The following is a 72,089-nucleotide window of genomic DNA, read 5'->3' as shown; positions in this document are numbered from 1 at the left end:
AGTGCATACCATGCAATTCTGGGCCGTCCGGCGTATGCACGTTTCATGGCCCGTCCATGTTACATGTATTTGAAGCTGAAGATGCCGGGTCCCAAAGGTGTGATCACGGTCACGGGCAATCGGCAGCGGGCCGAGGAGTGTCTGCAGCACGGGTCGAGGATTGCCGATCAGCAGATGGCTATCCTCGAGCTGGATGAGTACAAGAAGACAGCCGACCCCGCTGACTTGATGCGTTCGAAGAAGCCAGCTTCGGAGTCCGCATTCCAGTCGGCGGGCGACACGAAGAAAGTCAGCATCCACCCAACGGACGACACCGCTACCCCGACGAACATCTCCACCACCCTTGATCCAAAATAGGAAGCCGAGCTCATCCAATTCCTCCGTGAGAACTGGGACATTTTCGCATGGAAGCCCGCTGACATGCCAGGTGTACCCAGGGAGTTGGCTGAGCACCGACTGCATGTAGATCCTGCTTCTCGGCCCGTCCGAGAACGTCTGCGTCGGTCCGCCGCGCACAAAAGGAAGGCAATCGGAGAGGAGGTGGCTAAACTATTGGCAGCCAACTTCATTCGCGAGGTACACCACTCCGAGTGGCTCGCCAATGTTGTCATGGTGCCCAAGAAGGACAAGTCTCTCCGTATGTGCATCGACTTCAAACATCTCAATAAGGTCTGCCCGAAAGAGCATTTCCCGCTCCCCCGCATTGATCAAATTGTTGATTCGATTGCGGGTTGCGAGCGTTTATCATTCCTTGATGCCTACTCGGGCTATCATCATATCCGTCTGTATGGTCCGGATGAATTAAAAACAACCTTCATCACCCCATTCGGGTGTTTCTGCTACATCACTATGCCATTAGGTTTGAAGAATGCAGGAGCAACTTTTATGCGCATGATCCAAAAATGCCTCCTGACCAGATCGATCGAAATGTGGAGGCATATATGGACGATATCGTGGTCAAGTCACGCAAAGGTTCCGACCCGCTGACTGACTTGGCAGAAACATACGCCAACCTTCGTAGGTACGATATCAAGCTCAACCCTGCCAAGTGTTCATTCGGTGTTCCCAACGTAAAGTTACTCGGTTTCTTCGTTTCCGAACGCGGGATCGATGTCAACCCCGAAAAGATTGGGACCATCGTCTGAATGGAGCAGCCGGTCAGAATACATGATGTTCAAAGGCTCACAGGTTGCCTAGCGGCTTTGAGCAGGTTTATCGCTCGACTCGGCGAGAAGGCGCTACCTCTGTACCGGCTCATGAAGAAGTCAGATACTTTCGAGTGGACAGACGAAGCCCAAATTGCATTCGACGACCTCAAAGCCCTGCTTTCCACCCAGCCGGTTCTTACTGCCCCGCTCAGTAAAGAACCCCTTCTTCTGTACATCGCGGCTACAAATTAAGTCGTGAGCACTGTTCTCACAGTCGAACGCGAAGAAGAAGGCAAAGCGTACAAGGTTCAGCGGCCAGTATATTATGTCTCCGAAGTCCTCACTCCTTCCAAGCAGAGGTATCCCCATTATCAAAAGCTTATTTATGGGATCTACATGACTGCAAAGAAGGTGGCTCATTATTTCCAAGACCACTCGGTGTCTGTCATTTCTGATGCTCCGTTGTCGGAAATCCTCCGAGTGGCGAAGTGGGCAATGGAGATGTTATACTGCGATATCAAGTTCGAAGCCAAGAAGGCTATAAAGTCACAAGCTCTGGCTGACTTCATAGAGGAATGGGTAGAACAACAGCAACCGACTCACATCTACTCGGCTCATTGGACCATGTTCTTCGATGGGTCCAAGATGTTGAATGGCTCCGGCGCTGGCGTAGTGATCATATCGCCAAAAGGTGATAAACTTAAGTATGTCTTGTAGATACATTTCGATTCTTCCAACAATGAGGCAGAGTACGAAGTTCTCATTTATGGATTGTGCATGGCCATCACACTCGGCGTCCGTCGCCTGATGGTCTATGGCGATTCAGATCTGGTGGTTAATCAAGTGATGAAGGAGTGGGAAGTAAGGAACCCCACCATGACTGCATACTGCAACGCAGTAAGGAAGCTCGAGAAGAAGTTTGAAGGTCTGGAACTTCACCATGTTCCGCGACTGAAAAACCAAGTAGGTGATGAATTGGCAAAACTTGGATCCACTCGAAGAACAGTCCCGAGTGATGTCTGCCTCGAGCACCTACATCTCCCCTCGGTGAAAGAAGATCCTTTTACACAGGAACCAGTACAACCGAAGAGCTCAACAGATCCGACTGAAGTCGAGGTCCCTGCTGTGGTTGATTTGATCATGGAGATTCTTGCTCTCATCCCCGATTGGACTGTGCCGTTCATTGCGTACATCGTGAGGCAAGAATTACCAGAAGACGAAGTCCAGGCGAGGAAGATCGTCTGGAGGTCGAAGTCCTTCACCGTCATTGATGGCCAGTTGTACAAGGAATGTGTTTCACGCATCCTTCAGCGGTGCATCTCCCCTGAGGAGGGACAGTTAATCCTGGAAGAAATTCATTCGGGAACCTGCGACCATCATGCCTCCTCAAGAGCAATCGTCGCCAAAGCATTCAGAGCTGGTTTCTTCTGGTTGCACGCGAATGAAATGGCAAAAGATATGGTCAACCGATGCGAAGACTGTCAGTTCTATTCGAACAATTCCCACAAGCCAACATCTGCGTTGAAGACAATCCCTCTTGTTTGGCCGTTCGCAGTGTGGGGATTAGATACAGTCGGACCATTCAGAACATGCCAAGGGGGATTCACTCATCTGGTGGTAGCAGTCGACAAGTTCACCAAGTGGATTGAAGCCAAGCCCATCAAGAAGCTCGAGGCCCTTACGACCATCAAATTTGTCAGAGACATCATCGCCAGATTCGGGGTTCTGCACAGCATAATCACCGACAATGGCACAAACTTTGACTCGGACAGATTCAAAGGTTTTTGCACAGGCCAAGGTATCCGAGTGGATTTTGCATCTGTGGCGCATCCCCAAACAAACGGGCAAGCAGAGCGGGCGAGTGGACTTATTCTTTAAGGGTTGAAGCCTCGACTCCTAAGAGAAGTTGGACATGCCGCCGGCGCATGGGTCACCGAGCTGCCTTCGGTGTTGTGGGGCCTCCGCACAACTCCAAATAGATCTACAGGGCGATCCCCGTTCTTCCTCGTTTGTGGAGCAGAGGCGGTCCTTCCGAGTGACTTGCTTCACAACTATCCACGAGTCGAACTCTTCCCCGAAGCCGAAGCAGAGCAAGCCAGGCAAGACGGAGTGGATCTACTAGAAGAAGAGAGCGAGATGGCACTGACTCGCTCAACAATTTATCAACAAGATCTACAGCGATTTCACGCGCAACACATCACGAGTCGCACATTCCAAGCAGGCGACCTGGTGCTCCGAGTGGACCAGCAGAGGCCTCACAAGTTGGCTCCCGCCTGGGAAGGACCCTTCATCATCTCTAAGGTGCTGAACAACGGAGCATATCGACTCTACAACCTCGACAGGGAAACAGACGAGCCGCGAGCATGGAACGGAGTTCTCCTGAAGCGCTTCTACACGTGACCGCCGACAGAGGCAATATAAAGAACAAGTATCATTGAAGTAATACAAAGTAGACTAATTTCTTGCAGGTCCAAAATTATTCCGCGTTTGCAGACTCCGGTCTAAAAAAATCTCTCCAAGTGTGCACTAAAAGTCGCACTCGGGGACTTAGCTGCGACCTAGAGTCGCCTAAGTAAAAAAACTCTCTCCGAGTGTGCACTAAAAGTCGCACTCGGGGACTTAGCTGCGACCCAGAGTCGCCTAAGTAAAAAACTCTCTCTCCGAGTGTGCACTAAAAGATGCACTCGGGGACTTAGCTGCGACCCAAATTCGCCTAAGTACACACTCTCTCCGAGTGTGCACTAAAAGTCGTACTCGGGGACTTAGCTACGACCCAGAGTCGCCTAAGTAAAAAACCCGCTCCGAGTGCGCACTAAAAGCCGCACTCGGGGACTTAGCTGCGACCCAGAGTCGCCTAAGTAAAAAACTCGCTCCGAGTGCGCACTGAAAGCCGCACTCGGGGACTTAGCTGTGACCCAGAGTCGCCTAAGTAAAAACTCGCTCCGAGTGCGCACTAAAAGCCGCACTCCGCGACTTAGCTGCGACCCAGAATCGCCTAAGTACAAACTCGCTCCGAGTGCGCACTAAAAGCCGCACTCGGGGACTTAGCTGCGACCCAGAATCGCCTAAGTACAAACTCGCTCCGAGTGCGCACTAAAAGCCGCACTCGGGGACTTAGCTGCGACCCAGAATCTCCAAAGTACAAACTCGCTCCGAGTGCGCACTAAAAGCCGTACTCGGGGACTTAGCTGCGACCCAGAGTCGCCTAAAGTAAAAAACTCTCTCTCTCCGAGTGCGCACTAAAAGCCGCACTCGGGGACTTAGCTGCGACCCAGAATCGCCTAAGTAAAAAGCTTCCTTCTAGTGTATCCTCGAGATCCACTCGGAGGCTTAGCAGACCCTCATTGAGGCTCATGTGGATGTGAATACAACTGACAACTACATGAGTAACAACTCGCTCTGAGTGCGCGCTAAAAGCCGCACTCGGGGACTTAGCTGCGACCCAAAATCGCCTAAGTAAAAAAGCTTCCTTCGAGTGTAGCCTCGAGATCCACTCGGAGGCTTAGCAGACCCTCATTGAGGCTCATGTGGATGTGAAGACAACTGACAACTACATGAGTAAAAACTCGCTCCGAGTACGCACTAAAAGCCGCACTCGGGGACTTAGCTGCGACCCAGAATTGCCTAAGTACAAACTCGCTCCGAGTGCGCACTAAAAGCCGCACTCGGGGACTTAGCTGCGATCCAGAATCGCCTAAGTAAAAAGCATCCTACGAGTGTATCCTCGAGATCCAGTCGGAGGCTTAGCAGACCCTCATTGAGGCTCATGTGGATGTGAAGACAACTGACAACTACATGCTCCGCAAGTTTGCCATTGGCTTCACCAAGAAACGCCAAACAAAAACCACGAGCCAAAATCGTGTCAAAAAAAAACTTGGCGAAAGAAGAGCAAAATATTCGATTCGAATTCAAAGTTGGATCTATGATGAGTCGGCTCGGTATGGATCAAGCTTATCCACACCGAACCACGAATGTAACGGCCAACAACAGGGGCCAAAGTTTGATACAGATACCACTCGGCATACCGAGGTAAAGTTTTTCAAGCGTCACCGAGACTGGCACCGGGACTGGCAGGCTCCACAACGGTGTCAAGGTCGATCCCGTCTGCGATGCGAGTGGCTGTCTCGAGGAAGGTCTCCATGAAATCTTCAAATCGAAGCTTCTTGGTGTTGGTGACCTGCAACGCCTTCAGCTTTTCTTCGCGAGCTTCCTTGCAATGCACTCGGACCAGCGATAGCGCCACATCCGCACCACAACGAGCGGCAGACTTCTTCCATGCCTGCACTCTGTTCGGGACGTCCTCCAGCCGAGTCAACAACCCTTCTATTTCTTGCCGGGAATCGTCTTCGGGCCAGAGCTCCTTGTCGATCCGGCCGATGACTTTCCTCAGGCGGCCAATGAAAGCTCCCACTCTGCCAAGACAAATATGCGCTCGGAGCATGTCCCGGTTGGCTTCGTCGCCGAGTGGAACGTTCGGAACAACCGACCGTTCAATGTCGGCTGCTTCAGCCTCAGCGTCCAGACAAAAATCCGCCAAGAAAAGACAAGAAAAATGTAAGCGCAGAATAAACTCCAAAGACAAGAAGCACTCGGCAAAAAGCTTACCACCAAGCAGTGCAATCATCTTCCTTGCCCAGTCGCTGACGTACTTCTCCTGCGCCATGCACCGATTGTTCATCAACTTCAGCTGACCCATCCGTTCGGTTCTTTGCCTTCCCATTTTCTCAATTTCGGCCACCAATGCCTTGTTGGTCTCCCGGGACTCCTCCAAAGACTTCTCTCGGTCAGCAAGAGCCCCCTTCACACCAGCCAAGTCATTCACAACCGCCTCCAATTCCGCAGCAAGCTGAATCTTTTCAGCCTTCACAGCATTGTATGCGGATCCCATTTCGCAAGTCTTCTGCCAAATCAGCACAAAGGGAAGATCAGACACATTCAACAAGGAAAACAAACAAAGCTCAAAGTTCTTCAGACCCCCGCCGATGCAAGCAATCGACAGCGGTCTCGGGGACTACACCCAGCGGGTTCACTAAGAGTGACCCCACTAGCATGAAGCTCGAACAGGCCGGCCCTATTGAGCTACATGACAAACAGACAAATCTATGACACTACTATCACCCGACCTGAGTAACACTACTCTCGGGGACTACACCCAGTGGGTGCACTCGGACTGCCCCCACTGGAACCATTCGGGCAGATCAGTTCTGATCCGCTCAGGTAACGGAAAATGCATCTAAAGACAACTGCCGGTGCAAGCACTCGACAGAAGTCTCGGGGACTACACCCACTGGGTTCACTCGGAGTGAACCCATTACAAAATCATCCTACTGTATCCGGGTCTATCACTGCAACCCCCAGTGGGTGACAAGAGGAAAGGAAACACTTACTAGTGCACTTACTCGGATATCATCCCGGAGTTCCAAGCTTCTCTTGTAGAAAGACGTGATGGAGTCATACGCCCCCTTGGTGCCACCCACCATCAGCTCCACCTGCACCATGGCCTCCTTGGCGGCCCCCACTTGGTCTTCCGGGAGGTGTCGGGCGTCGTACTGGACGGTCGACGGACCCGGCATGACAGAAGACTCCTTGGGCATCCCAAGTTCCGCTCCAGTCGGTTCCGCCGCGAGGGGCACCGTCTAAGTCGGCGGCATTGTCTCGGTCGACGGCACGGCCGTGGTGGGAGCAGCAGCAGATGGGACAACCTCAAGGACAGGCGCTAAAGCTAGCCCTGACCCCCTTTGGTCATCGTCCTCCAGATGAATCACCTCCGAAGGAAGCCCGGCTGAACAACTTGAAATTACAGAAAAGGGCAAGATTAAAGGCAGCACTCGCGAAACAATAATACAAACTCTCAGAGTCGTGACAACATATCTTGCTGGGATGTGGCAGCGTTATCCGTGTCCATGGGATCATCATCCTGGTGCGGCAGAGAGGCGGCGGAGGTAGAAGCTCTGTCGAGTAAAATCCACTCGACAGATAAGCATGAGTTCAACTAGATACTGAAGGAAGATGGGAGAATAAGACACTTACGCTGAGGCGAGTGGAACAACGATCCTCATCCGAGGCAAAGCTTTCCGAGGCTTGGGCCCGCTAGGTTTTGCCACCTTGGACGGCTGGTCCGTGGGCTCGGCAGCAGCGTCCCTAGTCCTCTTCACGCTCCGAGCACTCGGAGCCACGGGAGAGGCTGGCGGAGCACTCGGGGCCGCTGGAGGAGCCGGTGGAGCCGCGGGTTCATGACAGCGCTTAGTTCGATGCTCTGATGGTGGAGGTGGCGAGCTCTGCTCCCCAACCTCCCCCTCCTCCTCTTCAGTCTCCTCCTCCGTCTCCCCACTGTCGGAGACGTACTCGGTGCTATCCACGCTGCCCTCCTTGCTGCCCTCCTACTCCTCAGCTGGATTCCCGTTTGAGACGGGAGAATACCAGTTGGTCCACTCCTGCACAAAACACAGTCGGCAATGTCAGACGTCAGGCGGCGGTACAAGAAAAGCGATAAATCTAAGAAGATTGAAAGCACTCGACAAGAGGTGCGCACCTCATTCGGAGGAGGATTATCGGCGCGGAAGGGCTTCACCCGCCGGGCTCCTCTGGGGTTGTCGCATGCGCCTGTGATGCCGCAGACCCACGCTATCACAACCTCCCCGGTTACGCATTCTGGATGAGTCCGAGTGGAATCCTCAGGCCCCGTGTAGTGCCACATGGCGTGGTGTCGGGCTTGCAGCGGCTGGATGCGCCGACCCAGAAAAGTCTCCAACAAATCTGTGCCGGTGACTCCCTTGCGGACGACAGCTATCAGCGCATCGACCAGAGGTTGGATCTGGATTTTTTCCACCTCTGAGAGCGCAAGCTGCCTGGGAGGGGCCGGACGGTCTAGGCTAAAGGGTGGCAACCCGGTCGCGGCATTCGGACAAGTGATGTCCTGGCAATAGAACCAGGTCGACTGCCAGTTCCTAACTGACTTGGACAACTGGAGAGGGGGGTAGCTACTCTTCGTTTTCTTCTGGAAGCCTAAGCCCCCGCAGAGCTGGAGGAGATGGGTTTTATGGTCCGACTGGCTAAGCCTAAGCCCCCGTGGCTGAGCAGCAGGACGCGCTCCCCCTCCTGCGGCGCCGGCTCCGTCTCGCCCTCCGCCGGCAGCCTCCACGACTTGTTGGCAATCATGCCGTGCTCCACTAGCTCCAGCAAGTCGTCCGCCGTCACCGCGGAGGGGAGGAAACCCCCTGGATCCAACCCGCCGACAGTCGCCGCTGAGCAGGGGCCGCCCCCTTCTTCTTCTTCTTCTTCTTCTGCGACTCGAGTTTGCTGGTCTGCCCCTTCGTCATGGTGAAGGCAACAGATCCGGCAAGGAGGAGAGGAAGAAGGAGGCTTGGAGCGCGCAGGGAGCTACGGGAGGAGCGAGGTGAATGCGAGTAACAAGGGCAACGCAACAAGAAACCCCCGCCGGAGAGACTTAAATAAGCTTCCGACTGAGTCACTAACAGGTGGCCCCGAAATCTTATCCCCTGACCGGCTGCTGCGATGTTAGTGGAGAAGATAAAGGTGCGGTAATCGAGGCGGTAGAAACTACTCGATGGCGATGTTGTCATCCCCGCTGAGCGCGCGGCAACCGAAATTTGAGGAAACCAGAAAATCTGCCGCTGTCAGTTTGACCGGTCACATCGAAAGATTCCGCGGAAGCACTCGGTCCCTGACGGTTCGTTTCACTGGTATATTCACTCGGATCATTGGTTGAGAGGATAAAATGGATCAAGGCAAACAACGCCAAAGTCACATCCATACCAGTCGGATCCGTACTCCAGGCATCACTTCATCGTTCCAACCCCGATCCATTCGGGGACTAATGATGGGGTTATAGTCCCAGGGTAGGGTCATAGGCCTGCCATATAGGTCCTACCCAAGGACCACCCTTCATAAAGGACAAGGCCCTTAGACAGTTCCGACTGAACTAAGGACTACCCCATCATCCAGTCGGTGACGAGCATTCGGAGCGTATTTAACGTACCGACTGAATTCCACTCTGTACATCGTAACCTCCCAAGAGGGCAACTGTCATACGATTTCATACACCATTATTAGCATTTAAGGCATACGTTACCTGTAACGTAGGCATTTATTCTCCACTATTCCACCCCTGTCCACCGGGCCGTTGTGAAGGGCAGCACACTCTATATAAGCCGCCCTTCCCCACTGGTGCAGGGGTTGGCATTTACTGTAATCTGATATTCCACTCGACACTAAGCTCCCAAGAGCACTGAGACGTAGGGCTTTTACCTCCACCGTAGAGGGGCCTGGACTCATAAAACCTCGCCGTAGCTAAGGCTCTGCCCATCCTTCCGTACCCTACACATCTATTGTCAGACTTATACCCACGACAACAACCAATACAAAAAATAGATATAATCTGCCCAAAACAACAACATGACGTTTTATACACACCAAAACAACAAGCTACATGAATCTAAAATTCTCAAACAAGACATGAGGCAGTAGTGGAGAAGATGCACAACAACCATCTCCTAACGGTAAATTGAGTAGAAGTAGAAGCATGGATCACTATGAAACGAGCTCACAAAATGGCTAGTTGAACGCAGTTTCAGACTTTGTAAAATATCAGTTTTAGTAGTGCAATTTTTATCATGAAGGCATATTGGCAGCAAAAAAAATATACGATACATGTCATATAATGGCATAAAAACTTACCGCATGGTAGTAGGCATCATGCGATTCATTTGATTCCACAATAGGAAGGTCTAATTATGCGTACGCATTCATAGCTAGCATCAACAGAACATGGCATGCTGAAATAATCAGATTCTCAGACTTAGAAATATTTTACCCTACCAAATAGCAACATCATCTTAGCATGTTTGCATGATGAGAACTACAGCTAAGCATTATATACATGGCATGGGAAACCTAGTAACAGAAACTAGGCATGTCCTACCACAATTCACTCCATTGCACACATTCAAAAGAGACATGGTTTCTTAATTTGAGCTTCATAAAATGGAACTTTACGAAAATAGATTACAGTTTTTAACGTGATAGCACCTTGGGATCAACAAACAAACATGTTACTGATAATCTACATGGCAACCAGATGCACGACATCAAAGTACACATATCCTAGAGCAATTTTTACAAACAAACCATATGCAAAAGACATACGGGCTAGATGCAATCATCCGCGCAATATTGAACAAAATAAAAGTTTAGACGTATTCACGAATCACTTGCAATAAAGATTTGAGCATGTAGATGCAACCTACTATCCATGCAAATACCACAATCATGTAGAGCATATCAAGCACAACATTTTTCATATAAAATTCATTTAAATTGGAGCTATGGTTATTTAGTTATGAAATAAATCATTTTAACATGGCATTTACGTAAAGCAATGCAACCGCAAGTTCAAATATTGGAGACATGCATGAAATTTGGATATTGTGAAGCTACACAAAATTTTAAACATTTTTAATATTAAGTTTGTTTAATTCTGAAGTACAGATTAAATCACAAAAAATACAAACGGGGATCACAACAAAATAGCATGCACACAAACTTTTTCAAATGACAGAACTAATTACACAGTTAAATTCCTTGGATTTTTTACCCCAAATACATATATAGCATGTGGGTATTTACTATGGGGAAAATGTCGCAATGATTATGCAAGCTTATGACATTAATGCAAATTTTGTGCAAATAACATCTTGAATATTTTTACCATGGATGAAAGTTGGAAACTGTTAATTAACACAAAATTCTACACATTTTTCATGTACAACACATTTTAATCCGGTGCACGGTAAATTATTTATTAGCAATGCAAAATGATGCGATTTCTGTAATTAGGAAATGTCCCAGTTATTTGATAAATTCGCAGATAAGGAAAAACACATCGGGCCGAATCTGAAATAGAGCCTGAAACTGTCATGAGCGATGGATCGCTAAATCACGCCCAAGGTGACGCATAGGGAAGACTCGACTGAGGCTCACCTCGCGGCCTTAGGCCGAGTAGTGGTGGATCGGGTCGGGACGGAGCACTGCTCGGCCATCCTTGAGCGCATGGCGGATGTGGCATGACTGGCCTTGGCGGTGGAGCTCACTGGGCCGGGGTGGGGCACGGCCGACGCGAGGCTGGTACTGGGCCGACTACGAGCGATGTTGATGCGACCCACCGGACGAGCGGGAGCGCCGTCGTCGTCCTCCCAAGATAGGATGAGGCGATGGTGGCGCCAACACTGCAGGTGGCCAGGGACGATGGCGGAAGATCCGACGGCAAGACCAAGCGGGCTGGCGAGGACGGTCATAGGCGGAGTTGCGTCCAAGGTGGCACGGAGTGGCGGGGCGGCGTAGCTATGGTTGCAGCGACTGGGCGGCAGCGCGGGTCCGGCGTGGCGACGGTTGTCGGCACGGGGAGGAGCTCGTGCTGCGACGCGGATGAAGGCGGCGAGCAGCACGGCAAGGCCGTGGTGGATCCGGGCGGTGAGGCGGGTTGAGGGGCTCGGGAGGAGCCGGGGCGAGCTCGGGAAGCCGGGCGGTGGTTGCGGCCGCCCTGGGCTCACATGGGCTAGGGCTGGCTCCAGATAGTCCTGGGCGGGCCGCGGCTGGAGGTGGGAGAGAGGGGAAAAGAAGTGGCAGCTTGCTGTTGGGTTGGCATGGAATTAGAGGTAGCAGGCTAGGGCTCCAAATTAAGGAGGGAGAGTTGCTAAAATAGGGAAGGGGGGCTAGGTTTAGGGATTTTAGTCCGCTTTCGAACCATTTGATCCCGACCGGACGGTCCGGAAGAGGTGGGGCTAGGTGGGCTAGTGGGTTGTGAATAGGTGGTGGGCTGAGATGAGAGGGAGGTTGTGCTGCCCGACACACGGTTTTAAACACCAGAAATGTCTCACAATTTACCAGCTAGTGACGCTATATGTTTAACGGTCCGACTATCAGACGACCTCCGTATACAACAAAATTTTGCACGCAGCCTACCCACATTAAAATAAGACCGCACACCAACTTTCAACCCATTCCGAGAAAGTTTTATACACACTTTTAAAAACAATATTTCAATGATGTCGCGGGTGTGTACGTGTGTGGTTGGTCTCAAAGAGTCAACGACAACAACGAAGAGAAATGACAACTAACAACGGATGCAAGTTTTGAAAATAAAATGATGGCAGCGAAGTGCCGATGCAATGCGGATGATTTGCATGATGTGATGATGAATGCGAAAAACAAAATAATCACACGGCGACAACGGAATAAAAGGGGAATCTACTGCAGCGTCGGTTTCAGGTTGTTACACCTACATTCTAGTCTTAACAAAAGTGTAATCACCCATATCAGATGGGAGGAGTGCAAGGTGAAAAGCTTGCTCAACACTTCCCTTGTTTGATTAAGGCCTTCCTATGTTCCAATTTGTTGTTGTCTCTGCCCTGCACCGTAGGCAAGGCGACCCCTAAACTTGTGACCTTGCTCACCTCCATTCTCTTCACCTTGGGTAGGATGGACGTCATGAAATAAGTTCTCATCAGGCTCATCATCTACCATATGCTCTTCCTCAACTTCCTGTCATGGGATCTCTAATGCCTTAATGAAATCATGTGTGGATTCTTATGGAGGGGCTCTGAGGAAGCAAAACAGGCCCACGGTCAGGCGGCCTGGAGCCAAACCTGTTTTCTCACTTAATTATGTAGATTTGGTATCCACAACCTGAAATTTCTAAATCAGGCTATGAGAGCATGTTGGTGTTAGATATAATGATTGGATCAACTAAAACCATACTATGGCTTAAATCTAACAATCCCAAGGAAGTTCTCGGTTTAGTCTTGTTGACCTCTTGGTGTATCATGGACAATGTCAACTTAGCACAGTTTATGGCCGAAGCACTAAGGAAATTCCACGAGAGCTCTTCTTCAGGACCAAGGCTTGTGGCACTAAGTCTCAGTTGGTTGTGGATGACTTAAACAATTAAATATTCATTATGGATCTTAGGGATTGTAGTTCACTTCATGCGTTGGATGAATACTTTCAATTGTGGCAGGAGCCTCTGAGGGCCCTCCTTTGTTGGATGAGATGATGATGATGTGTTCCGTATGAGATTTCACCAAATGGTGTATACATGGCCAACTTGGCATACTCCTCTTTCTCCTTTGCTGCAGAGAAGGTGGACTATGCACATTCCCTCTAGAAGAACATTCTTCCGCTGAAGAGAAATTATTTACATGGTTTGTCATTCGCAATAGATGGTGGACATGGGAGATGTTGGCGAGAACGTGTCTCTAGAGACCGGTCAAATGACCTCTTTGCGAACAGTGCTGGTGACAATTGATCACTCCATAACCGCTTGCTCTTTTGCGAGGGAGTTTTGATTCATCATCCTTAGTCGGAGAGGTTTTTCTACTATCACCAACACTATTCACCTATGATGGTGCTCAATTTTTGCTTGGATTCTGACAAGGAAGGCAAAAGATTTGGCGGGCCTCGTGATGAATGTCATGAGGAGATTATGGTTGGAGAGGAATGGTAGAGTCTTCAAGAACATATCGAGTTCGGTCACTCAAATGGGGAACAAGTTTCTAGATGATTCAGGCTTTGGAAGATTGTCCGGAGATTACAATGGATAGGGTTGGATCAGGGTAACATGTTAGAGTAAATTATATTTTGTGGTGGATGTGTGAAGCACATATGGTTGTAACAAAACCCAAGTGTAAGTGAACTGTTTTTCCAAATGAGAATAACAAGTAACCTTGGTTGCATGGTCTTGAAAAAATTCTTGAAAGGATAGCAAGAGAGGCGACTTGACTAAAAAGAAGTGTCGGGGTGCATTTACCCCACTTGACTTACCAACAAGGGACTACGATGGAGAATAACATGGAGTAAACCTAGAATCCCAACCTTGATTTTCCTAGTATGTCAAGCTTTGTACCTAATTATTATATATTGTTCATCAAACTCCTAGATCTTCTTGTCCTTGTCTCCCTTAAAAAATGTTCTGAATGCTCTAAATATTGTCTTGCTTGAGATGACATATAACCTTCAGGTGTCTAGTTTGAGAAAACCCAAAAAGATTTTCTTTTCTTCTTTTGCAAACATGTCGGTGTTCACACTTTTCCACTGTATCATCCATGCTAGTTTATTTTCTTTTTCTCGTTTTCTTTTCGTGTGCTTGTCTAGTTTGAGAAAACCCAAAAAGATTTTCTTTTTCTTCTTTTGCTTGTTGGGAGCTTTCCCATGTAAATAGTTTTCTTTTTCTTTGGGTCAAGGTAGAAGATAATGGTTACAATTTTTAGTGGCTCTTGCATGCATACCTGTTTAGCTGTCAAAGAGCCATATTACTTTGTCTTCTCCTTTGTGTTTGCCTGTAGATTCCAGGTTTAGTCCAATGCACGAGCACGCTTATTATTGTTCACATCATTCGGTCGTACAAGTGAAAGGCAATAATGACGATATATGATGAAGTGACTGAGCCTGGAAAAGCTGGTATGAACTCGATCTATTTTGTTTTTGTAAATATGACTAGCTCACTGTTCCTAGTTCAGCTTTGTTGTGAGAGAAACATGTTTGCAATGACAACTTAGAGATCATAGTTTCTGATACCATGCTTAATTAGCTAGGAGCTTATAATGGTTTGCCTTGGATGCCAACATGAATTTTGAGATGACTATGATGTAGTATGATAGGATGGTATCCTCCTTTGAATGATTCAAGTGGCTTGACTTGGCGCATGTTCACACATGTAGTTGAAACAAAATCAACATAGCCTCTATGATATTCATGTTCATGGTGATTTATGTCCTACTCATGCTTGCACTCAATGTTGGTTAATCTCAATGCATTTTGATGACTCTTATCGCTCTCTGGTTGGTCGCTTCCCAGTCTTTTGCTAGCCTTCACTTGTACTAAGCAGGAATACTGCTTGTGCATCCACTTCCATAAACCCAAAGTTGTTCCATATGAGTCCACCATACATACCTAGATGCGGCATCTACCTGCCGTTCCAAGTAAATTTGCATGTGCCACTCTCTAAACCTTCAAGAAATAATTTGTTTTGCATGCCCGAACCGCTCATGTGGTGACAGGGGGCTATCAGTATCTTCCATGCTAGGCGTGTTATCCTCGATATGTGTTTATGCACTATCATTCACGAGAAAGGGGTCGGTAATTGGAATTCCCAGTTCCATGCTCAAATCGAAAAGATAATGGCAAACAAAACTCCCCCTGGATTGATGTTGGTATGGACGGCACCCGAGGATTCGACTAGTCGTGGAGTGTGATTGATCGGTGGTCGGGGAGTCAAAACTTTACTTTTCTGTTTGGGAACCGCCTATAGCATGTGTAGCGTCGAAGATGGTGGGAACTCTTAGTCATTGCGTTGACAATGAAAGCATGCCACCCAAAATTATTATCTCTATTTTCAAAGCTTGAGCTCGGGCACCTCTGCAATTCAATGCTTCCCTCTTATAAAAAGCACCAATTAGAGAGCACCTCTATCATTTTTTATGCTTTGCTTTTAACTGTGTTGAGTATGACTGTGACTGGATCTTCTTTTCCATGAATTACAATGTTTAGTCAGCCCTTGGTCTTTGAAGGTGCTCTGCATTTATGTTTTGCAGTCTTAGAAAGAGCTAGCGAGATACCATCTATTCGTACTGCTTCATGATTGTTTTGATTGAAGTGTTGACGTTTGAGACTTATTATTATTTGCTCGCTAGTTGATTATGCCATTGATATGAGTTTACCGTGAGACCTAGATGTCATTTGCTTATGTGGTTAGCTTGTGATCTTGCTGAAACTCTCGATATGAGTTAGACATAGTTGCAACAACAAGATCAAACAGAGTTAGTCAAAGTTTTTCTTTTGTCTCTTTCAGTTTGTCAACTGAATTGCTTGAGGACAAGCAAGGCTTTAAGCTTGGGGGAGTTGATACGTCTCCGTCGTATCTACTTTTCCGAACTCTTTTGCCCTTGTTTTGGACTCTAATTTGCATGATTTGCATGGAATTAACCCGGACTAAAGCTGTTTTCAGCAGAATTGCCATGGTGTTGTTTTTGCGCAGAAATAAAAGTTCTCAGAATGACCTGAAAATTTACGCAGAATTTTTCTAGAATTTGTGAAAAATACTGGCGCATGAATCAGCGGAGGATGTGGAGAGTGGAGCCCACAAGCCCATCAGGTGCGGGCCCCCCTGACCACGCCTGGCAGGCTTGTGGAGCCCACGACGCTCCACCGCCTCCAACCTCAGCTCTATTTAGTCCGTCTCGCCCGGAAAAAAATCAAGGAGAAGAGTTCATCCTGTTTTACGATATGGAGGCGCCGCCACCTCCTGTTCTTCATCTAGAGGGCAGATCTGGAGTCCTTTCTAGGCTCCGGAGAGGGGAGATCGTCGCCATCGTCATCACCAACCTTCCTTCATCGCCAATTCCATGGTGCTCTTCACCGTTCGTGAGTAATCTCATCGTAGGCTTGCTGGACGGTGATGGGTTGGAATAGATCTATCATGTAATCGAGTTAGTTTTGACGGGGATTGATCCCTAGTATCCACTATGTTCTGAGATTGATGTTGCTACTACTTTGCCATGCTTAATGCTTGTCACTAGGGCCCGAGTGCCATGATTTGAGATCTGAACCTATTATGTTGTCGCCAATATAAGTGTGCTTTAGATCCTATCTTGCAAGTTGTAGTCACCTACTATGTGTTATGACTCGGCAACCTCGAAGTGACAATAGCCGGAACCACTCCTGGAGATAAGCATAGTATGAGGAGTTCATGTATTCACCAAGTGTTAATGCGTTGGTTCGGTTCTTTATTAAAAGGAGAACCTTAATATCCCGTAGTTTCCATTAGGACCCCACTGCCACGGGAGGGATGGACAATAGATGTCATGCAAGTTCTTTTCCCTAAGCACATATGACTACATACGGAATACATGCCTACATTAGATTGACGAACTGGAGCTAGTTACATATCTCTCTGTGTTATAACTGTTGCATGATCCGGCATAATCATCCATCACCGATCCAATGCATACGAGTCTTTTACTACTGGTCCTTGCTATGTTACTTTGCTGCTACTGCTATCACTCTTGCTACTGTTACTTTGCTACTACCGCCGTTACTTTGCTGCTACTAGGTATTGTTGCTACTGCTGCTATCAACCTACTTTGCTACTGATACTTTGCTGTAGACACTAAATCTTTCAGGTGTGCTTGAATTGACAACTCAGCTGCTAATACTTGAGAATATTCTTTCGCTTCCCCTTGAGTCGAATCAATAAATTTGGGTTGAATACTCTACCCTCGAAAACTGTTGCGATCCCCTATACTTGTGGGTTATCAATCACCTCCAGGACCAGATCTATGACCTGCAGAACTAAAACTATGAGTATGAGTATAGATTTAAATCAATACGGTTGGCTGCAGATTTTAGGATTCCGGAGACTCGTTCATCTTTCCATGATGGAGCACCTATGCCTTGGAAGACGGAGGATTAAACCCATGTTGCAAGAACTCCACCACCATCACCTCCAAAGGAAGACAACTGAGCATGGGTATGGGCAATCCCCTTGGCTTGTGCCAAGCTTGGGGGAGTTGCCCCGATATCGTATCACCATCACATCTTTTGCCTTTACCTTTGTTTTAGTTTTCCATTTCAGTTTTCTTTTTCTCTAGTAGATTAAAAGTCTTAGTGTTTTAGTCTTGAGTTTTGCTTTGTGTCACCCCCTATGTATTCGAGCTCGTGAGCCATATAATAAAGAGTGTATTAATTGAAGGGCTTTGCCTCTTGCCATGATCAAAAGAGTGAGAAAAGAACAAAAGCATGAAAGATCATGTAATGATCTTATGGGAAGTGATGGCTCCACATATAAAAATAATGTTGATTGGAACTTGTTGAGGGTAGACAAACGTAGACCTTGGTCATTGTTGCAATTAATAGGAAGGTATAAGGAAGGAGAGGTTCACATATAATTATATCATCTTTGACACCATCTATGATTGTGAATACTCACTAAACTATTGCATGCCTAGAAGTAGATGTTGGACAAGGAAGACAACATAATGAATTGTGTTTGCGTGGCTCCGAACAATGTTATATGATTAGAGATCCCTTAGCATGTGACGATTGCTTCCACCTCATATTAGCCAAAACTCCGGCACCAAGTAGAGATACTACTTGTGCATCCACAAACCTTCAACCCAGTTTTCCCATGAGAGTCCACCATACCTACCTATGGATTGAATAAGATCCCTAAAGTAAGTTGTCATCGGTGCAAGCAATAAAAATTGCTCCCTAATATGTATGATCTATTAGTGTGTGGGAAATAAGCTTTGTACGAACCTGTGATGAGGAAGACATAAAAGCGACAGACTGCATAATAAAGTTCTTTATCACAGGAGGCAATATAAAGTGACGTTCCTCCGCACTAAGAGGACACGCATCCAAACCTCAAAAGTGCATGACAACCTCTGCTTCCCTCTGCGAAGGGCCTATCTTGTACCTTTACTTTTTGCCCTTGAAAGAGTCATGGTGATCTTCACCAATTCCTTGTTTCGCCTTTATCTTGGCTAACGTCATATGCTAGGGAAAGATCTATGTTCATATGTCAACTTGTAGGTAAGCATTCATGAATTATTATTGTTGACATTACCCTTGAGGTAAGAAGTTGGGAGGCAAAACTATAAGCCCCTATCTTTCTCTGTGTCCAGCTCAAACTTTGATCTCATGAGTACCACGTGAGTTGTAGCAATTGTAGAGAACGAAAAGATGATTGAGTATGTGGATTTGCTTTACAAGCTCTTATTTGACTCTTTCTGATGTTGTGATAAATTGCAATTGCTTCAATGACTAAAGGCTATCGGTTGTTACTTCTCGGTAAGGTTCTTGATCCATGCTTTACTTTGTGAAGGAATTGTCACTTTGGCATGAGAGATTATATGTTGGTATTGTTGTTCTGTGCATGCATGTTCGTATCTTGTTTTGTCGACACCTCTCTCCCTAAACATGTGGAAATATTTATTGAGCTAGGCTTTCGCTTGAGGACAAGCGAGGTCTAAGCTTGGAGGAGTTGATACGTCCATTTTGCATCATGCTTTCATGTTGATCTTTATTGCTTTTTGGGCTGTTATTTCACTTCACGGTACAATACTTATGCCTTTTCTCTCTTATTTTGCAAGGTTTACATGAAGAGGGAGAATGCCGGCAGCTGGAATTCTGGCCTGAAATTGGAGCAAGTTTGAGATACCTATTCTGCGCAACTCCAAACGCCGTAAAAATCAACGAGGATTTTTTCTGGGATTTATAAAAAATACTGGGCCGAAGAAGCGCCAGAGGAGTGCCAGCAGGTGGCCACAAGCCTGCTAGGCGCGGCCACCCCCCTGGCCGCGCCTAGGGGGCTTGTGGGCACCCAGCTGGCCCTCTCGCTCCCCCCTTTTGCTATAAGCAGGGTTAGATCCGGAAAAAAAAATCAAGAGGAGGATTTTTCGAGGATTCGCCACCGCCACGAGGCGGAACTTGAGCAGAACCAATCTAGAGCTCCGGCAGGATGATCCTGCCAGCGAAACTTCCCTCCCGAAGGGGGAAATCGTCGCCATCGTCATCACCTACACTCCTCTCATCAGAGGGGGCTCATTGATACGTCTCCAACATATCTATAATTTTGATGGTTTCATGCTATTATCTTGTCAAACTTTGGATGTTTTGTATGTCTTTTATATATTTTATGGGACTAACTTATTAACTCAGTGACAAGTGCCAGTTCCTGTTTTTTCCATGTTTTTGACCCCTTTCAAAGGAGGATTTTAAACGGAGTCCAAACAGAACGAAACTGCCAAAAAGATTTTTTCCGAAACAGAAAAAGATCAGGAAGCCTGAGAATCAGGGCAGGGGGCCACCAGGGACCCCACAAGCCCCCTAGCCGCGGCTAGGGGCGGCTGTGCTTCCCATGCTTGTGGGCTCCCTGGGCCTCCTCTGCCCTAGGTCTTTCGCCTATAAATTCCCTAAAATCCCAAAAAAATCAGGAGATCATCGAAAGTACTTTTCCGCTGCCACAAGCTTTTGTCTCTGTAATATCCCATCTGGGGCACGTTCTGGTGCCTTGCTGGAGGGGTGATTTAGATACGGAGGGCTTCTTCATAAACACCATGACCTCTCCGATGATGCGTGAGTAGTTCACCATAGACCTACGGATCCATAGCTAGTAGCTAGATGGCTTCTTCTCTCTCTTGGAACTTCAATGAAAAGTTCTCCATGATCTTCATGGAGATCTATCCGATGTAATCTTATTTTGCGGTGTGTTTGTCGAGATCCGATGAATTGTGGATTTATGATCAGATTACCTATGAATCTTATTTGAGTTTCTTTTGATCTCTCTTATGCATGATTTCATATCCTTGTAATTCTCTTCGAGTTGTGGGTTTTGTTTGGCCAACTAGATCTATGATTTTTGCAATGGGAGAAGTGCTTGGTTTTGGGTTCATACCGTGCGGTGACCTCACCTAGTGACAGAAGGGGTAGCGAGGCACGCATCATGTTGTTGCCATCAAGGGTAAAAAGATGGGGTTTTCATCATTGGTTTGAGTTTATCCCTCTACATCATGTCATCTTGCTCAAGGTGTTACTCTGTTCGTCATGAACTCAATACAGTAGATGCATGCTGGATAGTGGTCGATGTGTGGAGTAATAGTAGTAGATGCAGAAAGTATCGGTCTACTTGTCTCGGACGTGATGCCTATATGTATGATCATTGCCTTAGATATAGTCATGACTTTGCGCGGTTCTATCAATTGCTCGACAGTAATTTGTTCACCCACCGTGATATTTGCTATTTTAAGAGAAGCCTCTAGTGAACACTATGGCCCCCGGGTCTACTCCACACCATATTTTCAGCCTTACTCTTTTTCTTCGTTTCACTTTCCACCTTCAGATCACACTTTGCAATCAATCTTGAAGGGATTGACAACCCCTTTATAGCGTTGGGTGCAAGCTCTTTGTGTTTGTGCAGGTACTCTAGACTTGACGGGATTCTCCTACTGGATTGATACCTTGGTTCTCAAACTGAGGGAAATAATTACTGCTCATGTGCTGCATCACCCTTTCCTCTTCAAGGGAAAATCGAACGCAAGCAAGTCTCCGTCAACGTGTCAAATTCTGGCGCTGCTGTTTGAGAAGTAGCAGAAGGATTTCTGGTGCCGTTGCCGGGGAGGATCAAGTCAAGAACTCATCCAAGTAAGTGTCGCAAACTCATCTCTTGCATTTACTTTGTTTGCGAGTTGCCTCTCGTTTTCCTCTCCCCCACTTCACCAATTTTCCTTTTTCGTTCGCCTTTTTCGTTTGCCTTTTCGTTCACACTTTTTCTTGCTTGCTCTTTGTTTGCTTGTGTGCTTGCTTGCTTGTCGAAGTCACCATGACTGAAAACACCAACTTTTTGACTTCTCGAATACTAATAATAATGATTTTATTAGTACTCCGATTGCTCCCACCACTAGTGCGGAGTCATACGGAATCAATGCCGCTTTGCTGAATCTTGTTACGAAAGAGCAATTTTCCGGCCTTCCTAGTGAAGATGCCGCATCCCATCTTAATACCTTCATAGAGCTTTGCATATGAAAAAGAAGAAATATGTGGATAATGATATGATTAAATTGAAGCTTTTTTCCTTTATCGTTGCGAGATCGAGCAAAAACTTGATTCTCGTCTTTGCCCAAAAATAGTATCGATTCTTGGGATAAGTGCAAAGATGCTTACATATCCAAGTCTTTTCCGCCGGCTAAGATTATCTCTCTCCGTAATGATATCATGAATTTTAAGGAACTTGATCATGAACACGTTGCACAATCTTGGGAGAGAATGAAATTGATGATTAGAAATTGTCCCGCTCATGGCTTGAGTCTTTGGATGATTATACAAATCTTCTACGCTGGCTTGAATTTCGCTTCTAGAAATATCTTGGACTCCGCCTCAGGTGGAACGTTCATGGAAATCACATTAGGAGAAGCCACGAAACTCCTAGACAATATCATGACGAACTACTCTTAGTGGCACACTGAAAGGTCACCTAGTAGTAAGAAAGTACACGCAATAGAAGAAATTAACTCATTGAGTGCTAAGATGGATGATTTAATGAATTTGTTTGCTAGTAGAAGTGCTCCTTTAGATCCTAATGATATGCCCTTGTCTTCTTTGATTGATAGTAGCAACGCTAGCTTGGACGTTAATTTTTTTGGTAGGAATAATTTTGGCAACAACAATGGTTTTATATGAAACTATGTTCCTAGGCCTTTTCCTAATAACTCCTCTAATAACTTTGGCAACTCCTACAACAATACTCATGGAAATTACAATATATTACCCTCTGATCTAGAGAGTAATATCAAAGAGTTTATCAACTCGCAAAAAAATTACAATATATTACCCTCTGATCTAGAGAGTAATATCAAAGATTTCAAGGAATTCAATTATGATAGTTGCTCCTTGATTGAATGCATTTCCTTGATGCAATCCATGCTAAACTCTCCACACGGTTATAGACAAAACAAGGCCTTTACCGATCATACGTCGAATCCATGATAAAATATCTTGAAGAGAAACTTGAATTGGAAGTCTCTATCCTAGAAAGCTTCATGATGAGTGGGAACCTACTATCAAAATCAAATCAAAAACTATGAATGCAATGCTTTGTGTGATTTGGGTGCTAGTGTTTCCGCGATTCCAAAGTCTTTATGTGATGTTCGGGGTTTTAATGAGATTGAAGAGTGTTCTCTTAATTTGAATCTTGCGGATTCTACTGTCAAGAAACCCATGGGAAGGATCAATGATGTTCTTATTATTGCAAATAGGAACTATGTACCCGTGGATTTCATTGTGCTTGACATTGATTGCAATCCTACATGCCCTATTATTCTTGGTAGACCTTTCCTAAAGACTATCGGTGCCATCATCAATATGAAGGAAGGGAATATTAGATTTCAATTTCCTTTAAAGAATGGCATGGAGCACTTTCCTAGAAATAAAATTAGATTGCCTTATGAATCCATGATCAGGGCCACTTATGGTTTGAGCACCAAAGACGACGATACGTGATTCTATCGCCTTATGCCTAGCTAAGGGCGTTAAACAATAGCGCTTGTTGGGAGGCAACCCAATGAATTTATTTCTTTTTATTTCTGTTTTGTTGCGTCCACACTATCATAATTCTGTTACGATTGTGTTTTTTGTGTTTCTTTTTCTTTTTGAGCCAAGCAAAACCTTTATGATTAGTCTTGGTAATGGTTGTTTGATCCTGCTGGAAAAAGACACAAACTTTTCGCTCACGAGATGATTTTTAATTTTTATTAAGAAAGAGATTTTGAGTTGATTCTTTTTGCTGCTGGTTGATATGTATTTTTCTAGGTAGTCGTAATTTTTCAGAATTGTTGAGGTACCAGAAGTATACGAAGTATACAGATTGCTACAGACTGGTCTATTTTTGACAGATTTTGTTTTTGTTGAGTTGGTTGTTTGTTTTGATGAAACTATGGATAGTATCGGGGAGTACTAGCCATGGAAAAGTGAGAATACAGTAGCCCAACACCAATATAAATAGAAATAAAGATTTCTACAGTACCTAAAGAGGTGGTAGTTTGTTTTCTTGTGCTAATGTTATCATGAGTTTGTGTTTAAATTTTGTGTTGTGAAGTTTTCAAGTTTTGGGTGATGTTCTCATGGACAAAGAGATAAGGAGTGGAAAGAGCTCAAGCTTGGGGATGCCCAAGGAATACCAAGCCAAATTCAAGGACACCCAAAAGCCTAAGCTTGGGGATGCCCCGGGAAGGCATCCCCTCTTTCGTCTTCAATCCATCGGTGACGTTACTTGGAGCTATATTTTTATTCACCACATGATATGTGTTTTGCTTGGAGCGTCTTGTAACGTAGGAGTATTTTCTTTTTCGTTGTGTAACAATCATCCTTGCTGCACACCTTTAGAGAGAGACATGCACTCATCGTGATTTTGCTAGAATGCTCATTGTGCTTCACCTATATCTTTTGAGCTAGATAATTTTGCTCTGTGTGCTTCACTTAGATCTTTTAGAGCACGGCGGTGCGTGACTTGGTAGTAGACTTATTCTATGAAAGTAGTCCCAAAGGTGATATGTATCCAAAGAGGATACATAAACCTCCATCTTCATGTGCATTGAGTAGAAAGAGAAGTCTTGATTCCTCTCAATTAGTTTTGAGACGTGGATTTGGTAATACTAAGAGTTATGTAAGTAGGGTGTTGTGAATACAGAAATACTTATGTTGAAGTTAGTGATTCTCGTAGCATGCACGTATGGTGAACCGCTATGTTAGGAAGCCGGGGTATAATTTATCTATTGATTGTCATCCTTTGTGTTGAGGTCGGGATCGCGCGATGGTTAACACCTACCAACCCTTCCCCTAGGAGTATGCATTTAGCACTTTGTTTCGATTACTAATAAAAACTTTTCCAACAAGTATGTGAGTTCTTCATGACTAATGTGAATCCATGGTATATATGCAGTTTCACCTTCCACCATTGCTAGCCTCTCTAGTGCCGCGCAACTTTTGCTGGTACACAAACCCACCATATGCCTTCCTCAAAACAGCCACCATACCTACCTACTATGGCATTTTCATAGCCATTTCGAGATATATTGCCATGCAACTCCCACCGTTCCGTATCATGACTTGTGCCGTCACTCTCATATTGCCATTGCATGATCGTAAGATAGCTAGCGAGATGTCTCAACGTCATACGCCAAGTTAGATCGTTGCACATCCCGGTACACTGCCGGAGGCATTTCCTATAGAGTCATTTCTAAGCTTTGAGCTGTGAGTAACTAAAAGTGTGATGATCATCACTATTAGAGCATTGTCCCATGTGAGGAAAAAAAGAGGCCAAAGAGCCCAAGTAAAAAAATGAAAGAGAAAAAAAAGAGGCCTAAGAGCCCAAATAAAAAAAAGAGAGAGAGAAAGAGAGAAGGGACAATGCTACTATCTTTTTCCACACTTGTGCTTCATAATAGCACCATGTTCTTCGTGTTTGAGAGCCTCTCGTTTCGTCACTACCATATGCTAGTGGGAATCTTCATTATCTAACTTGGCTTGTATATTCCAATGATGGGCTTCCTCAAAATTGCCCTAGGTCTTCGTGAGCAAGCAAGTTGGATGCACACCCACTAGTTCTTCTTTTGAGCTTTCACATACTTATAGCTCTAGTGCATCCTTTGTATGGCAATCCCTACTCATTCACATTCTATTAATGGGCATCACCATAGCCTTTTGATATGCCGAGTCAATGTGACCATCTCCTCCTTTTTTGTCTCACAACCACCACTATATTCTATTCCACCTATAGTGGTATATCCATGGCTCACGCTCATGTATTGCGTGATAGTTATAATAAGTTTGAGAAAGTAAGAGTGCGAAAACAATTACTTGGACAATACCAGGGTTGTGCATGATTTACATTAGTTGTGTGAGGATGATGGAGCATAGCCAGACTATATGATTTTGTAGGGATAACTTTGTTTGGCCTTGTTATTTTGAAAGTTCATGATTACCTTGCTAGTTTGCTTGAAGTATTATTGTTTTCATGTCAATAGAAAACTATTGTTTTGAATCTTACAGATCTGAACATTCATGTCACATGAAATAAGTTGCAAAGGAAAACTATGCTAGGTAGCATTCCACATCAAAAATTCATTCTTTATCACTTCCCTACTCGAGGACGAGCAGGAGTTAAGCTTGGGGATGCTTGATACGTCTCCAACGTATCTATTATTTTTTATGGTTTCATGCTATTATCTTGTCAAACTTTGGATGTTTTGTATGCCTTTTATATATTTTTTGGGACTAACTTATTAACTCAGTACCAAGTGCCAGTTCCTGTTTTTTCCATGTTTTTGACCCCTTTCAGAGGAGGAATTTAATCAGAGTCCAAACGGAACGAAACTGCCAAAAAGATTTTTTTTCCGAATCGGAAAAAGATCGGGAAGCCTGAGAATCAGGGCAGGGGGCCACCAGGGACCCCACAAGCCCCCTAGCCGCGGCTAGGGGCGGCTGTGCTTCCCATGCTTGTGGGCTCCCTGAGCCTCCTCTGCCCTAGGGCCTATAAATTCCCTAAAATCCTCGAAAAATTAGGAGATCATCGAAAGTACTTTTCCGCCACCGCAAGCTTCTGTCTCTGCAAGATCCTATCTAGGGCACGTTCTGGTGCCCTGCCAGAGGGGGGATTCGGATACGGAGGGCTTCTTCATCAACACCATGACCTCTCCGATGATGCGTGAGTAGTTCACCATAGACCTATGGGTCCATAGCTAGTAGCTAAATGGCTTCTTCTCTCTCTTGGATCTTCAATACAAAGTTCTCCATGATCTTCATGGAGATCTATCCGATGTAGTCTTCTTTTGCAGTGTGTTTGTCGAGATCCGATGAATTGTGGATTTATGATCAGATTATCTATGAATCTTATTTGAGTTTCTTCTTATCTCTCTTATGCATGATTTCATATCCTTGTAATTCTCTTCGAGTTGTGGGCTTTGTTTGGCCAACTAGATCTATGATTCTTGCAATGGGAGAAGTGCTTGGTTTTGGGTTCATACCATGCGGTGACCTCATCCAGTGACAGAAGGGGTAGCGAGGCACGCATTGTGTTGTTGCCATCAAGGGTAAAAAGATGGGGTTTTCATCATTGGTTTGAGTTTATCCCTCTACATCATGTCATCTTGCTTAAGGCATTACTCTGTTCGTCATGAACTCAATACACTAGATGCATGCTGGATAGCGGTCGATGTGTGGAGTAATAATAGTAGATGCCGAAAGTATCGGTCTACTTGTCTCGGACGTGATGCCTATATGTATGATCATTGCCTTAGATATCATCATGACTTTGCGCAGTTCTATCAATTGCTCGACAGTAATGTGTTCACCCACCGTGATATTTGCTATTTTGAGAGAAGCCTCTAGTGAACACTATGCCCCCCGGGTCAACTCCACACCATATTTTCAGCCTTACAATTTTTACTTCGTTGCACTTTCCTCCTTCAAATCTCACTTTGCAAACAATATTGAAGGGATTGACAACCCCTTTGAAGCGTTGGGTGCAAGCTCGTTTGTGTTTGCGCAGGTACTCTGGACTTGACGAGATTCTCCTACTGGATTGATACCTTGGTTCTCAAACTGAGGGAAATACTTACTGCTCCTCTGCTGCATCACCCTTTCCTCTTCAAGGGAAAAGCCAACGCAAGCAAGTCTCCATCAACGTGTCAAATTCTGGCGCTGTTGTTTGAGAAGTAACACTCATCACCATCAACATCTTCATCAGCACCATCTCATCTCCAAACCCTAGTTCATCTCTTGTAACCAATCTTCAACTCGCGACTCCGATTGGTACTTGTAAGGTTGCTAGTAGTGTTAATTACTCTTTGTATTTTATGCTCGTTGGATTACTTGGTGGAGTATATGTTCAGATCCTTGATGCTACTCATTACCTCTCTGGTCAAGAATATGATTATGCTTTGTGAGTAGTTACTTTTATTCCTGAGGACATGGGATAAGTCATGCTAATAGTATTCGTGTGAATTTGGTATTCGTTCGATATTTTGATGTGTTGTATGTTTTTTTCCTCTAGTGGTGTTATGTGAATGTCGACTACATAACACTTCACCATTATTTGGGCCTAGAGGAAGGCATTGGGAAGTAGTAGGTAGATGATGGGTTGCTAGAGTGACAGAAGCTTAAAACCTAGTTTATGCGTTACTTCCTAAGGGACTGATTTGGATCCACTAGTTTAATGCTATGGTTAGACTTTGTCTTAATTCTTCTTTCGTAGTTGCGGATGCTTGCGAGAGGGGTTAATCATAAGTGGGATGCTTGTCCAAGTATGGGCAGTACCAAAGCGTCGGTCCACCCACATATCAAACTATCAAAGTAACAAACGTGAATCATATGAACATGCTGAAAACTAGCATGACAAAAATTCCCGTGTGTCCTCGGGAGCGTTTTTCCTCCTATAAGACTTTGTCCAGGCTTGTCCCTTGCTACAAAAGGGATTGGGCCAATTTGTTGCACCGTTTATACTTTTGTTTCTTGTTGCTTTCTACGAATCATCTCACCACACAACTACTTGTTACCAATAATTTCAATGCTTGCAGATATTTCCTTGCTGAAAACCACCTGTCAGATCCTTCTTCTCCTCGTTGGGTTCAACACTCTTACTTATCGAAAGGACTACGATAGATCCCCTATACTTGTGGGTCATCATTAGGTCACCATGTGTGAAGACAAATTCCACAATATCTCTTATTATCAAAGATTATCGGAAATAGAAATCTCTATGAAAACTTTCATGACTTCACAATACGAGAATAATGAATTCTTTGCTTCTGATATTAGGGAACATTCAACTTTGCTCGACACTATTAGTAATCGACTTGATAAAGTCAATAAGGAAGTGTGTAATCTCCAATCATAGTTTGCTAATATTGAAGAGTTGTTGGGAAAGATCTGTGGTAAGCAAACCACTCTAGTAAATAGGATGACCGTTAAACCGGAATCTTTCCCTATTAATAACCATGACGAAGGTCTTAAAATGATTGTCACTTCTCCTAATGAATCATTATTTACTTCTTTGAATATAAATGATAAAGGTAGTGGAGATGAGTCAACTCTAGCTAGAGAGCATCCTGTTTTCTTGGAGAGTGATTATTCTAATGAGAAACTAAAAAGGTGGGTTTGGAGAGGTTAAAACTTTAACTAGTGATGTTCCCACAATCTTGGATTACAAGGACTTTAATTATGAAAGTTTCTCTTTAGTAGATTGTATTCCCTTGTTACAAACTATTATTAGATCACCCAATGCTTATGAACAAGACTAGGCTTTCATTAATCATATAGTGGAGGCAATGATAGAAGTTTATGATGAGAAACTTGAAATTGAAGTTTCTATTACAAGAAAATTGCATGACTAATGGGAAACTACTATCGAAACAAAGATAAATAAATATGAATTCAATGTTTTGTGTGACCTTGGTGCTAGTGTTTCAACAATACCTAAGTCCCTTTGTGATGTGCTTGGTATCAATAACATTCAAGAGTGTTCCCTAAACCTGCATCTTACGGGTTATACCGTTAACAAAACCTTACGTAGAATTAATGGTGTTCTCATTATTGTAAATAAGAATTATGTGCGTGTATATTTCATTGTGCTTGATATTGATTGCAATCCTACTTGTCTAATAATACTTGGAAGACCTTTCCTCTCAACTATAGGTGCAATTACTAATATGTAATAATACTTGCGCTTGTTGGGAGGCAACCGAATAGTTATATTTATATTTTTCCTTTTAATTTTTATTTTGGTGCGATGATGTGATTATTGTATCTATAGTGATTGTGTTTTTATGTTTCGATTAGTGTTTGTGCCAAGTAAAGCCTTTAGGATGACTTGTGTGATAAGTAGAATTGATACGGTGCAAAAACAAAAACTTTGACGTCGAGTGCAGAATTTCTCTGATTAACACGAACGGATTTTTAAGCTGAGTTTTCTACATAGTCTTCCTAATTTTTCAGAATTTTTGGAGTTACGTAAGTAGGGGTTCTTTACAGATCATTACAAAATGTTCTGTTTTAGACAGATTCTATTTTTTGCTTGCATAGTTTGAATGAAATATGAGTCAATTTATAATGAAAGGAGAAGTTAGAATATAGTATCTATTATGCAATAATGAAATATGAGTCAATTTATAACAGTAACTAAGTATTTTATATGTTGCTTCTACTAACGTATCTCACAAAGTTTTGTTGAGTTTAGTGTGATTGATGTTTTCATATCTTTGGTGTTATCACGATGGACAAAGGAACCAGAAGTGGCAAGAACCTACGCTTGGGATGCACAAGGAACCCCAAGGTAATATTCTAGGAAAACTCAGTCGTCTAAGCTTGGGGATGCCCCGGAAGTCATCCCCTCTTTCGGCTCAATCCATCAGTATGTCACTTGGAGCTACATTTTTATTCGTCAGGTGGTATGAGTTTTTCTTGGAGCGTCGTTTGCTTTTGTTTGCTTTTGTTTTCAGTTTGCCACAATCATCATTTGCATGACACACCAACTTCACAGAGAGACACCTTAATCATGATTTGCTAGAATACTCTATGTGCTTCACTTATATCTTTTGAGGTTAGCAGTTCTCAAGTACGTCACTTCTATCTTTTTGAGCACGGTGGCATCTAGATTTGATATGAATATTTGCACTCTCGTTGGTCACTTAGATTTGTTTGAGAGTTAATGAATAGTAATAGTAATTACCATGGGTCATAAAGCTATTTCAAAAATAATAAGTATTCAATGAATGATAATCGAAACCATCATGTAGCACATCAAGAGAAAATGTGGGTTAATGATATTGATGTGGTAATATGAAAAAGGTGTGAATGCATCATTGTTGATTTGTAGAAGTATCGGTATCAAGAGGTGTTAATTTCTTGTTTGTCTGAATATTAAAAAGGCATGGCGGGGATGTGTGAGCATTTCTATTCCTCGTTAAAATCCTAGTGATGTTTCGGGTCGGAGGCGCGTGATGGTTAACTCTTCCCAACCCCTTCCTCGGGGCATGCGAGTAGTGCTCTAATTTGTGATCAAATTAATAAAAAAATTCAATAACTATATGAGTTCTTCATGTCTAATGTGAAACCATGGACATACACAATCTCACCTCCTATATTTTGCTAGCCTCTTCGGTACCGTGCATTGCCCATTCTCACCTCGAGGATCGGTGCATACTTCGCTGGTGCATCCAAACCCCATGGCATGATACGCTCTGTCACACATAAGCCTTCCTATATATTCTTCAAAACAGCCACCATACCTATCTATCATGCAATTTCATGCAAATTCCACCGTTACGTCATATGACTAGTTCGTTCATCATCAGATTGCTTTGCATGATCATACGGAGCTGCCATAGCATTTGTGGCAAAGGCACCATTCACCATGTTACAAATACATTTCACACTAGATCATTACACATCCTGGTACACTGCCAGAGGCATTCATATTGAGTCATACTGCTTCATAGTTCTTCATATCGAGTCTTCACTGAGTTATAAGTAAATAAAGGTGTGATCATCATCATTGTTAGAGCATTGTCCCAGTGAGGAGATAAAAATGGGGAAGGCCAAATGAGCCCACCGTAATAAAAAATAACAATGAAAAAAATGAGAGAAGGGACTTTGCTACTATCCTTTACCACACTTGTGCCTCAAAGTGGCACCTTGTTGTTCATATAGAGAGTCTCATGATATGTCATTTTCATATGCTAGTGGGAATCACTTTTCACTATTATAAACTTGGCTTGTATATTCTCATGACGGCTTCCTAAAATGCCCAAGGTATTCATGGGCAAGCAAGTTGGATCCACAACCCACTTAGCTTCATTTGAGCTTCCATATACTTATAGCTCTAGTGCTTCATTTGAATGGCAATCCCTACTCCTTGCATTGACTTCTACTGATGGACATCTCCATAGCCCGTTGGTACGCCTGGTTGATGTGAGACTATCTTCTCCCCTTTTTACCCCTTCGATACCTACCACCATATTCTGTTCTGCCCTTATTCTATGTCCATGGTTCACGCTCATGTATTGCGTGAACAATAAAAACTTGATTCACATTCAAAAAGTATGATCCAATTGCGTCACTTGGACACCATGGCGCATGACATTTGTATTAATGTGGTGAAGACGGAGTCATGCCTTGCTAATATGATAAGATGAATGGGGGCAAACATTCTTTTAGGATCATATACTTTGAAAGATTGATGATTTTGTTGCTTGTGCTTATAAATATTACTATGTTGATGTTTGCTAATTCATCGTTTCTCAATGAGCATACATGCAAAATATTACATATTGGGTAGGATGTCACAACAAATTTTTTGTTTTTATCATTTACCTACTCGAGGACGAGCAGGAATTAAGCTCGGGGATACTTGATACGTGTAACACCCCGAGAATCATGCTATAGTAACCTCACCCTAACGTGACATGTCATCATGCTAACTAAGACAAAGTAGCCACTTGATAGTAATCAAAGCCAAATTCAAAATTAAAATAAGGGACAATTCCATTTCTCCCCAAACTTGAGCCACCATCTTGCATTTGCCCCTAAAATTTGGGTATGCTCAAAAATACCCCTTTTCCAATTGTGGGCCTTACAGAAATCCCCCTCCGGGCCATTCCCGTGAGGTCAAAGGGCTTTGACCGTTGATACGTATCCACCGTATCTACTTTTCCAAACTCTTTTGCCCTTGTTTTGGACTCTAATTTGCATGATTTGAATGGAACTAACCCGGACTGACGCTGTTTTCAGCAGAAATGCCATGGTGTTGTTTTTGCGTAGAAATAAAAGTTCTCGGAATGACCTGGAAATTTATGAGGATTTTTTGTGGAATATATAAAAAATACCAATGCAAGAATTACCTAGAGACGCGGAGCCAGGAGCCCACAAATCCAGGAGGAGCCCCCCTGGCCGCGCCTGGCAGGCTTGTGAGGCCCTCGTGGCTCCGCAGCCTCCAACTCCAGCTCTATATATTCTCTCTCACCCAGAAAAAATTAAGAGAGAAGAGTTCATCGTGTATCACGATACGGAGCCGCATCCACCACCTATTCTTCCTCTCAAGGGCAGATCTGGAGTCCGTTCTGGGCTCCGGAGAGGGGAAATCGACGTCGTTGTCATCACGAACCATCTTTCATTGCCAATTCCATGATGATCTTCATCATTCGTGAGTAATCTCATTGTAGGCTTGCTGGACGGTGATGGGTTGGATGAGATCAATCATGTAATCGAGTTAGTTTTGATAGGGCTTGATCCCTAGTATCCACTATGTTCTGAGATTGATGTTGCTACTACTTTGCTATGCTTAATGCTTGTCACTAGGGCCCGAGTGCCATGATCATATCTGAACCTATTATGTTTTCATCGATATATGTGTGTACTTGATCCTATCTTGCAAGTTGTAGTCACCTACTATGTGTTATGACCCGGCAACCCTGGAGTGACAATAGCCGGAACCAATCCCGGAGATGACCATAGTATGAGGAGTTCATGTATTCACTATGTGATAATGCTTTGTTCCGGTTCTCTATTAAAAGGAGACATTAATAGTTTCCATTAGGACCCCGCTGCCACGGGAGGGATGGACAATAGATGTCATGCAAGTTCTTTTCCATAAGCACGTATGGCTAAATACGGAATACATGCCTACATTACATTGACGAACTGGAGCTAGTTACATATAACCCTATGTTATAACTGTTACATGATGAATGTCATCCCACATAATTATCCATCACCGATCCAATGCCTACGAGCTTTTCCTATACTGGTCCTTGCTAAGTTACTTTACCGCTACTGCTGTCACAATTGCTATTGAAGTCACTACTTCTACTATTACTGCTGCTACCGTTACTATCACACTACTTTCCTACTGAAACTTTGCTGCAGATACTAAGTTTTTCATGTGTGGTTGAATTGAAAACTCAACTACTAATACTCAAGAATATTCTTTGGCTCCCTGATACGTCTCAAACGTATCTATAATTTTTGATGGTTTCATGCTATTATCTTGTCATCTTTGGATGTTTTATGTACCTTTTACATCTTTTTTGGGACTAACTTATTAATTCAGTGCCAAGTGCCAGTTCCTGTTTTTCTGTGTTTTTTGGCTCTTTTCAGATCTGATTTTGGAACGGAGTCCTAACGGAATAAAATCCCCGAAATAAATTTTTCCCGAACGGAAGAAGATCAGGGGGCTTGAGGGCCAAGCCGGGAGAGCTACAGAGGGGCCACAAGCCCTGTAGCCGCCACCAGGGGGGCGGCGGCTAGCAGGCTTGTGGCCTCCCTGGCGCCCCCCTGACCTAGCTCCTTCGCCTATATATTCCCTAAAATGCAGAAAAAATCAGGGAATCCACGAAACCACTTTTCCGTCGCCGCAAGCTTCCGTTTCCGCGAGATCTCATCTGGAGACCCTTCCCAGTGCCCTGCCGGAGGGGACTTTGGAGTTGGAGGGCTTCTACATCAACATCATCGCCCCTCCAATGACTCGTGAGTAGTTCACTTTAGACCTACGGGTTCGTAGTTAGTAGCTAGATGGCTTCTTCTCTCTCTTGGATCTTCAATACAAAGTTCTCCATGATCTTCATGGAGATCTATCCGATGTAATCCTCTTTGGTGGTGTGTTTGTCGAGATCCGATGAATTGTGGATTTGTGATCAGATTATCTATGATATATATTTGAGTCTTTACTGATTTCTAATATGCATGATTTGATATCCTTGTAAGTCTATCTAAGTCTTGGGTTTTGTTTGGCCAACTAGATCTATGATTCTTGCAATGGGAGAAGTGCTTGGTTTTGGGTTCTTACCGTGTGGTGACCTTTCCCAGTGACAGTAGGGGCAGCAAGGCACACATCGTGTAGTTGCCATCAAGGGTAACAAGGTGGGCTTTGTCGTAGATATGAGATTGTCCATCTACATCATGTCATCTTGCTTAAGGCGTTACTCTCTTCTTTCGGACTTAATACACTAGATGCATGCTGGATAACGGTCGACGTGTGGAGTAATAGTAGTAGATGCAGAAAGTATCGGTCTACTTGTTTTGGACATGATGCCTATAGATATCATCATTGCCATAGATGACGTCACGACTTTGCGCGGTTCTATCAATTGCTCGACAGTAATTTGTTCACCCACCGTCTACTTGCTTTCATGAGAGAAGCCACTAGTAAACACTACGGCCCCCGGGTTTATTCACGCCTATCGTTTCCACTTCGCTTTTACTTTGCTTTGTTACTTTGTTGCTTTCAGTTCTCACTTGGCAAACAATCTATAAGGGATTGACAACCCCTTCATAGCGTTGGGAGCAAGCTTTTTGTGTTTGTGCATGCACTTGTGATACTCCTTCACTGGATCAATACCTTGGTTCTCAAAACTGAGGGAAATACTTACCACCACTGTGCTACATCACCCTTTCCGCTCTGAGGGAACACCAACGCAAGGCTCCAAGGCCACGGGGAAATCCTTTGCATATTTTCCTAGGAAGTCCCTAAAGTCGTAGCCGTAGCAGAAGGATTCCTGGTGTTGTTGCTGAGGAGAATCAAGACAGGAATAGTCTCCCGTCAGCACGTGTTTCTGGCGTCGTTGGAAGGTCTTTTGTTGCAGTAGCAGAAGTATTTCTGGCGCCGTTGCCAGGGAAGGAGAGATCTATCCAAGTAGGTCTCACAAACTCATCTCTCGCATTTACATTTTTTGACAGTTGCCTCTCGTTTTCCTCTCCCCCACTTCACATTTGCCGTTTCCATTTGCCTTTCTCTTTTGCCTTTCTCCTTTGCCTTTTTCTTTGCCTTTTTGCCATTTTCCTTCGCCGGTTTTCTTGCTTGCTTGTGTGCTTGTTTGTTTGTTGAAGTCATCATGGCTGAAAACACCAAACTTTGCGACTTCTCGAGTACCAATAGTAATGATTTTATTAGTACTCCGATTGCTCCCGCCACTAGTGCGGAATCGTATGAAATCAACACAGCTTTGCTGAATCTTGTTATGAAAGAGCAATTCTCTAGCCTTCCTAGTGAAAATGCCGCATCCCGTCTCAATACCTTCATTGAGCTTTGTGATATGCAAAAGAAAAGAGATGTGGATAATGGCGTGATTAAGTTGAAGCTTTTTTCCTTTCTCGTTGCGAGATCGCACAAAAACTTGGTTTTCTTCTTTGCCTAAAAATAGTATCGATTCTTGGGATAAGTGCAAAGATACTTACATATCCAAGTATTTTCCGCCGACTAAGATCATCTCCTTACGTAACGATATCATGAATTTGAAGCAACTTGATCATGAACACGTTGCACAATCTTGGGAGAGGATGAAGCTTATGATTAGAAATTGTCCCGCTCATGGCTTGAGTTTGTGGATGATTATACAAATCTTTTACGCTGGCTTGAATTTTGCCTCTCGCAATATCTTGGACTCCGCCTCAGGTGGAACGTTCATGGAAATCATGTTAGGAGACGCTACAAAACTCCTAGACAATATCATGACCAACTACTCTCAGTGGCACACTGAAAGGTCGCCTGCTTGCAAAAAGGTACACGCTATAGAAGAAATTAACTCGCTTAGTGCTAAGATGGACGAGTTGATGAATTTGGTTGCTAGTAGAAACGCTATTGTAGATCCTCATGACATGCCACTATCTTCCTTGATTGAGAGTAGCAACGCTAGTTTGAACATTAACTTTGTTGGTAGGAACAATTTTGGCAACAACAATGCTTTTAGAGGAAACTATGTTCCTAGGCCTTTTCCTAGTAACTCCTCTAACAATTATGGCAATTCCTACAACAACACTTATGGAAATCACAAAAAATTACCCTCTGATTTAGAGAGTAATATCAAAGAGTTCATCAACTCTCAAAAGATTTTCAATGCGTCCATAGAGGAAAAACTACTCAAAATAGACGATTTGGTAAGAGCGTTGATAGGATGTCTTGTGATATTGGTGCTTTGAAAGTTAGATGTGCTCCTCCCAAGGTCAACTTGGATGAAACTTTAAAAGCTATGCGTGTCTCCATGAATGAGAGCAAAGAAAGAACTGCCCAAATTCGCGCTAGGCATGAATGGTTTAAAAGGGTGTGTTCTAGTGATGCAAATCACGAAGATCTTATAGTGCTTGGTGTGACTCCTCTTGAATCTTTGTTTTCGCATGTCAACCCTATTGATGAAGGGGCTGGATATGAATCCACTTTGGTTGAAAAACGCCCCAATGATTCGGAGTCTACCTATCTTGATGATAAAGGTGTGGAGAGTGGAGTAGAAGAAATCAAAATATTGGGTAGTAATGAAACTCCCACTTTGGATTTCAAGGAATTCAATTATGATAATTGCTCCTTGTTTGAATGCATTTCTTTGATGCAATCCATTGCAAACTCTCCACATGCTTATAGCCAAAGCAAAGCCTTTACCGCGCATATCGTAGATGCTATGATGAAATCTCTTGAAGAGAAGCTCGAACCAGAAGTATCTATACCTAGAAAACTTCATGATCAGTGGGAACCTACCATCAAAATCAAGATTAAAAACTATGAGTGCAATGCTTTGTGTGATTTGGGTGCTAGTGTTTCCGCGATTCCAAAGTCTCTATGTGATATTCTTGGTTTTCATGAGATTTAAGAGTGTTCTCTTAATTTGCATCTTGTGGATTCTACTCTCAAGAAACCCATGGGAAGGATCGATGATGTTCTTATTGTTGCAAATAAGAACTATGTACCCGTGGATTTCATTCTACTTGACATAGATTGCAATCCTTCATGTCCCATTATTCTTGGTAGACCTTTCCTAAGGACTATTGGTGCTATCATCGATATGAAGGAAGGGAATATTATATTTCAATTTCCTTTAAAGAAGGGCAAGGACCACTTTCCTAGAAAGAAAATAAGATTGCCTTATGAATCTATGATGAGGGCTACTTATGGTTTGAGCACCAAAGATGACTATACGTGATTCCATCACCTCTTGCCTAGCTAAGGGCGTTAAACAAAAGCGCTTGTTGGGAGGCAACCCAACGAATCTATCATTTTTCTTTCTGTTTTGTGTTTTCCACACTTCCATAATTCTTTTATGATTGTGTTTTTTGTTTCTTTTTGCGTTTGTGCCAAGCAAAATCGTTATGATTAGTCTTGGGGATGATCGTTTGGTCATGCTGGAAAAGACAAAAACTTTCTACTCAGCAAAAGAATTTTCGTTTTTTTTCTGTAAGAGATTTTGAGTTGATTCTTTTTGCTGCTGATTGCTATGCCAATTATTCATACTGTCGTAATTGTTCAGAATTTTTTAAGTACAAGAAGTATACGAAGTATACAGATTGCTACACACTGGTCTGCTGTTAACAGATTCTGTTTTTGTTATGTTGGTTGCTTGTTTTGATGAAACTATGGATAGTATCGGGGGGTATTAGCCATGGAAGATTGAAAATACAGTAACCCAACATCAGCATAAGTAGAATTTAAGTTTTCTACAGTACCTAAGGAAGTGGTGGTTTGCTTTCTTATACTAATGTTATCACGAGTTTCTGTTTAAGTTTCGTGTTGTGAAGTTTTCAAGTTTTGGGTGAAGTTCTTATGGACAAAAAGATAAAGAGTGGCAAGAGCTTAAGCCTGGGGATGCCCAAGGCACCCCAAGAGATTCAAGGATGCCGTAAAAGCCTAAGCTTGGGGATGCCCCGGGAAGGCATCCCCTCTCTCGTCTTCAATCCATTGGTAACGTTACTTGGGGCTATATTTTTATTCACCACATGTTATGTGTTTTGCTTGGAGCGTCTTGTATCGTAGGAGTATTTTATTTTTGTTGTGTCACAATCATCCTTGCTGCTCACCTAGAGAGAGAGACATGCACTCGCCGTGATTTTGTCGAGCTTCACTTATATCCTTTGGTAGACAATTCAGCTCACATGTGCTTCGCTTATATCTTTTGAGCTAGTTGATTTTGCTCTATGTGCTTCACTTATATATTTTAGAGCACATCGGTGCGTGGCTTGGTAGTTGATCTATGCTATGAAAGTAGTCTCAAAAGGGGTAGTTATCCAAAGGGATACAAAAACTTCCACCTTCATGTGCATTGAATAGTTAGAGAAGTTTGATTCATCTCAATTAGTTTTGAGTTGTGGTTATGGTAATATTGAAGTTATGCTAGTAAGGTGTTGTGGATCTAGAAATACTTGTGTTGAAGTTAGTGATTCCCGGAGCATGCATGTATGCTGAACCGCTATGTGATGAAATCTGAGCATGATTAGTCTATTGATTGTCATCCTTTGCGTGGCGGTCGGGATCGCGCGATGGTTTGTACCTACCAACCCTTCCCCTAGGAGTATGCGCTGAATGCTTTGTTTAGATTACTAATAAAACTTTTGCAACAAGTATATGAGTTCTTCATGACTAATTTTGAGTCCATGGTTTAGATGCACTTTCACCTTCCACCATCACTATCTTGTTTAGTGCCGTGCAACTTTCGCCGGTGCACAAAACCCACCATTAGCCTCCCTCAAAACAGCCACCATACCTACCTACTATGGCTTTTTCAAAGCCATTCCGAGATATATTGCCATGCACCTACCACCATGACATGTGCCACCACTTCTACATTGCCATTGCATGATCTTAAGATAGCTAGCATGATGTTTCCATTAATGTCTATGCCATGCTAGATCATTGTCACGGTACATTACCGAAGGCATTCCATATAGAGTCTTCGTTGCTCTAAGTTTTGAGTTGAAAGTGTGATGATCATCATTGATGGAGCATTGTCCCATGTGAGGAAATAAAAGAGGCCAAATATGCCGACCAAAACAATAAAAAAATATAAAAAAAGAGGCCAAAGAGCCCACACAAAAAAATGAGAGAAAAAGAGAGAAGGGACAATGCTACCACCTTTCCACACTTGTGCATATTAAGCACCATGATCTTCATGATTGAGAGTCTCTCGTTTTGTCACCACCATATAACTAGTGGGAAATTTTCATTATATAACTTGGCTTGTATATTCCAATGATAGGCTTCCTCAAAATTGCCTTAGGTCTTCGTGAGCAAGCAAGTTGGATGCACACCCACTAGTTTTCTTTAAGAGCTTTCACATACTCTTAGCTCTAGTGCATCATTTGTATGGCAATCCCTACTCATTCACATTGATATCTATTGATGAGCATCTCCACAGCTTATTGATATGCCTAGTTAATGTGATCATCTTCTCCTTGTTTGTCTTGCAACCTCCACCACACTCCACACCACTAATAGTGCTAAAACCATGGCTCACGCTCATGTATTGCGTGAGAGTTGAAAAGGTTTAAGAAAGTAAAGGTGTGAAAACAATTACTTGGCCAATACCGGGGTTGTGCATGATTTAAATTCGTTGTGCAATGATGATAGAGCATAGCCATACTATATGTTTTTGTAGGGATAACTTTCTTTTGGCCTTTTTGTTTTGAAAGTTCATGATTACCTTGCTAGTTTGCTTGAATTATTATTGTTTCCACATCAATAGCGAACTATTGTTTTGAATCTAATGGATCTGAACATTCACGTCACATAAGAGGAGTTACAAAGGACATCTATGCTAGGTAGCATGAAAGCATCAAAAATTCATTCTTTATCACTTCCCTACTCGAGGACGAGCATGAGTTAAGCTTGGGGATGCTTGATACGTCTCAAACGTATCTATAATTTTTGATGGTTTCATGTTGTTATCTTGTCATCTTTGGATGTTTTATGTACCTTTTATATCTTTTTTGGGACTAACTTATAAATTCAGTGCCAAGTGCCAGTTCCTGTTTTTTCTGTGTTTTTGGATCTTTTCAGATCTGATTTTGGAACGGAGTCCAAACGGAATAAAATCCCGGAAATAAATTTTTCCCGAACGGAAGAAGATCAGGGGGCTTGAGGGCCAAGCCAGGAGAGCTACATGGGGCCAACAAGCCCTGTAGCCGCCACCAGGGGGTGGCGGCTAGCAGGCTTGTGGCCTCCCTGGCGCCCCCCTGACGTAGCTCCTTCGCCTATATATTCCCTAAAATACAGAAAAAAAATCAGGGAATCCATGAAACCACTTTTCCGCCGCCGCAAGCTTCCGTTTCCGCGAGATCTCATCTGGAGACCCTTCCTGGTGCCCTGCCGGAGTGGACTTTGGAGTTGGAGGGCTTCTACATCAACATCATCGCCCCTCCAATGACTCGTGAGTAGTTCACTTCAGACCTACGGGTTCGTAGTTAGTCGCTAGATCGCTTCTTCTATCTCTTGCATGTTCAATACAACGTTCTCCATGATCTTCATGGAGATCTATCTGATGTAATCCTCTTTGGCGGTGTGTTTGCCGAGATCCGATGAATTGTGGATCTGTGATTAGATTATCTATGATATATATTTGAGTCTTTGTTGATTTCTTATATGCATGATTTGATATCCTTGTAAGTCTCTCCGAGTCTTCGGTTTTGTTTGGCCAACTAGATCTATGATTCTTGCAATGGGAGAAGTGCTTGGTTTTGGGTTCTTACCGTGTGGTGACCTTTCCCAGTGACAGTAGGGACAACAAGGCACACATCGTGTAGTTGCCATCAAGGGTAACAAGGTGGGCTTTGTCATAGATATGAGATTGTCCATCTACATCATGTCATCTTGCTTAAGGCATTAGTCTGTTCTTTTGGACTTAATACACTAGATACATGCTGGATAGCGGTCGACGTGTGGAGTAATAGTAGTAGATGCAGAAATTATCGGTCTACTTGTTTTCGACGTGATGCCTATAGATATAATCATTGCCATAGATGACGTCGCGACTTTGTGTGTTTCATGAGAGAAGCCACTAGTAAACACTACGGCCCCCGGGTCTATTCACACCTATCGCTTCCACTTCGCTTTGTTACTATGTTGCTTTCAGTTCTCACTTGGCAAACAATCTATAAGGGATTGACAACCCCTTCATAGTGTTGGGAGCAAGCTTTTTGTGTTTGTGCAGGCACTTGTGATACTCCTTCACTGGATCGATACCTTGGTTCTCAAAACTGAGGGAAATACTTACCACCGCTGTGCTACATCACCCTTTCCACTTCGAGGGAACACCAACGCAAGGCTCCAAGTCCACGGAGAAATCCTTTGCATATTTGCCTAGGAAGTCCCTAAAGGCGTAGCCATAGCAGAAGGATTCCTGGTGCCGTTGCTGAGGAGAATTAAGACAAGAATAGTCTCCTATGAGCACGTGTTTCTGGCACCGTTGGAAGGTCTTTTGTTGCAGTAACACTCCCCCTTGTGTCGAACCAACAAATTTGGGTTCAATACTCTACCCTCGAAAACTGTTGCGATCCCCTATACTTGTGGGTTATCAAGACCTTTTTCTGGCGCCGTTGCCGGGGAAGCATAGCTCTATTCTGTGAGTCACTTGGGATTTACGTCTGTTGATCACTATGAGGAATCCGAGAGATCCACAAAACTAAAGTCTTGCCCTCAACTACAAGGACAGGTAAGGAACGGTCATCTAGCTCTTCACTTGATTCACCTTCAGTTATGAGTAAATTTGAGACACCACCAGCTATTGGTAATTCTGATATGTCGCCTGTGCTTGATGATGCTACTTCTGCTATCCATGATTCTTATGATGATGCTTTGATTGATAATGATTTGCCACTGGGTGCATTTCTTGATGCACAAATTGCTAGAGTTACTGCTGAATGTGATGATATTTCTGAAACTAATGAAATTATTGAAGTAGAACCTGTTGTTACACCTGTTAGACCTAGCTCTCCTAGATATGAATTGCCTGATATACCTAAGGGTTATGTTATGGAGGGAGAGGTAGCTGAAGACTTTCTTGCTTGTAAGGATAGCTATGATCTTGAGAATTTATTACGAAAGTGGAAAGAAAAAATCTCTGAATGCTAGAATGAAATACGATCCTAAGTTTGCTACTTCGCCCATCTTTGTTACTGATAAGGATTACAGATTCTCTGTCGATCCTGAGTTAATCACTTTGGTTGAATCTGATCCTTTTCATGGTTATGAGTCTAAAACGGTTGTAGCATATCTTACTAAACTGAATGATATAGCCATCCTATTCATGAATGAGGAAAAAATTCGCCATTACTATATCCTTAAGTTGTTTCCTTTCTCACTAAAGGGTGATGCTAAGACTTGGTTCACTTCTCTTGCTCCTGGTTGTGTGCGTAGTCCCCATGATATGATCTACTACTTCTCTGAGAAATAATTTCCTGCCCATAAGAAACAAGCTGCCTTGCAGGATATATATAACTTTGTGCAAGTTGAAGAAGAGAGTCTCCCACAAGCTTGGGGGAGGCTTGTCCAACTACTTAATGCTTTGCCTGATCACCCTCTTGAGAAGAATGGAATACTTGATATCTTTTATAATGGACTAACCGATGCTTCTAGGGACCACCTAGATAGTTGTGCTGGTTGTCTTTTCAGGGAACGAACTGTGGAACAAGCTGAAATTCTATTGAATAATATCTTGAGCAAGGATAATGCTTGGACTATTCCCGAACCACCTCCGAAGCCAACTCTGAAGAAAAGAGGTATTCTATTCCTCGGTCCTAAAGATATGCAAGAAGCCAAGAAATCTATGCAAGAGGAAGGTATTAAATCTGAAGATGTTAAGAATCTACCACCTATCGAAGAAATACATGGTCTTGATAACCCGACACAAGTAGTAGAGGTAAATTCTCTTCGTAGATCCAATGAGAGTGATATTCCTTATGATAAACCTGCTAGCTTATGCTTAGATGAATTTGATAACTTTGTTGCCAAACAACAAAGTTTCAATGATTATGTTTGCAGACAATTGAGACAAAATGCTCGTATGATTGATCATATAAGTGCTTGTGTGGATAGAGATGTCAATGATCTTAAGCTTTTGAGTAAACATGCCTCTATGGTCACTACTCAAGTAGAAAAAGTACTTAAGGCTCAAAATGACTTGCTCAATGAGTTGAATGACAATTCTGTTAGAGTTATCACTAGAGGTGGTAGAATGACTCATGAACCTTTGTATCCTGAGGGCCATCCTAAGAGAATTGAACAAGATTCTCAAGGAGTTAACATTGATGCACCTAGTCATCCTAGTATTAGGAAGAAAAGAAAGATGATAGGAACTCTCATGCTAGCAAACTTGTTGCTGTTACACCCGAGAATCCAAATGATGTCTCTGTTTCTGATACCGAAACACAATCTGGTGATGAACATCAGCCTAGTGATAATATTGATAGTGGTGTTCATGTTGATGCTCAACCTAGTAATGATAAGGATGTGGAGATTGAACCTGTTATTGATCTTGATAACCCACAACCTAAGAACAGGAGATACGATAAGAACGACTTTATTGCTAGGAAGCATGGTAAAGAAAGAGAACCATGGGTTCAGAAACCCATGCCCTTTCCTCCCAAACCATCCAAGAAAAAGGATGATGAGGATTTTGAGCGCTTTGTTGAAATTATTAGACCTGTCTTTTTGCAAATGCGTTTGACAAATATGCTCAAAATGTCTCCTTATGCTAAGTACATGAAAGATATTGTGACTAATAAAAGGAAGATACCTCAGGTTGAGATTTCCACCATGCTCACTAATTACACCTTCAAGGGTGGAACTCCTAAGAAACTAGGTGATCCCGGAGTGCCCACTATACCTTGCTCCATTAAAGGAAATTATGTTAGAACTGCTTTATGCGATCTTGGAGCCGGCGTTAGTGTTATGCCTCTATCTTTATATCGTAGACTCGAATTGGATAAGTTGACACCTACTGAAATGTCTTTGCAAATGGCCGACAAATCAACTACTTTTCCTATCGGCATTTGCGAGGATGTGCCAGTTGTGGTTTCTAACGTTACTATCTTAACGAACATTGTTATTCTGGATATTCCCGAGGATGATGCCATGACGATCATCCTTGTAATACCCTTTTTAAACACTTCAAGGGCTGTTATTGATTGCAACAAAGGCAATGTCACTTTCTATGTTAACAGTAATGAGCATACGGTGCACTTTCCGAAGAAACAATATCGAGTTCATTGCATCAATGCTATTGAAAATCTTCATCAATTCTTATTGGAAGCTTTGAATGCCCTATACCTACTCTCAAGATGAAGTATGATTTACTTGTTGGGGATATTCACATCCCCGTTGAGGTAACCTAGTGATTTTTTGAAAATTCTCCGGTTTTATGTGATTCGAAAAAAGTTTGTCAAGGAGACTTGATCAACCTCATTGACAGATTTTTCTTATGACCATGAGATGGATGAATCTAGGAGTCACAACCTTCTGCTCCCAACTTTTACTTTCTGTTGTTTAGAAGAAAAATGATAAACTTAGCTTTATTTTTCCTATTTTCTGCTTTTTCTGTCCCATAGAAAAGTAACACAAAAATAAAAGTTATCCAAATGCCCTGAAATTCAAGTATGATTTTTTCTGGAATATTAGAAAATTTCTGAGATAGAGAGCTAGTCAGGGGAATGCACCAGTTGGCCACAAGTCCAGGAGGCGCGGGCACCCCCCTGGCCGCGCCTGGCAGGCTTGTGGGTCCCACGTGGCCCCCCTCCACTTATTCCAGCTCCCATCTCCTTCTCCTACCTCCAGAAAAAAAATCATTCCACAGCTCAAACCCGTGCTCTTGCTCTTCTTGCTGTATTTTTCGATCTCCTTGTGCAAAGGCCCATTCACCAAACCATTTTGGGGAATTGTTGCTTGGTATGTGACTCCTCCATTGGTCCAATTAGTTTTTGTTCTAGTGCTTTATTCGTTGCGTATTTTTGATGTCTTGGTGACCCTGGTCTTGAGCTTTGCATGTTAATTTTAGTTGGTCCCAAGTAGTTTTGATGCATGATATGACCTCTAGGCACTTGTAGGAGTAGTTGCTATGAGTTTTGTTGAGCCTTGTTCACTTTTCTTTTGAGCCACTAAATATTTCAGAAATTTTCAGAGAAAGAAAAAGGAAAATATGAGGAGGTTCCTAAGAGGCTCTTCAAACCGTGACCCCAAGGAAGATGAAGATGAGAAGAAGAAACCCAAGTATCCCGTCCCCCGAGTTGCAGAAGTTCAAGCGTGCGAGTGCCAAGCGATATGTTCTTATGTGCCGCCGGTCTTTATGAGGATTTTTATTACTTGGTGGAGAACACAGGCCTTACTGCATTTGTCGAAGATAAGTGTCCAAAATACCTCCTCCTCACTAATATTTTCGTGCAAAGCTTTAATTTTTATCCAAGGAAGAGTCCTCCTATGGTCGAGTTCCAGTTATATGATATCCCCCAGCGCATGTCACTTCAGGATTTCTGCAATGTTTGCAATTTACCTTATGTTGGGGATATTCATGAACCTCGTCTACGGGACTTGGAGGCTTTCATTGATACTATTGTTGTAGGAGAAGAGAGAGGAGTATCTTGCGCTAGAGTTGCTAGCGTGCATTTTCCCGTGCTTCGGTATCTCTCATTATTCGTGGGAAAATGTTTGATTGGCCGTGGGAAAGCTGGGGATCTTAGCTCCCCAGATCTTGCGATTTTGCGCGAAGCTCTTTATAATGATAAAACTTATAGCTTGGGTGCTATAGTGGCTCAAAGGTTGAACACGAACTATACTAAAGGCGCTGTTTATGGAGGTATCTATGCTACTCGTCTTGCTAAACATTTTGAGATACTTGTTAGACTGTACGAGGAAGAAGAGTTGCTTCTTCCTGAGAGATATTTAGATTATGATAGCATGGTTCACCATGACTTTCTTGATAAAGACATAAAAAAGAGGATGATTTATAACTTGGTATTTAGCCAGGGTACTCGTGAGACTATTACTTTGCCTGCGCCTTCTTGGTTCAATCTTCATCTAGGCAGGTACATTATTATGCCCTCAGGCATCTACGCATATTGGGGCATAGCGCCACCACAAGTGCCCGTGCCCGAATGATACGTCCATTTTGCATCATGCTTTTATGTTGATATTTATCGCTTTATGGGCTGTTATTACACTTCACGATACAATATGTATGCCTTTTCTCTCTTATTTTGCAAGGTTTACATGAAGAGGGAGAATGCCGGCAGCTGGAATTCTGGCCTGAAAAGGGAGCAAGTTTGAGATACCTATTCTGCACAACTCCAAAAGCCATGAAAATCAACGAGGAATTATTTTGGAATTTATAAAAAATACTCCAAAAGCCGAAGAAGTACCAGAGGAGTATTTTTTATAAAAAATACTAGGCCACGAATTTATATTTTTGTGGAATATATAAAAAATACCGGCGCAAGAATTACCTGGAGACGCGAGCCAAGAGCCCACAAGCCCAGGAGGCGCGGGCCCCCCCTGGCCGCGCCTCGCAGGCTTGTGAGGCCCTCATGGCTTCGCAGCCTCCAACTCCAGCTCTATATATTCTCTCTCGCCCAGAAAAAATTAAGAGAGAAGAGTTCATCGCGTTTCACGATACCGAGCCGCCGCCACCACCTGTTCTTCCTCTGGAGGGCAGATCTGGAGTTTGTTCTGGGCTCCGGAGAGGGGAAATCGACGCCGTCGTCATCACCAACCATTCTTCATCGCCAATTCCATGATGCTCTTCATCGTTCGTGAGTAATTTCATCGTAGGCTTGCTGGACGGTGATGGGTTGGATGAGATCTATCATGTAATCGAGTTAGTTTTGATAGGGTTTGATCCCTAGTATCCACTATGTTCTAAGATTGATGTTGCTACTACTTTTCTATGCTTAATGCTTTTCACTAGGGCCCGAGTGCCATGATTTCAGATCTGAACCTATTATGTTTTCATCAATATATGTGTGTTCTTGATCCTATCTTGCAAGTTATAGCCACCTAATATGTGTTATGACCCGGCAACCCCGGACTGACAATAGCCGAAACCACTCCCGGAGATGACCATAGTATGAGGAGTTCATGTATTCACTATGTGCTAATGCTTTGTTCCGGTTCTCTATTAAAAGGAGACCTTAATATCCCTTAGTTTCCATTAGGACCCCGCTGCCACGGGAGGTATGGAGAATAGATGTCATGCAAGTTCTTTTCCATAAGCACGTATGGCTAAATACGGAATACATGCCTACATTACATTGACGAACTAGAGCTAGTTACATATCACCCTATGTTATAACTGTTACATGATGAATGTCATCTCACATAATTATCCATCACCGATCCAATGCCTACGAGGTTTTCCTATACTGGTCCTTGCTAAGTTACTTTACCGCTACTGTTGTCACAATTGCTATTCAAGTCACTACTGCTACTGTTACTGCTGCTACCGTTACTATCACACTACTTTGCTACTGAAACTTTGCTGCAGATACTAAGTCTTTCAGGTGTGGTTGAATTGACAACTCAATTGCTAATACTCGAGAATATTGTTTGGCTCCCCCTTGTGTCGAACCAACAAATTTGGGTTGAATACTCTACCCTGAAAACTGTTGCGATCCCCTATACTTGTGGGTTATCAACCGTCTCCATGATGTTTCTTGGAAACATTTGCCCCTCCTTACATATGGAACCCAAAATATTGGTCAATGCAGACTGGTCAAATTAGACTTGGGTCCCACTGATCATTGTCTCTTTAAAGTATTTTTCTAAAAGATCCAGTCGCCTGTTTTGGTTAGTGGAGGGCCCATGGGTTAGTGGATAAACACCGGTGCACGCATGAAGGCATGACGGCGCCGATGTATAGGTAGATGTCGGTGGTCTAGGTGCCGCAGTGCGATCCTGCGACGCTGCGCGTGTGAATTCGAAGTGAACCAAGGTGGCCGGTTAGTGTGTGGTGGCCGGGAGGATGGACGCCAGTGAGCTCGAGTAGTGGTGACGATGCTAGCTAGTGACGGAACTCAGAGCTCGTAGGGATACATCCTTGGGTCATGCGGCTCCAAGGAAACAATACGAATGACTTTAGGAAACTCCAAGGAACGCGAGGAATGTGGCTAGAGGCCGGGGCTCACCATGGCTGGATATCGGCCGCGGTGATGGGGGACCGAACGAGAGGAAGAAGGAAAGGGGCGTCGACGATTATGGCTACACGGGCCAACATGTTCAGTGAGAAGACAAAGTAGACTATGGCAATGATCATGGATGCAATTTTTGAGGTCCGGGAGTCCATTGGTCACGTGCACAAAAGACGACGTCGACTCAGTTGGGGAAGAGAAGAAGTGCGCCATCGATGCCGAGCCTTGGGGCCTCCCCTCTTTTATTTCTTCCGCGAGAGCACATGCCTCATCGTGACAAAGCTTTACCCCTCCCCAAATGTTTCTATGTTTGATCTATGGTGGACCCGAACGGCGCCCTACCATGGCGGCGGATCTGTTGAGAAGGGCGTCGCCTTCAGTGGCCCCCGAGAGCAAGGCTCCTCTCTCTCGGGTGCAGCTAGACATCATGGTATCTCTACGGTCCTCTGCAAGTGCTCATGTACCGTGATTCATCGGCGATGGCCGGAGCCTGAGCTCCTCCCTTCTGGTGCGTAAGGAGGTTGAACATGTATAGTGGGCCTCAATTTTATTTCTATAGATTGGCCCACATGTAAGAACTAGGGGCAAAATTTTCCAATAAACATCATGGAGATGGTCAAAGCCCTTTGACCTAACGGAAACGGCCCGAATGGGGATTTTTGTAAGGGACACAAACGAAAGAGGGGTATTTTTGAGCATACCCAAATTTTAGGGGCAATTGCGAGGCGCTCAAGTTAGGTGGAGAAATGGAATTGTCCCTTAAAATAAAGTCAAATAAATATATTTCTTCAAAGAGTAAAACTCAAATCATGGTTGGGATGCAAATATTCTCTAAGTAATTGTCATGTAGGAACCAACATCATTTGAAACATAAATATGCCCTTATCTATTTTTAGAATTAAACCAACAACACCTGTGTGGCCTATTTAAATCTTAACAAAATTCAAATCAATTAAAATTGGCCTCCAAAAATTTATATTAGCTCAAAATATTCTCTAGTAATTATGTGACAAGTTTCACATGCAACAAAATTCATTTGGTACGGAAAAAAAATACAAAACATAAGAGAAAGTTACACAGAGAAAAACAAAAAAGAAAAATACCACAAGCCTACTGTGGTACTGGGCCATAAGTGGCCACATTGCATCTGGCCTAGCCGAGCTTGACCTTTCTCCTACCTCGCGTACACGAGGAGGCAGAGGCAGGGCGTGGCAAGCATCCAGCCACCATGGCCATGGATAGATGATACGTCTCCAACGTATATATTATTTTTGAAAGCACATATCCTCCGATGGAGATTTTGATAATTCATGACAACATACATTGTCTCTTGCACTAACACTTTTACCTAGATATTTCAGGAATAGTCCATGGAGAGATTTGGCTAAAGGTTTATATGGAGATGGCCCTTGATGCAAGAAAGAAATAATATTAGCTCAACCTTCAAGCTAGAAGCCTCTTCATTTTATATTTGTGAGAAATCACGTTTGAGTCCATAGGAAAGCCAATACTATTAAAAGGGGGTGAGGTAGTTACATGAACTGATTGCTCAAAGTTCTCAAAGTTAGCCACCAAAATACTCAGTCATTTTTCCCATATATCCACTCTGTCAAATTCCATATACACAAATTTGGTTTCACCAACTTTCACATTTCGGACCCACCGAGTTTGACCTCAGACAGAAACACTAGCTATTCCCACCAAATCGATGCAACCGAATCCATATCGGTGCTACCGAGTTTGGGTGACCAACTTTCGGGTGCCTCGGTACACAAAATCGGAATTTCCTAGTTTGAGTGTCGGTGCCATCGAGTTTGGCCATCTGACCATTAGCCACCTTTTCGGTACCACCGAGTTTCATATATCGGTCTCAATGAGATTCAAAAGTTGCTACCTTTGTGCTAATCGGTACCACCGAGTTTTTCACTTCGGTGTCATTGAGTTTGCCACTTTGTGTGTAACGGTTGGATTTTGTGTGCTGCCTATATATACCCCCTTCACCGACCTCCCATTCGAGGGAGAAGCACTCAGAACACACACTGCATTGCCAAATCCAATTTTTGAGAGAGAACCACCTACTCATGTGTTGAGACCAAGATATTCCAATCCAATCATTTGAAACTTTATCTCTAGCCTCCCCAAGCATCTATCCACCAAATCAATCTCCTACCCATGCATATTCTATGATAGAGTGATTTTGTGTTGAGGAGACTATCTTTCGAAGCACAAGAGCAAGGAGTTCAATGATCTACCACATCTATTACCCGTTGGAGGGTGGTGCCTCCTAGATTAGTTAGGTGTCGATTGGGAGCCTCCTACTTTGTGTTGTGGAGTTGAACCAAGATATTGTAAGGGCAAGGAGATCACCTACTTTGTGAATATCTACCGTGACTAAGGCTAGTCCTTCGTGGGCGGATGCCGTGGTGGAATAAAAAAGGCCGCTTCTTTGTGGACCCCTTGTGGGTGGAGCCCACCATGGACTCTTGATGCCGTTACCCTTTGTGGGTTGAAGTCTCCACTAACATGGGCGTACGATAGCACCACCTATCGGAACCATGCCAAATATCGCTGTGCCAACCTCCTGGCGTTTGATCTTCTAAACTCTACTCCTTTACAAGTGCAAAGTATTTACTTTTCCGCTGCCATTTATGTTGACTAGCATGTGTAGGGTGCACTAGCCTTGTTAGAACTGCTCAATTTCTGCCTTCCTTGAAATTGAGTTAGGCTAGGAATTTTATCTTGACAAGTAGTCTATTCACCCCCCCCTCTAGACACATCTTCTATCGATCCTTAATTTTTTGCTTGTTCCATGCTATGATATTATTATTCTTGGATGTTTTTATTATCATTTTATATGTTTTTGTATCATTTTTGGGGACTAACCTATTAACTTAGTGCCATGTGCGAGTTCTTGTTTTCTACCCCCTGTTTTTGTTTCGCAGGAAATCAATATCAAATAAGATCAAATCGTCTCTAAACTTTTTGAGCATTTTTTATTGAAGATAAGGATCACGTGGAAATTGGAGTCCAAGGAAAATCTTGTCGGAGGGCCCCACACAACACCAGGACGCGCCCCAGTGGGGTTGATGTTGTGTGGGCCGCTCCACGCTCCACTTGCCTTGCCTCCTCCACTATAAATTCAGAAATATTCAAAAACCCTAAAGGGAGTCCATGAAATACTTTTTCCACCGCCGCAAGTTTGTGTTCTCGCAAGATCCCATCTCGAGGCCTTCTCCGGTACTCCGCCGGAGGGGGAACTCATCACGGAGGGGCTCTACATCAACGTTGCCGCCTCTTCGATGATGCATGAGTAGTTCAACACAGACTTATGGGTCCGTAGGTAGTAGCTAGATGGCTCTCTCTCTCTCTCTCTCTCTCTCTCTCACTCTCTCTCTCTCTCTTTGTATGTCAATACAACGGTCTCCATGATCTTCATGGAGATCCATTCGATGTAATGACTTTGTACGGTGTGTTTGTTGGGATCCGATGAATTGTGAGTTTTTTATCAGATCTATCCTTTTTTATTTGAGTTCGTTGTTGATCTCTTTTATGCATGATTTAGTAGCCTTGTATTTCTTATCCGAAGTTTTGGGTTTGTTTGGCCAACTAGATTAGATCTTCTTGCAATGGGAGGAGGTCCTCGATAATGGGTTCAATCTTGCGATGTTCAGTCCTTGTGACAGAAGGGGAGTTGATACGCATGTGTTGTTGCCATTAAGGATAAAAAGTTGGGACGAATTCTTATATGCTTTTGTCTTGACTACATCATGCCATCGTTCTTAATTCATTACTTCGTTCCTATAAACTTAATACACTAGATGCTTGCTGGATAGCGGTCGATGTGTGAAGTAATAGTAGTAGATGCAGGCACAAGTCGGTCTACTTGATTTGGATGCGATGCCTATATCCTGATCATTGCCTTGGATAGCGTCATAATTATTTGCTTTTTTATCAATTGTGCAATAGTAATTTGTTTCCCCACCGTATGCTATTTTCTTGAGAGAGATGCCACTAGTGAATCCTACACCCCCGAGTCTACTTTTATTATAAGATCAATCTCCTTTACTTATACGAAAACACCAAAAATACTTGTTGCACTTATCCTTTATTTATTTATCAACCTATCACTCTTACTTATCAAAAGGACTACAATTGATCCCTATACTTGTGGGTCATCAGTGTGCCTTCACTCGGCCGCCCGCGTGTCGCCACTCAGCTAGACGCGTGTTCATCGCTTGACCGCCAAACACGTCGCCACTCAGCCGGACGTGTCTACTTCGCTCGACCGCCCCGCGCGTCGTCAAACAGCTAAGCATTTTTCACATACTGCATTCTATTAAATAATCGTTTCTGCATTACCGAATGTTAAGTAAGTCACACATGACGTTTACTTGGAGGCCACACCATCAAGTGTACCTGTGCACTCGGTTGTTTATTTTCATGTCGGAACACTTCACTTCCGCTTCATTTGGGTCCAAAACTCAAACGAGTTCAGCCGGATCCTTCACTCTTTTAGACACTTGATGGTTCGGAACCAACAATCACCTGGCACACCTAGAGGGTGTCTATGGGTGCAATCTACATGAATCATTTGAACAAACATTAGATTACTTCAAGAATTTTTTATGTTAGCTTGTGTTATTTTTCATACACAGGCTACCTGGACGCCTCTGTGCATTATTCTCGACGACATGCTAGACTCGATCGCTCCGCGCGCCATAAATCAACTAGACGCTCCTTCGTCACTCGGTAGCTCCGCGCATCGCCACTTGACTGGACGCTCCTTCCTCACCTGGCCACCCCGCGCGTCGGCACTCGGCGAGACAGACCTGCATCACTCGGTCGCTCCGCGCACCATCACACAGCTGGTCGCTCCTTCGTCACTCGGTCGCTCCGTGTGCCGTCACTCAGCCAGACGCTCGTTAGTCACTCGGCTGCTCCTGCGTCATCAGACAGCTAAGTCATTCTCCATACGCTTCATTCAATTAAATAGTTGTTTCCGCATCACCGAGTGTCGAGGAAGTCGCACATGACGTTCACTCGGAGTCCACGCCACCGAGTGTACCTGTGCATTCGGTTGTTTATTTTTATGTGGGAACACTTCACTTCTGCTTCGTTTGGGTCCAGTACTCAAACGAGTTCAGTCGGATCCTTCACTTAAATGAGTATAGTCGGATCCTGCACAAGTACAAGCACCTGGCACACCCACAGGGTGTCTATGGGTGTTATTTACACAAACGATTTCAGAAAAGATCAAATTACTTTGATAATTTTTATGTTGGCTTGTGCTATTTTTCATACACAGGTTACGCGATCACTCGGCGCATCCATGCACCAACCTCGTCGCTACTCAGGCTCAATCGCCGCAACGATCATTCATGTGTTTTCACGTGTTCGGAAGCCCCTTCGATGACGTAGTGGACACGACTGCCCCACATGTCGTCAGTGGGTCGGACGCCTCCTCGACATACATCACTTGGCTGCCCCGCGCGTTGCCACTCAGCCGGACTCGTCTACCTCACTCGGATTCCCCGCGCATCGCCACTCTGTGTGGCACCTCTTCATCATTCTGCTGAACCGTGCGCCACCACTCGGGAACTTAGTTGCGACTCTGTATCGCCTAAGTTAAAAATATTGGAAATATGCCCCAGAGGCAATGATAAAATAGTTATTATTATATTTCTTGTTTCAAGATAATCGTTTATTATCCATGCTATAATTATATTGAATGAAAGCATAGATGCATATGTGGATATGTAGACAAAACAGTGTCCATAGTAAGCCTCTAGTTGACTAGCCAGTTGATCAAGGATGGTTAAGGTTTTCTGACCATATACAAGTGTTGTCACTTGACGACTGGATCACATCATTAGGAGAATGATGTGATGGACAAGACCCAAATTATAAACGTAGCATGTGATCGTATCATTTTGTTGCTATTGTTTTCTGCGTGTCAAGTATTCATTCCTATGACCATGAGATCATCTAACTCACTGACATCGGAGGAATACCTTGTGTGTATCAAACGTCGCATCGTTACTCGGTGACTATAAAGGTGCTCTACAGGTATCTCCGAAGGTGTCCGTTGAGTTAGCATGGATCAAGACTGGGATTTATCACTCCGTGTGACGGAGAGGTATCTCGGGGCCCACTCGGTAATACAACATCACATATAAGCCTTGCAAGAAATGGGGCTAATGTGTTAGTCACGGGATCTTGTATTACGGAACGAGTAAAGAGACTTGCCGTTAACGAGATTGAAATGGGTATAGGGATACCGACGATCAAATCTCGGGCAAGTAACATACGGAAGGACAAAGGGAATGGTATACGGGATTATATGAATCCTTGGCACAGAGGTTCAACCGATAAGATCTTCGTAGAATATGTAGGATCCAATATGGACATCAAGGTCCCATTGTTGGATATTGACAGGGGAGTGTCTCAGGTCATGTTTGCATAGTTCTCGAACCCGCAGGGTCTGCACACTTAAGGTTCAGTGACGTTTATGTATAGTTGAGTTATAGGTGTTGGCTACCGAAGGTTGTTCGGAGTCCCGGATGAGATCACGAACGTCACGAGGGTTTCCGGAATGGTCTACAAACGAAGATCGATATATAGGGTTGTTTCATTTGGCCTCCGAAAAGATTTCGGGCATTATCGGTAGTGTACCGGGAGTGACAAATGGGTTCTGATTTTTTACCGAGAGGGGCCCACCCACCCGGGAGAGAACCCAATAGCCCATGGGTGGCTCACCAGCCCTTGTTGGGCTGGTGAGGCCAGCCCAATGGGGCTATGTCAGCTAGAAGAAAAAATCAAAGGAAAAGAAAAAGAGGGAGGTGGGAAGAAAGGAGGGGACTCCTCCTTCCCCAAACCGAATTGGAGTTGGAGTCACCTCCTCCTCCTCTCGACCGGCTTCCTAGGGGCTCCCTTGAACCCCCAAGGCTAGTCCCTCCCCACCTCCTATATATACTAGAGGTTTTAGGGTTTTTGAGACACAACTTTTGCCACGTGCAACCCTAAACCTCTACTTCATAGTTCTTCCTCTAGATTAGTTTTCTGCGGAGCTCTGACGGAGCCCTGCAGGAATAGACCATCACCATCACCGGCGCGCCGTCACGCTGCCGGAGAACTCGTCAACATCCCCATCTCTCTTGCTGGATAAAGAAGATGCATATCGTCATCGAGCTGTACGTGTGCTGAACGCAGAGGTGCCATCCGTTCGGTGCTAGATCGGAACGAATCATGGGACGACGGTGATTTGAATCACGAAGATGTTCCACTACATCAAGCGCGTTTCTTAATGCTTCCCGCTTAGCGATCTACAAGGGTAAGTGGAACCTATCTCCTTCTCATAGATGTACATCACCATGATAGGTCTTCGTGTGCGTAGGAAATTTTTTGTTTCCCATGCAACGTTCCCCAACAAAAACAACTCTAAGTGCGTACATGCTCCACACTCGGGGGCTTAGCTGCGACTCCATATCACCTAAGTTAGATCTACTCTAAGTACGGACATGCTCCAAACTCGGGGGCTTAGGTGCGACTCTGTATCGCTTAAGTTAAAAACAACTCTGAGTGCGGACATGCTCCACACTCGGGGCTTAGTTGTGACTCCGCATCGCCTAAGTTAAAAACAACTCTGAGTGCGGACATGCTCCACACTCGGGGGCTTAGCTGCAACTCTTTATTGCCTAAGTTAAAAACTACTCCGAGTACGTACATGCTCCACACTTGGGGGCTTAGCTGCGACTCTGTATCGCCTAACTTAAAAACAACTCTGAGTGCGAACATGCTCCACACTCGGGTCTTAGCTGCGACTCCGTATTGCCTAAGTTAAAAACTACTCCGAGTACGGACATGCTCCACACTCGGGGGCTTAGCTGCGACTCTGTATCGCCTAAGTTAAAAACAACTCCGAGTGCGGACATGCTCCACACTCGGGGACTTAGCTACCACTCTGTATCGCCTAAATTAAAAACAACTCCGAGTGCGGACATGCTCCACACTCGGGGACTTAGTCATGACTCTGTATCACCTAAGTTAAAAACAACTCCGAGTGCGGACATGCTCCACACTCGGGGACTTAGTTGCGACTCTGTATCGCCTAAGTTAAAAAACAACTTCGAGTGCGGACATGCTCCACACTTGACAATTTAGCTGCGACTCTGTATCGCTTAAGTTATAAACTACTCCGAGTGCGGACATGCTCCACACTCGGGGCCTTAGCAGCGACTCCGTATCGCCTAAGTTAAAAACTACTCTGAGTACGGGCACGCTCCACACTCGGGGGCTTATCTGCGATCCTGTATCGCTTAAGTTAAAAAATACACTCGGAGACTTGACTTCGATCCAGAAATCATATAACGCAGATTCAACAAACATTCAACATGACAAGCACTGGAAGACTTAAACCCTCTTCCGCACTCATCTAGTCCAACAGAGGCTCGGGGACTACACCCAGTGGGTGCACTGATCGTGCCGCCACTGGAGGAGAAATACAAAAAAGAAACATTCTGCTTGGTAAGGTCCAGCAACAACATTCAAGTTCAACAGATTCAACAGACTCCAACCGACTACCAGCAATCAGTCAGATCATGTTGGTCACTCGGATCTACTTCAATTCTCAAGTTCACTCGGACATACTACTGAGCGGAATTGATGAGGGCGATTGATGGAGACTTCAATCGACGCACAATTTTGTAAGGATCTACTTCAATTCTCAAGTTCACTCGGACGTACTACTCAGCGGAATCGATCAGGGCGAATGATGGAGACTTCAATCGACGCACAATTCTGTAAGGCCCTGAAGCACGCTCAAGTTCGGTCTGCTGTTACAAGATTTACATCAACACCTTCACCACTCGGACCCTAATCCATTCGGGGGCTAATGGCGGGGATACAGCCCTATGATAGGGTCATAGGCCTAACCTATATGTCCTACCCAAGGGCACCTCATTATTAGGACTACAAGGGAAATCCTCGCTGGATCGTGACAACACCTAATCCACTCGGTACAGATCCACTCGGACAAGTACATTCCATCCACTCGGATGACAGTCAACCACTCGACCGTATGACTCACTTGGGTATGCAAATAACAACATTCGGCAAGGCAGTCGAAGCATAGAGGAGGTTCTGTAGTGGGCTGACATTATGGCACCAATGCCCCATCTTGTAACATAAGAGGCGAGGGGGTGGCGCACTCTATATAAGCCACCCCCTCCACATAGCTAAGGACCAGCTTCTTCTCCCCCTGCGGGCTCATTCTTTTCCTGGAACTTTGGCTCTCTCTATAGCATGTAACTCATGTCCATGACAGATAAAACAAAGCCTCTCCGGAACACGAGACGTAGGGTTGTTATCTCCACTGTGAGAGGCCCGAACTCGCTAAAACCACCGTGTCACCCATGTGCATCTCGATAGATCATGCTGTGTTATCCTACCCCCTTTCTATTGCCGAAATCGTTGTCATGGTATAGTTCAACACAAAGCCTTTGTAGCTTGGCGACAGTGAATGAAGAACTCTGTCAGTGATTGCCTGTGGTGGGAGAGCAATTTCCGGCTCAGCGAGACGGTTAGAGTACCCACACATTGTGAGGACATGTTCACTGACAGTCAAAGCCAAATTCAAATTTAAAATACAGTCAAATAAATCTATTTCTTCAAACAGTAGAACTAAAATCTTGATTGGAATGCAAATATTCTCTAAGTAATTGCCATGTAGGAACTAAGATCATTTGAAACATAAAGATGCATTTTTCTATTTTTAGAATTAAACCAACAAAACCTATGTTGCCTATTTAAATCTTAACATAATTCCAATCAATTCAAATTGGCCTCAAAACTTTTTATATAGCTCAAATATTCTCTAGTAATTATGTGACAAATTTTATGTGCAACAAAATTCATTTGGTACGAAACAAAATACAAAACAGGAGAGAAAATTACAGACAAAAATACAAAAAGAAACATACTACAAGCCTACTGTGCTACTCGACCATAAGTGGCCACAGTGCATCTGGCCCAGCCCAGCTTGGCGTTTCTCCTACCTCACGTACAAGAGGGGGCAGAGGCAAGGCATGGCGAGCATCCAACCACCATGGACATGGATGGCCTCCATGTATCCCTCATCGGACCTACAAATATGTCTCCCCGGAATCCTAGATCATCATCGTCTGTTCCCCCCTTTGATCCCCCTTTTCCTCCCTCTTCTTTGTTTTGTTTTTGATCTCGAACTCGGTGCTGAGGCTGCTAGCTCACTATTGTTACCACGACCACCATCGTCCCCATGGTGCGGGTGTACGTCCAGGAGCTCCACCGCGTCCGACCTCATCCGTGTCGGGCACAGCGTCTAGCCGAGGCGCACCCAAAGTTTGCCACCGCCCCTTATTTTTATCATGGCCGCTGCATCCCGCTCCCTGTCGTTGTGGATGCTACCCCGTGCCCACAGCCGTTTGCGCCCGCCTCCGTGCTAGCGCCGCAAGCGCAAGCGCCCTGCCGCGCGAGTCCCTGCCGGACCGCTGCCGCCTGCGCTGTGCCGCTATCCATGCAGCTTGCTGGTCCAATCCGCCACGCCCCGCCACGGCCGGCCTTAGGTGCCGCTCCCCGGCCCGGCCAAGCCCTGGCCACCTCTCCCCCCTCCCGCCTGCTGCTGCTACTGCTGACCATGACCGAGGAGCCCAGCGTGTGTGTGTGAGTTTGTGTGGCCGGTGCCAGTGCCAGGTGGGTCGGCCCTAAAAATGAAATAAAAAATAATAGATAATAATAATAATAATAATAATAATAATAAATAGTACAGTGAATGACACGTGGGCCCGCTTCAGTTGACCACTCAACGTTAACTACTACCTCCGTCACGGTTTAGAAGGCACGCACGTGTACCTATGCCGTCAATTTGACTTATATGAAATTTATTGTTTAATATAAAAATTATATCATTAGAAAATATAACAACTAAAGTTTTTAATGATACATTTTATGTAATATATGTTTATCATTAAGTTGATCAAATTGACGATCTAGATACATGTGTCGGACCTATAAACTGAGATGGAGGGAGTAGTCAACTCCTAACTCGGCAGTTGACTAGCCCCACCTATCAGCCACTCGTGCATTTGTGGGTGCACTTCACGGGGTGCACTCCGCCGGGTGCACCTAGTAATTAGCTACTATTTTTGAAATGAAAATATATCAGGAAATTATAGGCTATGGTTTAAACTTTGAAAATTAATAGAAATTAATCTATAACTCGGAAAATAATTTGTATATGAAAAATGATCAGAAAAATCTAACGAACTCGATTATGCTATCCATATATCTATGAGACCCCTCTAACATGATGAACCTAGACATTTTGCGTTAGGATCATGTGTCCGAAAAATACCTCGAGCTCTAAAAATATATCCGTACATTTTCCTCTTCTTTTAAAATGCTTAGGGATGCATTAGAGCATGTCACCCATACATCTTGCCCTGCCATTGCATTTGTGCTGCATTTGATTGCTTCGTTATTTTTTCCTCCATTACTTCTTTTCAGTTATACCTCGATACTGCGATACACCCCAAGGCTGCTGCTGACCCCGAGTATGACTACATCATCAATAACCCATCCTTTTCAGCACAGCAACTAGGCAAGCAGCCCCCTTGATCATTCCAATATCATCCATTCTTTCACCCTCATGCTTGCATTAGATTTTGCTACTATTATAGATAGCTCCTATTCTCATACACATTCGTGTTTTTGATAAATTGTTGTTGTACCGTACTGCATATCAAATGCTTAGTATAGGAGGATTAGTGATCCCCAGTGAGCCAACTTAGTCCTAGTTGCCCGTGTGGCATCATCGAAGACTTCATGACTTGAAGACTCGGAGACCCGAAAACTCGATCAACTGATCGACAAGCCATGACCTGTCACATCACTTCGCACCCGGTTAGTTGTACGACTCTACACAAATACTACTGAGTGTTGGAAACATGCCCGGGAGGCAATAACAAATTGGATATTATTATATTTCCTTGTTCATGATAATCGTTTATTATCCATGCTAGAATTGTATTGATTGGAAATTCAAATACATGTGTGGATACATAGACAACACACTATCCCTAGTGATCCTCTAGTTGACTAGCTTGTTGATCAAAGATGGTCAAGGTTTCCTGGCCATAGACAAGTGTTGTCACTTGATAACGGTATCACATCATTAGGATAATGATGTGATGGACAAGACCCAAACTATGAACATAGCATATATATGATCGTGTTAGTTTATTGCTAATGTTTTCTGCATGTCAATGTATCTGTTCCTATGACCATGAGATCTTGCAACTCCGAGGCACCGGAGGAATACCTTGTGTGTATCAAACATCGCAACATAACTAGGTGACTATAAAGGTGCTCTATATGTATCTCCGAAGGTGTTTGTTGGGTTGGCGAGAATCGAGACTGGGATTTGTCACTCCGTATGACGGAGAGGTATCTCGGGACCCAGTCGGTAATACAACATCACAATAAGCCTTGCAAGCAATGTGACTAAGGAGTTAGTCATGGGATCTTGTATTCGGAATGAGCAAAGAGACTTGCCGGTAACGAGATTTAACTAGGTAGAGAGATACCGACGATCGAATCTCGGGCAAGTAACATACCGAAGGACAAAGGGAACAACATACGGGGTTAACTGAATGCTTGACCTAGAGATTCAACCAATAAAGATCTTCATAAAATATGTAGGAGCCAATATGGGCATCCAGGTCCCGCTATTGCTTATTGACCAAAGAGTGCCTCAGGTCATGTATGCATAGTTCTCGAACCCGCAAGTTTAGTATTATAGAGTTATGTGTGTTTGGTAACCAAAAGTTGTTTGGAGTGCCGGATGAGATCCCAGACATCACGAGGAGCTCTGGAATGGTCCGGCGGTAAAGATTGATATATAAAAAGAACCTTTTGGTCACCGGAAAAGTTTCGGGTGTCTTCGGTATTGTACCAGGAAATGCCAGGTGGGCCAACTGGAGTGGTCACTCACACCGGGATGCTACTTGGGCCTTAGGGGTGGCACACAAGCCTTTAGTGGGCTGGACGAGCCAGCCCTAAAGGTACCATGCGGCCAAGAGGTGGGAGAAGGAAAAAAAACAAAGGAAAGAGGGGAATATTCCAAGTAAAGAGGACTCCTACTTGGAGTAGGATTGGAGGTGGAGTCCTCCACCTTCACCTTCTGCCAAACCTCTTAGAGGGCTTTTGGCTGCCTCCTCCCCTCCCTCCCTCCTATGTATACTAGAGGATTTGAAGGCAGCCCTAACCCGAATAAGCCACGACCGCCCCTCTCTTTCTTGATTGTTTTCTCCTCTAGATTAGTTCCGCAGAGTTTGCGAAGCCCTACTTGATTAGTTCACCATCACCACCAGCACACCCTCATGCTAGAGAACTCATCTACCTCTCAACCCCTCTTGCTGGATGAAGAAGGTGGTGATCGTCATCGAGTTGTACATGTGCTGAACGCAGAGGTGTCGTCCGTTCAGCACCAGATCGGGATGGATCGTGATGGGATCGTGGGACGGATCGTGATGAGATCGCGGGACAGGCTACGATTTGGATCGCGAAGATGTTACACTACATAAATCACGTTATATACGCTTCTTCTTAGTGATCTACAAGGGCATGTAGATACACTATGCCCTCTCGTAGATGGTCATCACCATGGATAGGTGTTGTGTGTGCGTGGGAAATTTTTGTTTCACATGCAACGTTCCCCAACAATGGCATCATGAGCTACGTATATGTGTAGATAACATATCGAGTAGAACACAAAGGGCTTTGTGGGTGTTGATCTTCAGATTGCTGCCCTCCTTAGTCTTTTCTTGATTCGGCGATATTGTTGGATGAAGCAGCCTGGACCAACATTACTCGTATGCTTACTAGAGACCGGTTTCATCAACTAACATGCAACTTGTTGCATAAAGATGATTGGCGGGTGTTTCTTTCTCCAACTTTAGTTGAATCGGATCTGACTTGGAGAAGATTAAATAGCAACTTGCATATCATCGTTGTGGTTTTGCGTAAGTAAGATGCGATCATACTAGATACCCATAGCAACCACGTAAAACATGCAACAACAAATTAGAGGACGTCTAACTTGTTTTTGCAGGGTATGTTGTGATGTGATATGGCCAAAGACATGATATGATATGTTTGATGTATGAGATGATCATGATGTAATATTTAATTATCGACTTGCACGTCGATGCTACGGCAACCGGTAGGAGCCATAGGGTTGTCTTTAATTATTTTTGTGCCCGGTGATGCTTTCCTTTATCGCTAGTTCAGTAGCTTTACTAGTAATAGCGTAGGTGGCGCAGCAACCTCGATGGCAGCACAATGATGGAGATCATGGTGTGGTGCTGGTGTCTATGGAGATCATGTCGGTGCTTTGGTGATGGAGATCAAGAAGCACAAGTTCATGGTCATATCATGTCACTTATGATTTGCATGTGATGTTAATTCTTTTATGCACCTTGTTTTTCTTAGTATGACGGTAGAATTATAAGGTGATCCCTCACTAACAATTCAAGATAGAATTGTGTCCTCCCCGAGAGTGAGCCGTTGCGATAGTTCTTCGTTTCGAAACACCACGTGATGACCCGGTGTGATAGACTCTACGTTCACATACAACGGGTGAAAAACAGTTGCACATGCTGAACACTCGGGTTAAACTTGACGAGCCTAGCTTGTACATAATGGCGTTGGAACACAAGAGACCAAAAGGTCGAATATGAGTCATGTAGTGGATATGATCAACATAGAGATATTCACCATTGAAGCCAAATTAACTCACGTGATGATCGGACTTGAGTTGGTGAATTTGGATCATGTGTCACTTGAATGACTAGAGGGATGTCAAATTGTGAGGGAATTCTTAAGTAATATGATTAATTGAACTTATTATCATGAACATAGTCAAAATGACTTTGCAAATTATGTTGTAGCTTGTGTTGTAGCTCTACTATTTTTGATATGTTCCTTGACAAAACTTAGTTGAAAGATGATAGTAGCAATTATGCTTATTGAGTTCGTAAACTCGGGATTGTCACCATTGCTGCACAGAAGGCTTATGTCCTTAATGCACCGCTCGGTGTGTCGAACCCCAAGCGTCGTCTGTGGATGTTGCGAACATATCACATACACTTTTTTATGACTACGAAATAGTTCAGTGTGTAATGCTTAACGGCTTAAAATTGAGGCGCCAAAGACGTTTTGAACGTCACGGAACATATGAGATGTCCCAAGAGCTGAAATTGGGATTTCAGACTCGTGCCCGCGTTGAGAGGTATGAGACCTCCGTCAAGATTCTTGGCCTGCGAAGTAAGGGAGAAAAGATCAATCGTTGAGCATGTGCTCAGATTGTGTGAGTACTACAATCGCTTCAATCGAGTGGGAGTTGATCTTCCACATAAGATAGTGATTGACATAGTTTTCCAAAGTCACTGCCACCAAGCTACTGAGCTTCGTCATGAACTATAACATGTCAGGGATAGAAATGATGATCTCTGAGTTATTCGCGATGTTTGACACCACGAAAGTGTACATCAAGTAGGAGCATCAATTGTTGATGGTTAGTGAAACCACTAGCTTCAAAAAGGCCAAGGGCAAGGGCAAGAAGGGATACTTAATGAGTGGCAAACCAGTTGCTGCTCTAGTAAAGAAACCCAAGGTTGAACCCAAACCCTAGACTAAGCGCTTCTGTTACGAGGGGAATGGTCAATGTAGTGGAACTACCCTAGATACTTGGTAGATGAGAAGGCTGGCAAAGTCGCCGAAAGTATGTTGGATATACACGATATCGATGTGTACTTACTAGTACTCCTAGTAGCACCGAGTTATTAGATACCGGTTCGGTTGCTAAGTGTTAGTAACTCGAAAGAAAAAGCTACAGAATAAATGGAGACTAGCTAAAGGCGAGGTGACAATGCGTGTTGGAAGTGTTTCCAAGGTTGATGTGATCACTATCGCACGCTCCCTCTACTTTTGATATTAGAGTTGAACCTAAATGTTGTTTGGTGTTTGCGTTGAGCATGAACATGATTGGATTGTGTTTATAGCAACATGGTTATTCATTTAAAGAGAATAATGGTTATTCTATTTACTTGAATAATACCTTCAATGGTCATGCACCTAATATGAATGGTTTATTGACTCTTGATCGTAGTATTATTGGGGAACATCGCATGGGAAACAAAAAATTTCCTATGCGCACGAAGACCTATCATGGTCATGTCCATCTACGAGAGGGGATGTGTGATCTACGTACCCTTGTAGACCGTACAGCAGAAGCGTTAGTGAACGCGGTTGATGTAGTGGAATGTCCTCACGTCCCTCGATCCGCCCCGCGAACCGTCCCGCGATCAGTCCCACAATCTAGTGCCGAACGGACGGCACCTTCGCGTTCAGCACACGTACAGCTCGACGATGATCTCGGCCTTCTTGATCCAGCAAGAGAGACAGAGAGGTAGAAGAGTTCTCCGGCAGCGTGACGGCGCTCCGGAGGTTGGTGATGATCTCGTCTCAGCAGGGCTCCGCCCGAGCTCCGCAAAAACGCAATCTAGAGGTAAAACCGTGGAGATATGTGGTCGGGCTGCCGTGGCAAAGTTGTGTCAAATCAGCCCTAAAACCTCCGTATATATAGGGGGAAGAGGGGGAGCCTTGCCTAGGGGTCCAAGGACCCCTAAGGGCTTCGGCCGAGCCAAGGGGGGCAGCCCTCCCCTTCCAAACCGAGTCCAACTAGGTTTGGAAGGAGGAGTCCTTCCCCCTTTTCCCACCTCCTCTTTTTTTCTCTTTGATTTTTCTTCCTATTGTGCATAGGGCTCTTTTGGGCTGTCCCACCAGCCCACTAAGGGCTGGTGCGCCACCCCCAATGCCTATGGGCTTCCCCGGGGTGGGTTGCCCCCCCCCCCCCCCCCCGGTGAACTCCCGGAACCCATTCGTCATTCCCGGTAACTCCGAAAACCTTCCGGTAATCAAATGAGGTCATCCTATATATCAATCTTCGTTTTCGGACCATTCCGGAAACCCTCGTGACGTCCGTGATCTCATCCGGGACTCCGAAAAACATTCGGTAACCAACCATATAACTCAAATACGCATAAAACAACGTCGAACCTTAAGTGTGCAGACCCTGCGGGTTCGAGAACTATGTAGACATGACCCGAGAGACTCCTCGGTCAATATCCAATAGCGGGACCTGGATGCCCATATTGGATCCTACATATTCTACGAAGATCTTATCGTTTGAACCTCAGTGCCAAGGATTCATATTATCCCGTATGTCATTCCCTTTGTCCTTCGGTATGTTACTTGCCCGAGATTCGATCGTCAGTATCCGTATACCTATTTCAATCTCGTTTACTGGCAAGTCTCTTTACTCGTTCCGTAATACAAGATCCCGCAACTTACAGTAAGTCACATTGCTTGCAAGGCTTGTGTGTGATGTTGTATTACCGAGTGGGCCCCGAGATACCTCTCCGTCACACGGAGTGACAAATCCCAGTCTTGATCCATACTAACTCAACGAACACCTTTGGAGATACCTATAGAGCATCTTTATAGTCACCCAGTTACGTTGCGACGTTTGATACACACAAAGTATTCCTCTGGTGTTAGTGAGTTATATGATCTTATGGTCATAGGAACAAATACTTGACACGCAGAAAAACAGTAGCAACAAAATGACACGATCAACATGCTACGTCTATTAGTTTGTGTCTAGTCCATCACGTGATTCTCCTAATGACGTGATCCAGTTATCAAGCAACAACACCTTGTTCATAATCAGAAGACACTGACTATCTTTGATCAACTGGCTAGCCAACTAGAGGCTTGCTATGGACAGTGTTTTGTCTATGTATCCACACATGTAAATGAGTCTTCATTCAATACAATTATAGCATGGATAATAAACGATTATCTTGATACAGGAATTAGAATAATAACTATATTTATTATTGCCTCTAGGGCATAATTCCAACACTTAGAACCTTTGGCTAAAGTGAAACTCGCGATTAAATTCTGTTTTGATAGCCGCGGGATAACACCAAACCTAATGTGACAAGGACGTGAATGCCAAACTTCAGATTCATTAACACTCAAATGAATATTGTTCACAACTTTATTACAAAAATCTGCAAGGGAAAGGCAGAACAGACCTCCGCATTCATAATGTTTTCCAACTAAAAGTCCATATTTCGTAACAACTACTTTATTACACTCGAAAACAAATTTAAGCCCTTATCTACACATTAGGGAGCAACTAACGAGGTTCTTCTTGATGGGGGGGACATGCTGCACGTTCTTCAGCTCCACGATCCTTCCCGAAGTAAACTTCAGATCGACCGTACCAACACCAAGAACAGAAGCACTCGCGCCATTCCCCATCAATACGGACCCTCGGCATGTGACCTGGTAAGAAGAGAACAATGAGATGTCAACACACACATTAATATTTGCACCTGTGTCCACCCACCAATCGGTAGTTTGACAAACCAAAAATACAGTAAACAAATTACCGTAGCCAGATGCACCACTTTCTTTGTTGCTCACAATCATATTGCTAGACTTGGAGTCCTGCGCTAGCTTCTTGTACTTGTTTGGGCACTTACTAGCCCAATGTTCCTCAGAACCACAATTGAAGCAGACATATCCCTTCTTGTTCGTCTTGAAGGTCTTCTTTCCCTTCTTCTTAAAGTTGGTATTCTGTTGGACAGAATTATTTCCCTTGGGCTTGTGGGAACTGAAGTTCCTCTAATGTACCATATTGGAAACATAAGGACTTTTGACCGCTTTTCCATGCGAGTCCTTTACTCTCGAGTTCTGCTCAACACTCAGATGGCCAATGATATCCTCTATTCAGAATTCATGCCTCTCATGTTTTAGAGTGGTAGAAAAGTTCCTCCAAGAATTAGAGAGCTTAGCGATTACACAACCCGTGACAAATTTTCCCGGTAAATCACACTTAAGAACCTCAAGTTCTTTACAAATGCATATTATCTCATGAGCTTGTTCTAATACAGAATTGTTCTCAACCATTTTTTAATCATGAAATTGCTTCATAACATACATCTCGCTCCTAGCATCGGTGGTCCCGAATTTAGATTCAAGCGCCTCCCATAAGTCCTTGGAAACCCGCACATGTAAATATGCATCAACCAGATTGTCTCCAATCATGCTCAGAACTGCTCTAGGAAAGTAGGCGGTGGCCTCCCTGAACGCCTTCTCCTATTCAGGAGTGATCGTTCTCATAGGAGTAACACCGGCTACCCAGAACACGTTCATAGCCGTGAACCATAAGGTGGTTTTGGTCTGCCAACGCTTGAAATACGTATAAGTAAACTTATATGTTTGAGTGCAGCAGCAAAACCACCACTAGAAAAATTCCTACACATATTAGATTTTTGGATTGTTTAGTAAATAGGCATTTTTTAGATTAGATTAATCCACGAAATAATCACTATAATGGCATTGACTAGGTTGTTGAAGGTCTTCTTTCTTCTTAAAGTCGGTATTCTGTTGGACAGAATTCTTTCCCTTGGGCTTGTGGGAATTGAAGTTCCTCTGATATACCATAGTGGCAACATATGGACTTTCGGCCGCTTTTCCATGCGAGTCCTTTACTCTCGAGTTCTTCTCAACACTCACATGACCGATGATATCCTCTATTGAGAATTCACACCTTTGATGTTTCGGAGTGGTAGAAAAGTTCCTCCGGGAATTAGAGAGCTTAGAGATAATACAACCCACGACAAATTTGCCCGGTAAATTGCACTAAAGAACCTCAAGTTCTTTAGAAATGCATATTATCTCATGAGCTTGTTCTAATACAGAATGGTTCTCAACCATTTTGTAATAATGGAATTGCTTCATAACATACATCTCGCTCCCAGCATCGGTGGTCCCGAATTTAGATTCGAGCGCCTCCCACAAGTCCTTGGCAACCGCCCATGTAAATATGCGTCAACTAGATTCTCTCCAATCACGCTCATAACTACTCCAAGAAAGTAGACGGTGGCCTCCATGAACGCCTTCTCCTGTTCAGGAGTGATCGTTCCTGTAGGAGTAACACCGGCTACCCAGAACACGTTCATAGCCGTGAGCCATAAGGTGGTTTTGGTCTGCCAAAGCTTGAAATATGTATCGGTAAACTTATCTGTTTTAGTGCAGCAGCAAAACCACTACTCGAAAAATTGCTACACATATTAGGTTTTTGGATTGTTGAGTAAATAGGCAATTTTTCCATTAGATTAATCCACGAAATACTCACTATCATGGAATTGACTAGATTAATGACATACTGATTACGGAGTAGACTGGCATGTACTACACATATAGTAGAAGCATCTACACATATAGCTCGTATTGCTAAGACTAAAGTAGACAGGAGCGGGATAAACGATTTATACCCTACGATGGGCCAGTTGGCAGTAGCAGCAAAAGTGGTGGCAGCGGTATCCTCGGTCGCCCTCTTGTCAGCTTTGGCCTTCTCTCGAGCGATACGGTCGACGTTGGTTGGTGAATACATGGCAATGACGAAGGAGACGCAGACGTAGATGAAGCACATGAATGGAGGGGAGAAGTCGCGTAGTTGCTCCCAAAAACCTAATCGCCACTCTCTCGTACAAGATCCGGAGAGGCGGGGTTTCCGAGGCCTTCTCTCCCTTCGACCATTTACGCGGTGAACGGGATGGAGTCGCCGACGGCAATAGCAGAAAAAGGACCGAGCGCGTGAAGGCAGATGTGATCTGATCTTGTGACGACTAGGGTTGGCAGGAGCCTCTCTTATGTAGGCACAGACGGGTGGAGAGATGTGGGTTGAACCCACGTCTGAGTCGGTAATAGCCCACGATCCGATGTTTCAGATCGTGGCATGTTCGTTATGTATTTTCCGTTCCCGACCGGCAAAAATAAGCGCGTAGGTATGAGCTCAGCTCGGCTCTTCCCTCAACCTGCAGCACATTGTGATGAGGCGTGGCATGACGAGGCGGGCGCCATAGGAGGAATGCGCGAGGGCCTCTTCTCTTCTCATGCTCCAATAGCATGTCGAAGAGAGACCCTTATAAAGGGGTCCAACTCCTTCTCCACTAGCGAGGTGGGACTAAACTTCCCACCGCCAAATCTCAAGGGCACATTATGTTCTTTTGTTCCACTCACTGTTTTGATATACCAGCATTTCAGTGAAGACCTGTTAAGGTTGAGCATCACCTAGAGCAAGTAGCTACTCTCCTTCACAACAGAACAATAGACTATGCCTTAAATTGTCAGTTTGGCGTAAAGAAGTTTCATGACAAGTCTTACTAGTACTAGGTTGCCGAAGGCTCACCCCTCGGGTGGACCATATTAGTGACACTTCTGGCCTATTCATGAGCTTATTGGACATCACCCCAATCTCATAGAGTGTGACCAGCAGTCCGGCTCATATAGGTGTGTTACTCCAAAGATCGCTCTGTAGGACAGCATGTGGCTTACACATAAGCTTTAGAACACATTAAGACAGTAATCATCCTACCATACAATATTCGAGAGTATTGCATCTCCAACGGAGTGGGTTAGTAAAGTTACTCTCCTCATTTCACCACTTGCTTGTTTTTTCAGGTCCTACTTCACAGGATCCTTATGCCGCATGTGATGTGGATGTCGGGGGCGGGGGGGGGGGGGGGTTACAGGACCAAAAGGTTGTTGATACCAAATGTAAGGATCTTGCTCTTGGTCTACTTAGAAATGGTGTTTCTCGTTGCAACGAGTCATGATTACAATGTGTGTAGTAATTCAAATCCAGGTTGAAGCCTTCCTTTCTTCCTAGACAAGTCTAGATGAAGCACACCTCTCCGGTTATAAAGCATATGCAAGCCATTACACCCGATTAACGAGCCTAATTCAGGCTTGCAAGCCACTGGGTTAGACGACTCACACTAGTGGAAAACCTACCTTTCGTATGCACCTTTAGTCCCGATTTGATTACAGCTCAGGACTAATGTGACCATTAGTCCCGGTTTCGTGGGGGCATCATTACTCCTGGTTCATTTGCCACCTCTAGTCCCGGTTTGTGATACAAACTGATACTAAAGGGGTGGTGGCAGGCTCTCGTCAGGTTGGGGGCCCCGCGAGCGCATTTAGTCCCGGTTTGTATCACAAACCGATACTAGAGGTGGCAAATGAACCGGGACTAATGATGCCCCCATGAAACCGGGACTAATGGTCACATTAGTCTCGAGCTGTAATCAAAACGGGACTAAAGGTGCGGGCGAAAGGTAGGTTTTCTACTAGAGGTGGAACTCTAGTCCCAGTTTGTATAACCAACCGGGACTAAAGATGTCCCTATATAAGCCCTTCGTCTAGACCGAGCCCATTTCTCTGTTTTCTCATTCACCTCTCTGTTCTTCCCCTTAGTTCGATCTCATCCTCCATTTTTTGCCAAGATTTGAGGCACCCCATCTCTCCAAGTGTTCATAAAGGTTAACAACTTTGTCCTTTTATCTCTCATTGCTATATTAGCTCGTGCAATGCTCTATAAGTATAGTGATTTGTGGGTTTTAGTTTGGGAGTAATTTTCTTGGAGTTTATTTGATTTATATGCAATTTGAGCTCAAATTAACTTCTTAGTTTTCATATGTGTAGGTGTGGTTTACTTAGTGTCTTCTGCTACGGCAACAGACAATAGCGCCAGAAATTGACACGTTGACGGAGACTGGGCTTGCGATGGTTTTTCCCTTGAAGAGGAAAGGGTGATGCAGCACAGGAGCATTAAGTATTACCCTCAGTTTGAGAACCAAGGTATTGATCCAGAAGGAGGGTCTCGTCAAGTCCAGAGTACCTGCACAAACACAAACAAGCTTGCACCCGACGCTTCAAAGGGGTTGTCAATCCCTTCAAGATTGTTTGCAAAGTGAGATCTGAAGGCGGAAAGTGCAACGAAGTAAAAAGTGTAAGGCTGGAAATATGGTGTGGAGTAGACCCGGGGGGGCCATAGTGTTCACTAGAGGCTTCTCTCAAGATAGCAAATATCACATTGGGTGAACAAATTACTATCGAGCAATTGATAGAACCGCGCAAAGTCATGACGATATCTAAGGCAATGATCATACATATAGGCATCACGTCCGAGACAAGTAGACCGATACTTTGTGCATCTACTACTATTACTCCACACATCGACCGCTATCCAGCATGCATCTAGTGTATTGAGTTCATGACGAACAGAGTAACGCCTTAAGCAAGATGACATGATGTAGAGGGATAATCTCAAACCAATGATGAAAACCCCATCTTTTTACCATTGATGGCAACAACATGATGCGTGCCTCGCTACCCCTTCTGCCACTGGGTGAGGTCATCGCACGGTATGAACCCAAAACCAAGCACTTCTCCCATTGCAACAATCATAGATCTAGTTGGCCAAACAAAACCCACAACTCGAAGAGA

The sequence above is a fragment of the Hordeum vulgare genome, chromosome 1H, assembly GCF_904849725.1.
Source record: "Hordeum vulgare subsp. vulgare chromosome 1H, MorexV3_pseudomolecules_assembly, whole genome shotgun sequence".
NCBI lineage: Eukaryota > Viridiplantae > Streptophyta > Magnoliopsida > Poales > Poaceae > Hordeum > Hordeum vulgare.
Note: the sequence above shows the minus strand (reverse complement) of the source record.